Source organism: Chlamydotis macqueenii, chromosome 1, assembly GCF_036417535.1.
Source record: "Chlamydotis macqueenii isolate bChlMac1 chromosome 1, bChlMac1.mat, whole genome shotgun sequence".
NCBI classification, from domain to species: domain Eukaryota; kingdom Metazoa; phylum Chordata; class Aves; order Otidiformes; family Otididae; genus Chlamydotis; species Chlamydotis macqueenii.
In genome coordinates, this window is record NC_141556.1 from 186,625,988 (window position 1) to 186,698,076 (window position 72,089).

A 72,089-nucleotide genomic window follows, 5' to 3' on the forward strand; every position below is an offset into this window, starting at 1 on the left:
CTGCCAAAGTACTGTTGACTTGTAACAGTAAGAATACCTCACATGGCCCTTATGAGGTTCACTGTAACATACAAACTCAAGTATTGTCTTCTTTCTTAGCAATCTAGGCTTTTTTTTTTTCTTGCATAGATTTTTTTCATGCTCTACTTTTCAAGTGAACACTTGTTTTCTGAGACTGTCCTGAAGGGGCTCAGAAATTCATTTAAATCCATAGTGCAAGAAGGCAGGTTAATATGGCCACTAAAACGCTTTTGACACAACAACTTTTAATGTGAATATGTTCAGAAAAGTCTCCACATGTCTGTGGGATTTCTTAAATACATTTGTATCTCTTTTTTTTTTCCCCCCCCTCCCCCCGTATCTGAGTCATAATCTGGAGGATATTTTGCAGTAGCTTACTGCTGTGGATGACTGTATCATGCACATTAAACAAGAGTTGCTACTGTTCACTTTAAGCCAGCTCAAAATCTGTATACTCATTCAACTTTTTTCTCCAAACAATATACATCATTCTGAGCAGCTTCTATAAACAGACCAAGTTTTGCTTGCTATAGCAACACACCTCCAATAAGTGAATTTTCTGGTTGATTAAACAGAGGAAAAACAATATTTCTTAGATGCTCTGAAAGAAAATCGGGAGATACAGGACACTTGGGTCAATAAACATCTGCTTGTGTTAACCCCAGAATAAGGTCCTCATCCATCCTGGGTGTGATGGTTGCACAAAAGATGAGGGGAAAAAGTAAGAGATAATGATAAAAACTGTATGTTAAATGGAGTCTGGCCCAGCACAGAAAAAAGGTACTGGAGAAAGGTTCTTACCTGCTCATCTGAGGTGTCTGCAATTTGGATATCATAGAATCATAGAATGGTTAGAGTTGGAAGGGACCTTCAAAGGTCATCTAGTCCAACCCCTCTGCAAGGAGCAGGGACATCCCTGACTAGATCAGGTTGCTCAGAGCCTCATCCAGCCTGGCCTTGAATGTTTCCAGTGATGGGGCCTCCACCACCTCTCTGGGTAACCTGTTCCAGTATTCTACAACCCTCATTGTAATTTTTTTTTCCTAATATCTAATCTGAATCTACCTCCCTCTATTTTGAAACCATTATGCGTTGTCCTGTCACAACAGGCCCTACTGAAGAGTTTCTCCTTCTGTTTCCTGTAGGCCCCCTTTAGGTACTGGAAGGTCGCTATAAGGTCTCCCAGAGCCTCCTCTTCTCCAGGCTGAACAGCCCCAACTCTCTCAGCCTGTCCTCATAGGAAAGGTGCTCCAGCCCTCTTATCATCTTTGTGGCCCTCCTCTGGACCTTTTCCAGCTGGTCCATGTCCTTCTTATGCTGGGGGCTCCAGAACTGGACACAGTACTCCAGGTGGGGTCTCACCAGGGCAGAGTAGAGGGGGAGAATCACCTCCCTCGACCTGCTGGCCACGCTTCTCTTGATGCAGCCCAGGATGCGGTTGGCCTTCTGGGTCGCAAGGGCGCATTGCCGGCTCATGTTGAGCTTCTCGTCCACCAGCACTCCCAAGTCCTTCTCCTCAGGGCTGCCCTCGATCCATTCTCCACCTAGCCTGTGTTTGTGCCTGGGATTGCCATGACCCAGGTGCAGGACCTTCCACTTGGCCTGGTTGAACTTCATGAGGTTGGCACAGGCCCTCCACTCCAGCCTGTCAACGTCCCTCTGGATGGCATCCCTCCCTTCCAGCGTGTCAACGACACCACACAGCTTGGTGTCATCAGCAAACTTGCTGAGGGTGCACTCTATCCCACTGTCCATGTCGCCAACTAAGATGTTGAACAGGGCCGGGCCCAACACGGACCCCTGAGGGACGCCACTCATGACCGGTCTCCACATGGACATTGAGCCGTTGACCACCACTCTCTGAGTGCGGCCATCCAGCCAACTCCTTATCCACCGAGTGGTCTGTCCATCAAAGCCATGTCTCTCTAGTTTAGAGAGAAGGATGTCGTGCGGGACAGTGTCAATAGCTTTGCACAAGTCGAGGTAGATGATATCCGTTGCTCGTCCCTTGTCCACCGATGCTGTGACCCTGTCATAGAAGGCCACCAAATTGATCAGGCACGATCTGCCCTTGGTGAAGCCATGTTGGCTGTCACCAACCACCTCTAGATAGATGGGCTAAATGAGATAAACTTACAAAGTAAGTCAGATGAATGCTATTCTGTTTCTCTCCATTAACCATAAAAAGACACTAAATCATCAGCTTGAAGCTAGATATTTACAGTATGAAATCAGGCAATATGAATCCCATGGTTTCTGTGAGTGTGCCTATATTACCTCATCTAATTCTGATTTCTTTAATTTTCTGTCTTACAGAAAAACTGTGGAATGCAGTAGGTTATTTCTGTTAAGGCAAAAAATGAAAATTGTTACCTATAGGTGCGACACAACTTTGTTTAGTGCAAAGAAAAAAGTGATTTCTGCTCAGAGTTGTTTAGAAGCTTTTTCATCATTGCTTGAACATTTTAAAATCAATACCATTATTTTCCTTAAAATGGTCTATTTTCAGGAAGAGAAGTACTTGCTTAGATGAATACTGTCTTGAAGAACTATTTAAAATAATTATTTTTCAGCTTGAAAAATTGGCTTGGAATTTCTGTTAGAAATTCAAACATGGTTTCGAGAGTTGTTTTATAGATTTGTAGATTTTATATATATATCTATATATTTATATTATAGATTTGTAATGCCTGTAAGTGTTCTTTCTGGTCAACGTCATCTCTATGTTAGGCCTCCGTATGTTCTTTTGAGTCACAGCAGAACCTTCTTTTTTTGGGGCCCCTGAGTACAAGAAGGATGATGAGTTGCTGGAGCGCATCCAGGGAAGGGCAACGAAGTTGGTGAGGAGTTTGCAGCACAGGTCTTATAAGGAGCAGCTGAGGGAACTGGGGTTGTTTAGTGCAGAGAAGAGGAGACTGAGGGGAGACCTCATTGCTCTCTACAGCTACCTGAAAGGAGGTTGTAGGAAGGCAGGTGTTGGTCTCTTCTCCCGGATAACTTGTGATAGTACAAGAGGAAATGGCCTCAAGTTGCAGCAGGGGAAGTTTAGGTTGGATATTAGGAAACATTTCTTTACTGAAAGAGTGGTCAGGCACTGGAACAGGCTGCCCAAGGAAGTGGTGGAGTCACCATCCCTGGAGGAGTTCAAAGAACATGTAGATGTGGCACTTCAGGCCATGGTTTAAGTAGGCATGGTGGTGTTAGGTTGATGGTGGGACTTGATGATCTTGGAGGTCTTTCCCAACCTGAATGACTCAAAGATTCTATGATTCTAGGGCCACTAGGATTGAAATATAGGGATTAACCAGCTCTTAATTATTTTTCAGTTAAGACAACTGATATTGGGAAAACATTTTGTGAGGCAAGCAAGTCTGTTCTGGAGGACAAGAAAACTGCACACCTGGACCTGTTCCCTCCTATGTGCGAGCATGTGTGTGTTCCATGTGACCAAAACAGCAATTTTTCCTGCCACAGAATGAGACTCTGCTAAGGCATGTCTGGTGAGATGATGCCATTGCCTGAACTGAGGGAGGTGGATGTTGCATTTCAGTCAAATCAGGGAGTATTTTTGGTCACACAATGAGGAAGCACTATGATTTACTTTGGTGGATCAGAGCACAGACACTTCATCACTGGTTTATGTTCTGTTAAAGTATACTAATAATATACCATTTGTCATTTAAATGAGCTTATTTTAATGTATAATAAAGCATGATTCATGTTGCCTTATACAATTTTATTAGGCTTTTCAGTTTTCATATTTATCTGTTGTTTTTCTTTTGTGTATGTGTATCCCCCATTAGACATGAGGATCAAGGGATGTGATTCTCGTCTAATGGGAAGAAAAATAAGGACAAAAAAAGACCGAATAAAATATTTTTAATTTGTTTCATTGTCACACATATTTTGTTTTTAATAAAAGCAAACCAAACAATAATTTGACCTGTGATAAACAGGGAATAGTATTTCAAACTAGATAACTTAAAATTCATGATAATTATCCTGGTACATCAGCTGAAGTTACACATATCAATCAGCCTTTTACCGGAATGACATGTAACACTCTTGCATACATACAGCTGACCCTTAAATGTGCAGATCAATGGATTTAAAGTTGTGCATGCAAATGCTTGAACCACTGAAGCATAAAATAGATAAACTTGGCCTGAAACTGTAATTTGTTTGTTGAAACACTGTAAAATGAAACATAATCGTAAGTGGAAACATTTTTGCCTTTTAAATGACAACCTCGACTTAACAATGAATCACACTTCTTTCTAAACATTGTTTCATTTCTTGCTCCAAGCAAGATTTAAAAGTTGATTTACTTAAAGCTTGTGTAGGGGAGGTGGAAGGGGTAAATTCCACAGCTGAAGATGGACAAAGGTAGCATTTCTTTGGCAGCAGAAAGTCCGTCATTTTTGTTTGGCAAAAAAAGGGATGCTTGCATTTCTGCAGACATTTGGATTATTAGAAGCAGCCCTAGCAGAAATGAATGAATGGACAGCGTGCAGGTGAAATCTGAATGCACATCAGATGGCTCTGAAATGTGTAAAACGATTGTCCTCAGATAGGACGCGGTCCCATATTGCATGCATTTAGCTCTCTGGATGTGATGAGTCATACGGACCCCAATGTGAATACTCGTGTGTAAAACTGAGACTTGAGTGTTTACAATGATATCACCACAGCAGTTCAGATCAGTCTAGTGTTTTAAACTTCAGTGTTTTCTTTCTGGGAGATATCACTAAGGTTTAAAAGTGTTGGCAAGCCTGGAGGGAAAGTATTTAATTCTTAAGCAAATAACATTTTAGTATCTTCAGCTCCTGACAGAAATCCCTAATTAGTGTATCTTTTGTTTATAATGATATAGTATATCTTCTGTTTATAAAGACAGATAGTATATCTCAAATGTGCATGAGTAGCAACAGAAAGTTCTAAATATTTAATATGTATAAATTACTGCATTATTTTTACTCCCAAACTGATGTCATTTCAGACCCTTATTCAGGCCCATTTGAGAATTTCTGTTTGGGGCATTTTGAAATACCTGAAAGAAACATTTCTATCTGAAAGGTCCTGAAAAAGGACTTTATCAGGGACAATATGCATCTAGAGATTGTGGGAGATGCTCATAAATCAAAAGAAATGAACAGCCAGCATGTCCATTCAGTTCAACTGATGATAGCAGTGCTCGGCACCTCAAAAAATTAGCTTCCTTACCAGGTGCCTAAATAAAGATGAGCCAGTGATTCAAAAATACGAGCTTAGTAAGTCAGTTTCACAAATGTACAGGAATGTTTGCTATAGCATTTCCACCACACATCACAGTCAGGGAGGAAATAGGATGTCTGGAGGTTGTGCCTCTACACTTGACCCTGACACACATAAGCTGCATCTGGAGGTTTGTGGGGTTGGATTCCATGTACAAAGGCCTGGGATGCACCGTCATTTCCAGGACTGCAGGCTGAATCAATGTTGTTATTTACAGAGAAACTTTTCTCCATATGGAAGGCTTTCCTTCTAGGAAGGTTTAAAACCTACCAACTGGCTCTGTTCTGCTCTTCCAGTGCTCTTGTATGGATTACAGTGGAACAGTCAGGAGCCTATTTCTCTCTTTGCTAACACAAGTACTGAGGAGGGTTTTACAAGACCCATCAGTGAATGTTGCAATCCAGGCATATGCTACAGCAAATCACAATCACTTTGAAAGCAAGTGATTTCAGTGGGGAGTTTTTCAAAACACATGGTGCGGTGTGGTCTTTGGCACGTAGATCTTCAAGCAAGGAAAAAAAATCAGGAAAATTAAAATAAAACAAATTTAGATTAATGTAATCTCAGAGTTATGAATATATATGTTCAAACTTTAGGAAATTGTTTTTTTCAGCCTTACATCAACTCAGCTGTTTTGCATATGTTGGCCTTGGTTATCAGTTCTGCTCTGGTTTTGGGGCATAGATGTTTTTAATATTTGTCTCATATCTCTGAGATTTACAATTGATATGTCTACTTTAATACTTTTGATAACATATAATATTTATCTCCTAAATCTCTGGGACAGTGGCCATCAACCCATTCTTGTGCTGGTAAAACTAAATTTATGTACATATGTATGCGCGTATGAAAACATGCATAAGTGTGGATCTTATTTTAGAAGAATAGAATCACAGAATCTTTAAGGTTGGGAAAGATCTCCAAGATCATCAAGTCCAACCATCAACCTGACAAACACCATCATGCCTACTAAACCATGTCCTGAAGTGCCACGTCTACATGGTTTTTTTAACACCTTCAGGGAAGTTGAATTCACCACTTCCTTGGGCAGCCTGTTTCAGTGCCTGATCACTCAACCTCCTTTCAGGTAGCTGTAGAGAGTGATAAGGTCCTCATCTCATCTTCTCTGCACTAAACAATCCCAGTTCTCTCAGCTGCTCCTATAAGACGTATGCTCCAGACCCCTCACCAGCAGTTGTCCTGCACATGCCAGGTGAACATATTTTGTGACCATGCCTCCTTGGTGCAATCTGTAGGTATAGGACCTATCTAACAGGATCGTATTACCCACTGGGGAGGATGACTGTTATGAGAAGATTCTGGCTTTGCCCACGCCTGGCCTTGGAGGACCGGAGTTGCACAGAACAGCAGAGGCTGGCAGGTGCCTCTGGAGTGGGTCCAGTCCTGCTCCCAGCTCAGGGCAATGTCCAGCTGCATTTTTAACATCTCTGTAGATGGAGACTCTGTGGTTGTTCAGGACAACCTGCTTCAGTGTGCCATCTAATGCATTTTTTTCTTATGTTTAAATGGAATTTCCTGTGTTTCATTTTGTGCCCTTTTGCCTTGAGCCCTGTCAGTGGGCACTACTGTGAAGAGCCTGGCTGCACCATCTTTACTCCCTCCACGAGATGTTTAAGTACATGGATTAAGATCCTCCCTGAACCTTCCCTTCTCCGGGCTGAACAGCCCCAGCTTTCGGCCTGCCTTCACATCAGATGTTCAAATCCGTTAATCCCCTCCGTGGCCCTGCATTTCTGCCTTTAGGTCTAAACTCCTCACGCCTAACGGAAGCTATGCCCCTAACCGACAGCTTTCGGCAGAGGCGCTGGCAGGCGACGGGGCAGTGGCAGGCACCGCTCAGCTATGGCCGCCGGAGCGCCTGCCACAGAGCCCTGCAAAACGGTCACCTCCCAGCCTGCGACGGGACAGGGTTATGAAGGGAAGCCTTTGCCTGGCAGCCCTCATGGTATGAGGGGAGGGAGACGTGTATAGGAAAGCAACCCTACTGCCTGCCCGCTCCTGGGCCGAGAGCGGGGAGAAAGTGCTCAACTGCCCTCCCCCTCTCCTGCCCCACTGCTTCCCCCCCGCCCCCGAACGGAGAGCGAGAGACTTCGCCGCTCGCTGTCCCGCCCGGAACGGCTTGTACCATTCCCTTCATGTGGGAGGGGGGAAGAGGGAGCGCAGCCTCAGCTATCTCAGTACCCTGCTACTGCACGCCCCCCCTCTCCCGCTCGTGGGGTGGCGCCGTCCTGGCGCCGCGCGCGCGCGGGGCTGCCGGGTGCGCGGCCGCCAGCCGGGCGGTAGCGCGGCCGCCTCTTCCCGCCTCTGCTTCCCCCACCCTCCGCCGCAGCGCGCGGCCCCGCCCCGGCCGCCATGTTGCGGCGGCGGCGGGAGAGGCGGCGGGAGCGCGGGCAGCGGCTGGCGCGTACGGAGCATGCACGGCGCGAAGCAGCGTCCCGCGGGCGCGCACCCTGGCCAGTGGGTGCTCATTGCACCAGGTAACCCAGCGGGGCTCCGAGGTGGGAGCAGGCTCTGCCGCAGCTCCGATCTCTCGTTCTCACACCGCGCCCCGCTGCCTGGCCCTGGGGCTGGGCCGTCGCTCGGGCAGGAAACGGGTGCCTTTGTCCAAGGGCCGGGGCAGGTCTCTGGGCTGCTGTGTGCAGCCAGCCCCAGCCCTGGTGTGGTAAGAACGTTTTGAGACACAGCCTTTACACAAGGCCCTACAGAGTACCTCCCTTCCCACCCCCTCCTCTCCAGGGACCCTATTTCCCTCACTGCATCTATGCGTTTTATTTTTATGTGTTATTAGGGTTTTCCAAAGTTCAGTTCGCCCCTGGTTTGCAAACAGCGTTGTGAGCCTTGGGGAGAGGAGCTGTAGAAGAGGAGTCTTGTCACTGAAGTCCCTTATGGGGCCTCACCATCCCTTGCTTCCATCCCCATAGTCCATGCCTGCTTTTTTTTTTTTTTTTGAAGGAAATGGTTTACTGCCCTAAGCCTCAGCTTTAAAACAAACCCCTTGGAAACTGTAAGTGCTAAGCCAGAGTGAGATCTCTTCAGCTCTTCCTCTCTGTAGGCTAAAGAAGCAGACCTGCATGTGTCAGCTCTGCAGATGCAGTATACACAAGGCCTTAAACATGTGTAGGCTTAGTTTCTCTCACTTAGCACTGAATAAATGGGAAGATGCTTTTCCCCCTTTACATTTATTTCTGTCTAGTATCAGGTTTTAAATTTTTAGATTCGCAGAAGATTTTTGTGTTAGAAGAAGATGAGTGAAACAGGATGTGCTCAAACTCCAAGACAGTATGAGGAAGGAGGCATTTCATAAGTGCTTCTTTTAGTTTGATTTCCTAAAGAAATGCAGCTTCCATAATGATCTGTGGATCAGCTTTTGTACTGTGCCTACTTCTTACCCCACCCAAAACTTTTGAGTGTTAATTTCAACGAACTACGACACCTGATAAAAAGGAGGAGCACTTTAGAGTAATTTTATGAGCTTTGTGTAAATGTCTGCGATAATGTGAGAAATGCTATAAATGGCACCACTGAAGGAAAGGTATGGCAAAAGCTTAGTTCAGCAAAGTTTCACAACAAGACAGGAGCTCAATCTTGAGACATGCATCTGTAAGAAACCAGGCTTCTCTAGTTACATGAGAAACAGAACCAATTGTTATGATTTCAGTGATTCCTCTCTTCCTCTGGGTTTAGGTTTTCAATTCCACCCTTTGGTATCTGGCATGCTTGATGCCTAAGAAAGGAATTTATAAGTGAGGAATTCCTTTTTTTTTAATATTGACTCTCTGCAGACTAGGATTTAAAGCTGAATTTTGTGTCAGATCGCTGGCAATGCCAACAGATGTCCATACTGTGCAAATATTTACAAATATCCTTAACTTATGCATGAGTAGTCAGTTTTGTGCAGGAAGTTAAATTCTTCAGTAAGTGTTTGCAGGATTGGAGCCAGAGCTTGTAACTTTCATGAAGCCAGACAGTTTGTATTACCAATTATGCCAGCACAGCTCTGACAAAATTTATATAGTACTCCAGACCTGTAAGGAAGTTTATTAAACCTTAATAGAACCTCAAAGCACATAGTGATTTTTTAAAAAGTCTGTGGCTGATAATTTCAGAACTCCATGGCTGATGACACTTGCGAATCTTATGAAGACAACTGCTGAAATGAAGTAGATTAAATTATTTTAGTTTGGTTTTAACTTTTTTTTCAGAAAAGAGAATTTTAAATTTAACGTCTATCACTTTTCGAAGTTTTGCATTTCTTAAGTGCTTTGTTGAATGGATCTCAGAAGTTCTTCATTGTCTGTTTAGCAGAATTTGTAGTAAGAAGACTGATTACTTTTAGGAATGGAGATGGATGCAGTTGGATTTGTAACAAAAAATACTTTTTCTTTGACTATGTTAAATTTTATTCATATGGGAACCCATATTTTCATAATACTTGCTTGGCATTCTGCTACCTACATGCATAAAAATGACTGTAAATTCTGGTTCTGGATGTCAGTTTAATACCATTTGTAATAAGTCTTACCAACACCACCTAGGTGCAAATAGCCTATTTATCGTCTTGTATCTCTGGCCATTATCCTGTGCATAGTGAGAGGAAGGAGCAAGGTGTGTTTTCATGCTGTGCGAGAAGCTCCAAAACTTTTCATGCTGTGCAAGAAGCTCCAAAACATTTCAAGGCACTTTCTAAGGTCCTGGTTTCAAGTGCTTGAAGTACTTTGAACTGCACATCTGGGTAGTCTGCCTCCTGGAACTGCTTGTAAGGTTAATGCTATATAACATCCTACACAACCTAGTAGCATCTCCACTTGGATGTATGCCATTCATCTTGCCTTGATTGTGACATCTTAGAAGTTTCTGTATGGATGGAGGTGGTAACTAGTTGTGCAAAGAGGCTAGATATCTTAGTCTAAAAAAGAGTGAGGTCTGTCAGAAGTGTAGCAGTGAAACAATGAGAACTGAAATGTGCTTTCTTAAGTACCAGTGTTTTTCAATCATTCAGACTGTTAGAGGTTCAACAGTAGCTTCCTAAAACGAGGCAAAGATATGGATAGAGTTCTAAGTGATGCATGTGTTGCTCTGATTCCTTGGTTATTTCATCGTTCTGAGAATCTGATTTTGCACAAGTCTCTGACTGTGGTTTAGCTGCTTATGTGACACGTAGAAACACTTAACTGTGTAAAAAGCACAGATAAGAGAAAGGTGAGATTCTTTCTTGTTTGGACTTCAGCAACTGACAACATTGGGTTGTTATGTGGAACACAGCAGCTAAAAAGCAGGCAGATTTTATTTTCTAATTGCCATAGAAAGTGAGCAGAGTATGCTTGTCAGCTTTAGTATTGAAGGTTATAAAATTATTACTAATTTCCTTGTTTCAGTACACATTTATACACTGAGTTATATTGCATAGACAATAAATTATTGCTCTGCTGTTCAGAGCATCTTTGATGACTGAGATAAATTTCAGTTTTGTTTCTGATTTTTTATTGATTTTAGTGTTCTGGAAACAAACAAAGCTCAGAAACAAGGAATCTCCTCTGTCCATGTTCTTTGTCGAAAGTCATGATTATGGTTAGAGGAGTAATGCAGTTTGAGTGGTTATTTTACCAATTATGGGTGTTATCACAGCCCTCTTGAACTGTTCTAGAGGGCCAGACTCTGTCACTTTCTGTTGCAAGTGGTTAACTCTGTCATTGTATTTCCAGTACTGTAAAACTTTGATTGTTAGTGTCCATCTCATGCCTACACATCATAGGACAGAGCTACAAACCACACAGCTCAGCAGGAATTTTGCATTGATTATAAGGTGAGTGAAGGTGGGAAGGGGCAGCAGAGTTGCCTGAGCTGAGAGGCAGAGTTGATGTTCAGTCAGCAGGCCAGTCACCCTGTGCTTCATTTCAATCAGTCTTTGCCTACCCTTCTTCTTTCCTACGGCAGTGAAAGAGCCTCGTTCACTGTCCTTATTGGTAGCAGCCTGACCACAGTCTCTGATCTCACCAGCCCTTTGCCACATCAAGACACTTAGGTTGTTTAACATGGGTCAGTCACACAAGGGAAGTCGGAGTAGGAAGGGGAAACAAGAGCCTCAGATGGTCATACCTGGGCTGGCTGGTGAGCAACTTCTAGGTAAAGTAGCAAATTTTACCTTTAGAAATGGTAGCCTGCCCTTGTCTTGGTGAGAGCTCTTGTGACAGTGTTTCTGCTGATACTTATTTTTTCCCATGGAGGCAAGACGATTTGATATGCAAATACAATCATATTTTTGTTTTGTTTTCATAAGCATAATTTTTCCTGTGTTAGAGATTGAAACACCAGTGGCAGGACAAAGGAGGAGGCCTTGGCTTGGGAGTCAGGGGGAAAGGAGTTAGGGAGCATTGCTCTGGTGGAGAAGGTAGGATGAGGAGAGGGTGGTAACCATGCGGATCACTCCTGAAAGGCTTGAAGTCGCTGGTGTACATTGTGCAGCCTTATCATGGACATTTAGAGGAAGGTTGAGAATTGTATGTGAGTAGTCAAGAGAGAGAATGATGAACAAAAGGGAAGAGGGTAGATGGAGGGATTAGACATATGGAGGGATGGGATGAGGACCAAGTAGGCAGAAAACTTGGTGAGGACAGAAAATTTGGTGAGGACAGAAAACTTGAGGCATGTGGGTAAGGGTAGAGGTGTGCATGCTGAGCTCAAAATAGAGTTGACTCTTTGGGCAGTTTCTCTAGTTGCAGATTAACTATGCTGTGGATGTACAGGCACCAGATTTGGCCTAGAGCAGACTCAGCTCAGCACTAACAGTTTATTAGTTCAAGTGCTGTGCCATGTTAACACATCTCTGCTATTTCCAGGACCAGCTTTGCAGTGCAGCTGCTTTCAGACAGTATCTGAAGTAATAAGTCCTAATGGACCCAAGCTGGCTCTGTGTAGACCCACTTGGGTGTTTCTGTGCTGTGCTCTGCGTTCCAGGGGATTTTATTAGCTTGGCTGGAAATCCAGATCTGAACTTGCTTTGTGCAGGGTAGTTGATGTAGATGGTTAAGAAGACCTCCCGAATGTGGAGTTCTGAAGGAACAGTGGTAGAGAGACACCAAAGTACTAGTAAGTCCTGAAGGACCTATGTGGACTTCATTGGTGGGTGGCTGAGTTTCCAGATTGTGCTTTTCTGCATTTCTCTTAGTAGTTGGATAATCGGGGATGTTATGTTACCCATGTGTCTGAGCCCCCCTTACCCTTGAGAATATACAGCTTTCTATACATGTTGTATTGGTCTAGCTATTGAACAGGTATAAGGGAAAAGAAGTAGCACCTAAAAATTAAAACCTGGCCATCTCACAGCTAGAAAGTTGCTAATGATGTGCTTTAGTGGAGGGGATTCTGTCTATGTTTACTCAGTATTCATGTACATTTAAAAAAAATCTTACTACCTGAACGAATGATATGTTTTTTTTTTAAATATGTGCATAGGAAAATTGTACTTGCTTTGTGAGGTGAGCCCATGGAACTACCATTTTTAATGTTTTCTCTGAAAATCATAAGAACTAGAAATTATTTTCTAGAAAGAGAAATAATACTGAGACCCCACTTAATTGTGGAGTTCTAAAGGCAGGGTTCTGGAAAACCCTGAAATACTGCAGTAAAGTCACTGTGTGTGACATAGATCTGATCTGGGCTCTGTATAACAAATAAAACTTCTTTCGTAATGGCTTCAGACTGGTCTTACCGGTGGCAACCAAAATCACACCACCTGCTTAACAGGGTGAGTGCGAAGGGCAGTCTCTTTTCAGTACACTTTCTCAGGGATAGGTGTTATGTCAGAACTGGAACTATTTTTATCCTTCACTGGTTTTAGCAAAGAGGTCAGGAATTGAAGGCAGTTTTCTAAGTCTGCCTAGAGTCCCACTCTACACCTCAACTTAAGGCCGCTGTATTTAATTTGTTCTGTGGTTGTCTGTATTAGGAAAAGAAGTAGGGGTTAGCTGCAAGCTGAAAATTATTTTCAACTTTTCTTTTTCTGAACGAGACAAGTTTAGATGACTACATTTTTTCAGTCTGCTGTTTTCTTAAAGAGTAAATTGATTAGCTTTTATTGTTTTATGGGAACTGCCATATGAATAACACTGGAAGGATTGCAAGGGGGAGGGAAATTTAACAATCCTATTATTTTTAGGAATTACTTATTTAAAAATAAAAGGAGCCAGTTTCACATGAGACTTGGCAAGTTGTTTGAACAAATCTCATGTATGCCAAAAGTCAGATGGAGGCAGAAATAAATGGACTGTGATGCCAAACCATAGGGCATCAGCATACATTAAATTAATCCTTCATTCTTTCAGATGAGACTAAGGAACTTTTGTCTCCTTGCAACAACAGAGGAAGCATTTGACTTGAAAAATTTGGGTCATATTGAGAGAAGATGTCATAGCAAAAGAAGCTGTGGAATACTTAATGCGTAAAAGTAATTTGCTTTAAAATCTGAAGTAGGCAGGTTTTATATATATTTTTTTCCATTCTCACACCTTGCACTTAAACCGCCTTGATACATGCTTTTATTTAGCATTTAAAAAACTGTTAAATTTATCTGCTGCAAAATAGACCACACTGCTGGGCTGTTGGGAAGCTGGATTCAGAAGTTATAATGAATGTCAAAATTGAGCAGGATACTTCCACAATAATTTAGATGAACTTGGAAATAATGTTGACAATAAACAAATACGTATGGTTTTTAATAGCTGACTTAAAACATTAGAAAAATTATATAAAATATGTGCACATGTTTATATATCTTCTTAATAAGGTGAATATGAATACACTTATTTTAGAAGTTAGCAGTCTGGACATATTTTACTTAACCTCCCCCTAAATTGGCATTTGCATTTCCTGAAACAAAGCCTTTTGCCTGCAGGTAATTTGCACCATTTTGTATATGTCATATCTTAAAAGGCATACTGACCTCAGCTGTGTATAAAGCAGATATTAACTGGCAAGCTAAGGAGCCAAAAGGAAGCGTAGCAAATAAAATAACTGAAAAGAGATGTTTTAATGTGTAACACCATCTCCTACTTATGCTTTCTGCCATCTGGCTTGGAAGAGACCAACTTATGCCAACTTAGGCCTCTCTGCACATGGGAATAGGGCTGATTCAGCCAGTAATAAAGCTGCACCAGTGCTGACCCTATAAATATCAAGAAGGGAAGTCTGAAGTTTTTATCCTTTCAAGTGATAACTTGTTCTTGAACTTCTCAAGATTGACCTCTCCTTCATTGAGCTCAGACTCCTGCATGATCTTCCTTGCATCTAGATTTCAGTAATGAATGAATTACTACTGTCCATTGCTGCCAGTGAGTCCGTAAATGTGTGTTTTTGTCTTAAGAAGTGAATTGTGCCAGCATAAGGGGAAGCCAAAAGATGCTCTCAGGCAGAAGTCTTAATATTTAGCTCTATTGCAAAGCCGTGTACTGGAGCAAAAGACTACTTCAGCTGTGTAGTAGCATTTCCATGTGAAGTTTTGCTCAAGATAGAAAACGGTGCCATTTTTAGATGTCATTGTATTTTATCAAAGGGTTTTCAGGTGAAGTGGGAGCCAGAAAGAGTTTAAGGGGTGTAAACGATGTCACATGAAACATTATTTCCTTAGGACACCAAATAATAAATGCTGTGATTACCAAACTGATAACCATTCTATCCTTTACAACAGGCACAGCAAAAGTCCCCTCACCGAAGCTAGTACTACGTATGGTCAAGGAGAGGGTAAGGTGGTGAGGTAACATCAAGTTAACGTAACTGAGTAACAACTAGGAAGATATTACCAAAAATCAAGTGTGTGCAAGTGCAAGCCATACCTTATATGTAAGCTCCTGCAAAAGAGGCTGTTTGCAGCGGTCAATCAAGCTGTGTGCCGTTTAGTACTTCCCTGAGAGTACTGTGAGCCAGGGAAGTAAGCATTTAGTCTTGTGGCTCATCTCTTGCTTTCCCACCTCTGTAAAGTCTCATACGATCTAGATTTCTAATTAGCTTGCACTGATCAAAGACCCCAGTGTCACATACAGAGTAGGTTCTATTCTATGCCATCTACTCCTGCCATGGGTTCTGTCCTTTTGGTCCAGTGATCTTGTAACTATATGGTGAGTGAGAATAGCTTAATGATCTGCGTGAAAATCAATATTTCTTTTTTGTGGCTGGTTATTTCTCAGCTGGGTCAGTGGGCTGAGCCGACTTGCCACGTGGCCACAAGATTGCTAGTTCTTATGGCAAGAAAGCAATGGAGGTATGCAACAGAGAGGGAACAGAGGTGGGGACCTTAGGACTGAGCTTTTCAGTGGCCTGTGATCTTTGGTCATTTGAAGCCATTCGTGAAACTGCATCCTCAGTCTGTGCATACTTGAATTCAGTCATTATGCTCATACTTAATCACCTTGTAACTTATAAAAATTGTCAAAAGTTTGGGTGCTACACAGTACTGGATTTATTAATTAATTTTCACTGGGATTATTTCAGAGCGTGCTGCAGGACAGAGGACATGTTGCTTTTATGACTTTAACACAGTCAGTGACTTAAAACCATTTACTTCAGTGTTGACTAGTTCTAAAAAGAACATAAATAAAACGATTATTAGATCTAACGTATCTGAATCCTTAGGCTACATAGTTTCCATAAAATGTCCGTTAAACAAGCTCCATTGTAATGTCTCCATCAGACACACCTTTCGTGCATGGTTAGAACTTAGGGGAATGGAAAAGACTTGTGTAGGTGACGTATGGTTTAATATCTGTTTTTAAATGAAATCTTAACTTTATATTTCCAGACTTTTAAATAATTCTGGTTTTTTTTCAGGGTGATGGTGGTAGGGAAATTTGTGCTCTCAGAGGGCTTTTTCCTCTTACGCAATTGACAGATATTTACAGCCTTTTTGCTTGCTTGGCTGGCAGCTTTTTGCATAGGAATTCCATATAACTTGATATTAGTCTGTTATATATAGTATTCTATAAGCATTTTTGTTTTTTTAAAAAAGGGTGAATAGACCTTGCATCATCCATAACAGTTTCACAGATCATAGTGGGAGTTTTATGTTCTTTTCCAATTTATTCATGTTACTATACTAGCTAGCTAGCACTTTTTTTTTTTAATGGCTAGATTCATTAGTGCCTCATATCTATCCATTGTGGAATGAATTATTGCCAGAAATCCTTTGACAACTGGTTCATTTTCACTTTGTTCTGTTTATATCTTTCATGGAATTTGCCTGGTTGTGTGTCTGACCTCCACGAAATACGATAGGCTTTTCTCCTTTTCTGTAATAGAAAGCTTAGCTTAAGCTTTTACAGTTTCTTTTGCTCAGCTTCAGGATTTTGAGGTTCTATCTATAGACTCCAATACAACTGATGGATATATCACCCACAATTTTGGGCGGACTTTGTGTGATTTGGTTAATGGTGAATGAGCAGTAGACTGTAACTGAAGCAAAGCAGACATACTTATCAGCTCAGTGTTGGCATTTAATTGCCGTGTGTTGTGTTTACCTCAGAACTCCCTCCTTTGGTGTAGCTGTAGTTATGATACTGCATGCAGAGGTGTATGTAAACTCAATGGAGACAATGTTTGCAGGGGATCATACAGGTGGCTTTAGGCTTTAGGCAGGTTCAGCAGCCTCCTGGAAGTGCCTGTCACCTGTCTCCCCTGGCAATTTAGAGAATGACTTCCTAACTGAGATGCCTCCTTGGGACTGGATTAGTTGAGCCCTGTGTATCAGTTTTTTGTATCCTTGTAGTGAATGTTGTCCTAGGAGAATAGCGTGCTGTACTCGCACATCTGTTAGTAAGCTGACCTGTACTGACTGTGTGTTACCTGCAGCTTACAGCTGCAAGACAGTTGGTAGAGAGTATATTATTCAGTCAGAAAGGTCTTACGTCTCTCACTTGTTATTCTTGTAGGTGAACAAGTTTCTCAGGGCTGAGCTATGGAAACTGTTGTAATAAGCGTAGTGCCAATCATCTGATGTTTTCTTTCAGGATTTAACAAAAAAACTCTTCCTGTAATGTCCCTGTTGTCTGCTTATTTTCTGTAAGATTATTTCTTATCTAAATGTGAATCTTAAAAAAAGGACCTGGGTTAACTCTTAGTTTTGCTAGAAAATTGCTGCAGTACTGCTTTTTAAGATGTCTTTATTTATTTACCTGTAAGAGATCCTTGCCGAAATACAAGGACTGATAAATGTAATGACATGAAAGAAATCCAGTTACCTTTCCTGGTGAAAGGCCAGAATACACAGAAGTTGGGTTTGGACACCAAAGTTTAAAAATCCCTTGCTCAGCATTTCCCTAGTAATGAAGTGTTTGAATTCAGATAAATAGGGCCTTCTTCACCCTTAAGGCCACGTTAATATTGCATCCAGTTTTCCAAGCAGGCATTCTCCCAATTGCCTCTTTTTATCTGCCAATTTGACATCTAGCAGAGCCAATCTGTAACAAAAATGTACTTTATCTGCCCCTGGAAATGGAATGGGTCATTGTCTACATTTTTAGGAAATCGAAGGTAAAAGAAACTCAAAGAAACCACTTTTGCCTTTACCCACTCCGCTGCTTCTTGTGTGTGTGTGCATGTGCATGTCCCTTCTAGTAAACCATCTTCTGTGGCAGCTGTGTGGAAAATGTGATGTATACTCTGATTCTATCAGCCTGAGATACTGGGACTGAAGTCTGCAACTCGGGCTGTTCATTAGGGTATGGTCATTGTCCTCTGTGCAGTGATGAACCCCATGGAGCTTGCAGAGGACCAGAGAACTAAATGGACAGAGCTGAGCTTCTCTTCACATGGGAAAGAGCCAAGGCAGCTGCAGGGCCAGGCTGCATATACAAAGGGGCAGAGCAGAGGGTGCTGGGCCTGGGATAGCAGGGGGCAGGCCTTAATGATGGACGGCAGTTATCTGGGTTGGGGAGGCGGAGGATTGATGAGGAAGAGATGGGACACTATCCCTTGTGTTTGTTACATTGAGCTCTCCTTATGTGCAGGTGTTTCGCAGGCTTAGCGGGGATGGATAAGTTCAGTGTGTTACTTGATGATTAGGGAAAGAACATATCAGCTAAATAAAGATGTGAAGTTCATTAAAAACAGCTACATTAGGAGGGATCCTCTACTTAATTGCACACATTATACAAGATGCAACTTAGGGCTCAGCTGGACTCATACCCAGTGTTCATAAATCTATGCATGATGAAAGCAGAGCAAGTGAGCACTAAAAGTTCCTTTGGGTATTTTTTTGCTTTGCTTTTTGTTTTAAATTTTGAAACTCACATTTAGTGTGTATATTTTAACATGTTCATGTGAAACACATTAAAGTAAACACATGCAGTGTGTTTTGTTCACTGTCATTAATCACTGTGGTGTTTTAAAAAGTAACAAAAAATACACTAATGTTAACCTGTAGTCAAGAATTGAAATATACACAGCTTTAGAAATTTGAAGTTTGCCTTTGCCAGGACAAATGTAGCTTGACAACCGTGTCTGTTTATGAATCAGCATATGAAGCAAGTCTGGTTAGCAAATATAGACTTTTTCCTTTAAAAGCCCCTAACTTCTATTGAAACTTTTTAAAGCACTTTTTCAAGCCGCCCAAAGACAGCTAAAAATTCAGGGGAAGAAAATGACTGTAAATTCTCTGAACAACTCTGAAGAACTATTTTTCCCCAACACTTTATCACAAAACACACTTGCTTTTTGAGCCCTGCTTATTTCTGGGCAGTTTCTGTTTGTGGAAGACCTGAGTAACCAAGAGTGGGTGTGAAAGATGAGGGTTATTTGGGGCTTTTTTTTTTTTTTTTTTTGCTACTGAGGTGCCAGTGAGCAGCCTGTGAGAAGTCCACCTGTCCTTTCCAGAGGTGTAGGGGATAGGCTTCCAGCCAGAGTGGAGGACAGGTGGACATTTTCAGTTGTACCTGAGGTTCCTACTTCCCTGTTTTCCATAGAAAGAACTGTACTGTCTCCTCTACAAACCTCCTGGGTACTACTGAAAGGGAAAGGATGATGTGACACTTCTGTTCCTTCCAACAGCCTCCCTCATGAATAGCTGTGCAGCCTGCCTCTGCTCCTCTTCTCTTCTTTCCTCAGCAGCACCGTAACACAAACATCAGCCTCATCCCTGTCAGTCCATTCTCTGGGGTCTGGATACTGGTTTTGTATGTGAAATGCCTTAGTAATTTTCCTTGCTCTGATGAATTCCTATATGAAAGGAATTGGTACAGAACTGGCAGTATGCAAGCTAAGAAAGATGATGCTGTCATGTTACTCTTCACTCAGATATGAAAAGTTGTTTTCATAAATATAAGTTAGACTTTCCCTACAAAGAGAACTTGGATAGAATATAATTAACTGGGGATCCTTATAGATTATTTTTTTTTTCAGACTTGAATCAGCATCCTTGTGGGACCTGTTTCCTTTCTAATTTTTTTTTTAATTTCACAGAGCTATCATACTTTTTTTGCTCTGTTTTTTGTCTTTTTTTTTGCTTAAAGATGCAGAAAAAAGAACAACTGTCAGAGGCTTAAGCCAGAGGTGCTGTATTCTCTCAGCTTCTTTTTCCTGTGGGGGAATTAAATGTGCTTTTTATTTTTCAAGATCATACATAACAGATAAACAAGTGTGCGTATTTTTCACAGAAGTAGCAACCATTCAGGCAATTCCTGCCCCATATTCCTGCATAATCTGACTTCCTGAAAGCTTTAGAGGACCACTGTTTCTTCCCACAAATATTTTACCTTTTGCACTTTTAACTTTTTAATGTCCACACTATGCTTGGCCTGACTTACCAGAGCATTCTCGTTGTCTTTGTGACTAATCAGGGCAACATATCAGTTCATCTCACTTAACTGAGATGTCAAACATAGGAGCCCTCTTGCCTGAGGCTCTCTAGGGGGAAGTGGTTTTCAAAATCTAAATCATCCCCAGGTGCTTATCTTTCCTGTGGTAGAAAGAGAGTGCCAGGAAGTCTGGAATCATAATTTAGGTGCCTTGATCAGGTAGGATGAATTTGGGCTGAGGCATATAACTTTTAAGCAGAAAATATGTGAGTTTTCAAAAAATGTCAGACCAATTAATTCTGAATGTCTCGGAGAAGCATGGCAGAATGTGAAATACCTCTGAATTTAAAAGTTCATGATGTTTTTCTCTCCCCCTACAGAGGCTGCTACTGACCCTCCTAAGACACCTGACAGCGAACCTTTGTTTACAAAATTGCGCAATCCGAGCACAGGCAAGTTTTAGAATTGTCCCACGAGCCTGTTAGTGTTCTGGTTTATTCCTTCCACAACCAAAAGATTTGTATTTTGCAAGCTGAAATAATGATGATAGTGTAAGTCTTAAGTGCCAAAGATACTGCTGATGCCAGATAGTTAATGCTGTGCAAACATTTAGAATTTCTTTTATGATTTTAATTGGTTGAACTGTTTATTCATCAGGAATATTGATGGCACAAAAATGAAGTGTCATTTAAGTTCTGTTTTTAAGTGCGTTAGTTTTGGGGAGCTTAAAGTGTTGGGTGTTGAGCCTGGGCTTTTTTAAAATCCAAATTTAGGCTTCATTGCATTATACTGTAAAATAAGTAGAGTTAGAAAAAAGTGATTCAGTTATACTTACCAAGGTTTTTGAGTAATTTCATTTTTAAATCTAATTTTCTTCTTTCCCTGGTCCAAGTGGTAGTGTCTCTTTTCTCATTCATAGGTGATGAGGCACTTTGAATTCAAAATACATTGGAAACACCTGCAAATGCAGGCGATATAATCACCACCATCCCACAGTTACTTTCTTCTAGTCAGATTGTTCTTTTTCTCGAGGATGTGTTATTATGTGAGTAATGTAATAATTGGAGTTTGAGAGACTGCAACAGAAACTTGCAGTAAGCCTTGATTGGGGTTAACATACTTTGTTTGAAAAAGACGTTTCATGCTGGTTTTTTTTATTCTCTTTCCATAAGTTCTTTTGTTTTCTATAGATTTAGGTTGTATATTTTTGTTTAGAAGTTCACTGCTCATGTTTATATGTTTGTAACTAAAATCTTCAGGTACAATGTCACAATATAGTAACTGCTAGTACTTGAAAGAGAAAAATAATTAAAAACAGTAGATACGGAATGTGAAATCACTTACTCATCATGATACCTGGTTTTTGATTGCTCAGATTTACAGTGGGAATATATAGCTGTGGGTATTTTCCACCTGCTGTATTATGTTGGCTTTCTAATTTGTTATGTTTTTAAAAGCATAGATATTAATTTCCTTTTCTCTGTGGAAGAAGAGATCTATTTACCTTGTAGAATTGAGGAGCTTGGGAAAGGTTTCTGGGGAAAACCTAAAGTACAATGATTGCCTGGGTGTGTTCCTTTAGAATTTACAGGAGCTTATTTATAGACCTGCATAAACTTTCAGTTATGTAGCCTATTGTAAGTGTAGACTCTGAAAATGCAGCAACTAAGAACACCCTATTAATGTATTTTCCTTACAGTTGGGTCTGACAGATGAATTGTTGATGCCAGGTATTCTATAAATACACACTGAAGGACTCAGCACACTATAGAATTCATGCTAACCACTTTATTAAATAAAAGTATGCATGGTCCTTTTTATAGAGAGGTGAAAAGGACAAAATTTCTATCCCTTACAAAGACTGTAAACTAGGATTCAGCCTGCAATTCAGAAGTACCACAAGAAGCATTTTTCAAAGTGCTGAACTAAAAGAAAGGAAATAACCATGCCACAAGACTTAAGCAACTAATTGAAGTGGTAAAGTTGTGAGCAAAGCTGCCTGGATTCTCTCTCCATCCCCTAGAGTTTCTGTCTAACGGAACTGGTGGGAACCTGTGGTGGCTGTCCTTTTAACATAACCAAATAAATTAAGGAACTGGAGTTAGGCAATAGGAATGGTTCCTTTCCTGAGATTTCATAGCTCACCACTGCATTTGGCTAGCACACTTATTGGTAGGAGTCTTTAAGTTGTTCATTGAGCATTTTGTGAGTAGTTTCATATCTGGTGCTGATCAAACTATGGTGTAGACCCTTGCTGAGAAGCACATGGTAATGATTGAAACCTCTGCTCCCCTGTATATCTACTTTTCACTCCTCTCCTCCACTCCCTCAAAGAAAATTTATTATCAGAGAACTGAAAGTATATCCTTAGGTGCGGTTAAACATCTGGTCAGCTTTTTGGATAAAGGGGGAAAAAAATGCATTATCAGTCATTTTTGGGAAGAGATGTGTCAACTCATTTTTGCTGACCTCCCTGTGCAGCTAGGAATCTCTGCAGACTGAGAACAGCAGTGCTGACATCAGCTTGCAGGAGCTTAGACTGAGACTTTTTTTGAGCTAGTCTATGCTAGCAAGTCAGTGCAGCTTTGCAATTTATATGTTTTGAGCAAGACTACGATGTTGTAGTTGCTCTTGTCTCTTGAAGATGGATTGATAACCAAGACAGGACCAGTCCAGCTAGCAGACTCAGCTGACCAAATTTCAGTGGCCCCTTCTGTAGTTCTAGCAATTTCCTGTTTTAAATATGGAAAATGCCAGTCTTGTTTGAAACATGTTCATCACCCGTGCATTATAACCCAGAACTGATGTGTAATGGCAGAGCTGTGCTATGGGTTGGCCTAATATAAAGCTTGCCTTTTCCTTTCCAAACTATTAGAAGATTCTGATGGGCACTTTGAAGCAACTTCTTTTAGCTTCCTTGTTCGCCTTGTCTACCCATACTGAGTCATCAGCAATCCATTCTGATGTACACAAAAGAATGATTTCAAATTGTCAGTTGACGGCTTGAGACTTGTTCCCATAACCCAGAATCTGATATCTTGGAGACAAACATGAGGAAAGAAGAGGGAATTTTCTTGTCTTCCACCTTACCCGTTCAGTACAGATGAAAGCTGATTTCTTGAGTGATTTTGATTTGGGTTTGGATCAAAGGCTTTGTGTTGTAAGATGAACTATTCACACATCTTATTTATTGATGAATTCAGTTTGGTTTATAGAGCTGGTAAATGAACATCTGTGTATAATAGTTTCCTTTGCCAGAGCTTTCTTTGTAGTGAGTTTATGTAGAATGTGTGTATGTCTGTGTGTCTGTATGTATATAAGGCACATTCTTCAGGCGAATTGGGTATTCTTTTGATTTTTGTGAAAGCTTACAAACACAAACCAGATTTCTTTTCAACAGGGGAAGCAACCCTTTACTTATTCAATAGTGGTGCACAGCAGCTGTTCGAAGTAAAAGCTTTTCATGAGGAATATCGTTCCTGGTTTATAGGTGAGACTGTTCAACAAGGTGAGTAATATAACGTATCCTTCCGCCAACTGTAACTAATGTTCATGCACAGACCTTCCCTCTCTCTTCTGGTAAATTTACAGGTGTTTTTCCTAGTTGTTTGAGGCATGCTGCATCATATCCCTACCTTCTGACACACTCGTTTGCCATCTGGATTTAACCAGGGCTAGGGGCTTTGTGGTCTCTCTTTAAGAGGCTGCCTTTGGCAGCCTCAATTAGACAGATGTTCATTTGTCTTTGAGGAAGGGTGGGGGGAGGGAAGTCATTCAATTGTATTTAAACTGTAGTGCCATAAAATACTTAGCTTGCCTTGTCAATCAGACCAGCAAGTCCTCAGTGTAAGTCCTCCACTACGGGAGGGAAAAGGGGCTGGAAGGCCTTAGCTGGCTAAGCAGAGCGGTGTGTTAGAGCTCCAAGTGTTGATATGTATGGTCTTGCTTTCTTTTAATTACTTCTGTAGTCCCTCGTGTGAGTGCTGGGATGTCAGGATAGGCCTACTGTCTGAAGGTGCCATTTCAGTGTTTTGTCTGAAGTGAGCTCGTCTATACCATCCCAGTCATTCTCTGATCCTAGCTTGCCTTTCTGAAAAATAGGAGGAAACTTGTGTAAACTGCTTGTGACAGCTTTAAGAATCCTTTATCAGTAAGGATGTCGTTGGAGTAATGTTTCTCTGCCAGTATGTCCATAGACCAAGCAATAATATTAATTCAGGAGGTGAAGGTATATTTATTTTGTCCTTTTTTAACTGGAAAAAAAGATGATTTATAGTAATAAATAAAAGCAACCCCACCAGACATATGCCTGCTTTAATGGTATTATCCCAAAGCATGTGTTAACTTTTAAACATCCTCTGCAGGTGCATGTAGCAATCCAAGCGGTATGTCTGTGAGCTTTTCTTTGCTCCATCTGGGGGTGAGCCAAAAGACTGGGTCTGCTGCCTGCTCCCAATTATGTCCACATTGTATTCACCCCTTCCCTTTCCAACCTCAGTTTTGGCCCTTGGGAAACTGTTGCCTTAAGGAATCATTGCCTCAGTTTTCTTTAAAAGATATAGGGGGGAAAATTGTTCCTGAATGTTAGGGCTGCTGCATCTCTGAAAGTGTCAGGGGAAGAACATAAAAAAGCTATGTGTTTGCAGTTAAAGCAAATTATCTTGTTATCTGCAGAGATGGGCAGGTCTTTATACACCTATAGTGAGTCTGAACTCTTTAGAACAAATAAAAACACCTCTTCCTGGATGTACCGTGGAAAGCATTTGAATGGAAGCTTTGAGAAAGTGGCTAGTGGGTTTTTTTCTGTCCAGTTTGATTATCTAGGTTTTCATGTTTGTAAGTAGTCCTGGTGCTTGCTTTGCCTTATGCAATGCATCATGTTAGTAATACAGATGTTAGATTGGGTATCGGCTTTGTCCAAACCACGTTCTTCCCACCCTATCTGTTGTTAGTTTTAGGGCCATCACAATAGTATTTCCTTTTCTTTAATTATGTTAATCATGTGAGTTAAAACAAACAAAAAACACCCATTTATTTGCTTTTGGTTTGCTAATTAATGTCAAATTTGTCGTCAATTATTGGATCTCATTAGTGAATTTTCTTAATGTTATATTGTTTCAAATTATCTACAATTATACAAAAAGCCTGACTAAGCCTTTGTCCTGCAATGAGCTCCAGATGGGCAGAGGTGTTTGTTTCAATGGGAGACCAAGTTCTTTCTTTGTGTGTAACTTTGAATGCAACATACTGAGCCATATTTTGTGATCTATTTAAGTTTATTTGGTTCTTTTAGGAAGCTATGTGCAGATTCTCCCATTACAAATGAGAGGCAGCTCTGACTTAACTGGCTCTCAGAATTCTTTCTTGCCCTGCTTAAGTTGGCAGTGTCGCCTTGGCCAATCTTTGAGGTGGAGTATACTGGATAAATCTGGTATCCCAAATTAAGTTTCTGTTATACTCAAATCTGCCAATAGAGGGCAGCTTCAATTTTGCTGTTTTTAGTATAGTCTAGGAAAAGGCAAAACTAAGAGTGCTTAAAGCCAGCAGACCTGCGGTGGAGCTTGTGCTTTGGTTTGGCAGGGTCGAGAATTGAGTTCTTTCTGTATTTTTAATATGAATTCACAAATACTATTTTCCTGCCCTTTTTATTAAAATATTGGGATACTTAATGGAAAAAAAAAAAAGCATTCTGAAAAACCAGTCAATATGTTGTGCCTCTTGGTACTAAGCTTACTTTAACATATCTGTCACTTAGATGGGCGCCTGCTGTTTGTTACACCAATGGACCCCTTATTTCTGATACTTTACTACCTCATAAAGGCAGACAAGGAGGTAAGCCTGCTTTATTTTTTCACTCAAATTCTCAGGAGAAAGCATTATTTTATTTTTATTTTCTTCATTTTCTGCAGAAGTTATGTTAATTATGCTTCCATAATTATGTCTATTTAATTTGTATTTAAAACAGACATGTCCACCCTATAAGTATTTTTTTTTTGTGTCAACTTTTTTGGTCAGTAAAGTATATTCCAAGAGTCAGCTTGCAATCTCAAGAAACCCTAATCAGCTTTTTAAGAGAAACAAAGAATCTCTTTTGTCCTTTTGTGAGAGCCTATCACAGAACCATTAAATTCAAAATCTTAAGATATCATCAGAGTAAAACAAGCTAGTGCCCTTTCTGAGGCATCAGTAGATGAGTCATTTTGGGAAAGAAGGTAAGAAGAAAGAAGAATTTGAATGCTATGGGGGAGGAAGAAGAAACATTTGTGTGCTAGTTTGAACTTGAAAGGAAACATTGCCTTTTTAGAAGCAGTATTTGTAGAGATGCTGTACCATAGAACAGCAACGGGATGATCAAGTGTCCAAAAGTTGGAAAATTAACGAATGGCTTAATTGAGTTATCACAGGTGTGACAAAACTTAAATTTACAAAGTATATCAAAAGGCATATGCAGAGTTACTGATTTATTGTGTACAATTCGCTTGTGGAAAAAAGAGCATAAAATAAAATGTGGATGTTGATCCTTGTTTTTTGTTTCACAGAGGCAGTAATTTTACTTTAAGCATCCTAAAAGTTTTTGCTCTAAGAGCATTTCCTCTAAGGTTGCTTGCTGTTTTCTACTTTAGATTGCAAGTGGAGAATGCTGGAATACAATTTTTGCATGGTGAAGAAATAAAGTCCTACTAGACATTTGTAATAGTAACCTATTGTTCTGTAATTATTTTAAAATTATTTATGGTACAGGACATGCAAACATATTCTGTATTTCTGAGGTCTGTTCCTGCTTCAGGGTGGCCCATCAGAAGAAGTCATTTCACAAGGAGTAGTTTAGCTCATACTCTAGGCATTGTGCTCTGTTTGAATTGAGCATCCCTTTGAAAGCTTTATACCAAACTTGAATTAGGGAGACAGTATATCTTCTCTGTCTATGTGGTAGAATGTTGAGGCAGCTTAAATAAAGGACTATTGCTGCTGTTCCTGTGCATGGGAAGAATCTTGTACTGCCATTTACTTTCTTGGTACATTGTTTTCTAGGTTTTTCTGGTTTTTCAGGCCAGGCGTGGTGCCCCATAAGTGCATAGAGCTGTTCTGGGTCCTAAATAAGGGCAAATGCATTCCTGCAGTGCCCTGCCTAAGTTAGCATATTCTTCAGTAAAGGGAAGTCCTGGGGATTGTGTTGCACATACCTCATGCAAGGCCAGCTTGAATGCAGCGTAATCACTTCTGGCTTAAACTAACAACTATCAAGGTACCCATTGGGTATCTTAGGATCATCCTTTACACCATTCTTTCGTTTTGATAGCATGACGCAGGGTTGCTTAATGTGTCTTCTGAGCAGAGCCATCTCCTGTCCAGCACTTTGTTGGCTTAGGCTCTGTGCCCTTGCACACTGTAAATGTGCCTGCCTTGCTTCAGGATACAAGTGAGTTTGTGCAGGTAAGTTACCTATAGGAAATAGTTTATCACAGCTTTCTTTCTGCCTCTCATCACCTGCTTTTTGCCATTGTTATTGTCCCTTTTTCAGGAGAAAAAAAAACCCCTCAAATCCTTTCTGTTTTATTTGGGTTTCTTTTGTTTTGGTTTTATTTTCTTGCTTGTTTTTTATTGTGATTTAACAACGGATGGTTCCTTTTATTAAGCCTCTAGCTGTCTAGCAAGAGGATTAATTAATAATGAAAGCAGTATACTCAAATGCTTTTTTTTTCATGCTGACCAGTATAATGACTTCAGCTTTGACTCCTGAGACCGTGCACTCTCTAAGGATGGAGAGCTCACTGAGTCTTTGTACTGATGCGCTGAAGGATCTTTCCAAAGGGAAGGCTGCCAGTTGTGCCAAACCATGCTGAATGATTATGCATTGTTTGGCAATGGCAAAATTTGTTTGATGGTTCTGTCATGTGTGGGGCTATTTAACTTGTGCCAGAATCACTTTATGTAGATACTCTGTCCAAACTGGAATTGACTTTGCAGAGGTGAAAGGTTAATACTGTGTTCCAGAAGCTGCCCTGCTCCTTTGAGATTTATCTTTCTGGAAGGAAAGGCAAAATTTGAATGGAAGTTATGACACTGGGTTTAATCCAGCAGGTTTTGGTCTAAAACACTATTGGCACATACTGACTACTGTGTCTTATGTCATCTTCCAAAAAATCCTGCTGTACTTCACATTAGTTTCTCCCCGTGTTGTTTTAAATTTGGTCTTTTAAGTGCAGTAATTGAAGAGTTCAGCATTTTTCAGGTATTTACTGGTTTGAAATAAATATTTATAGTTTGCTTTGTAATCAGTTTCTGAATCTGTCATGTTACTGTTCAAAATATGATCTTCTTTAAATCCTTTATTTTAAAGCTATGGCCATTGCATGCATATATATTTTTCTATATTTGTGTAGTATGTATATGTGTCTTAATGCTGTAATAATGCTTTTATAATCCCTTCGATGTATTTTCAGCAGCAAGGAAAGTTCCAGCCACTTGATCAAGTTGTGCTAGACTCAGACTACCCTAACTGCCCATTGCTGCTGAAGTGTGCAGATGTTCAACAGTACATCCATCATATTACAGAAGAAAAAGGTGAAAAAAAAGAGGCTAGGGGACAAAAAAAAAAAAGGCTGAATTTGTTAGTACCACTTGATTACAAGATAGATTTAAATACTGTATTTTGCTTTACCAAACACTCAAGGTGCTAGATGAAGCTGTACTTTAAAACGGCTTAGAAGTTGTCATTCTAGTATTGTGAATAGTAATGTGTGGATCTCCGATTATCTACTGTAACTCTAAAATACTTTTGCAGTTTTGTGCTAGGTGTCATAGAAATGATAAACTGATCACAGCTGACTTCTTCACATTATTGTATGTGTTGTGAACTTTCTTTGCCTTTTGATGGAAGTTTTACATCTCTTTAAATTCTTTATTTAGTGTAGGATGGTCTGGTGTGGAAGAAGGTAACTTGTCCATTTGGCTCTTTTTCTCCCTTTGTCACAAAGCTTCAAACAATACTTAGGAAAAAGCTGGAGAAGAGAGAATATGCTGCTGAGAAAGGAGCGCACAATTTTTCTAGCTTTGCATAATTTAGTATTGTGGGTTTAAGCTCAAAGACTTAAAAATTGACACCTTGATTGGGATACATAAGTGTATGAGAAAGAAAACCCAAATGGAAAAAAATAGCAAAGTATCAATTCTGTACATAGTGTCCTCAACCTTTGCTCAGAATTCCCTTTGGTATGGGGGTTTTAATTTATATGAGGACAATACATGCTTTCTATGGAAGAGGAAGGAGCATTACATAATTTTTGCAGCTTGTCAGATCAGCAAAAGACGCAAGACCTCAGTTTCCATAGTGAGTCCTTTAAAGAGCATTCTCCTTATGCTTGCTGACTTCCTCGTGGTGAATGGAGATTTTACTTACACACAGATGGAGATCTACAGGAGGAGGGACAGGAGTCTGAGAACATGGAATCTACCACCAAGTGGAAAACAGCTAAGCTATCTGACCCTTATGCATGTAGAACTCCTCCAAGGAGTTGAGGTACACAGATTAAAAGCTAGAAATATTAGGAATTTGCTGTTGTGAAGCACTCTGCCCTTGTCGTTGATATATATATATAAAAGAAGAAATATTTACATGATCTGAGATAATTGAGAAGTGGCTAAGGAAACATGTTGGAAGAATGAAAAACCTAAAAAGTAAAACACTAGACCCCTTTATAGCTGCATAGAATATTGGGGAGGGCATGTGAGTTTTTCCTGAAAGATTTAGATGTACGCATTGAAGTATTTCCTGTATCATGTGGGACATATGCAGTAATTTAGGGCAGTTGCTTCCCCAGAAAATAAATTTGAACTTCTGGGCAGGACATGTTTGTATTGAAAATCATCACTTTAACAAGAGAGCAGGAAAGCTGGGCAGCAAGACTGTTGTTACGTTCTTGCTGGGACTGGAGTGGTTGTTACGTTCTTGCTGGGACTGGATTTCTGAAAGAACCTTTGGAAAACAGTTACATTCAGTATCACTGGGACCAGGCACATTTTACTTTGGGTGAGTTATGACTTTTGAGAAGGCTTTTTTAAGACAGGCACATCTGAACTGTAAAACCGCTTTTGCCTTCCCTTGAAGTGATAAATACTTCCAGTAAAAGACTGTTGTTAATCTTTTAGGTAATTGCTGTGCTCTACAACTTGTCTAACACTGACTAAGGAGATAAGGGTGAGAGAGGAGGTACTAAACTTCTGTGCAGCCATCTGAGAAGGTGAAAAATCATGCCAGATCTTCTTGGCTGTCAAACTATGAAGTCTGTATAGGAATGGAGGACAAGATCTGGATTATTTTTCTAAAGGGGCACTTCCTCCAAACAACAGTGCTGCCTTTGGGCAGTATTTGTGTTCCCTTCTTAACAGCAAAACAAAAATTTAAAAAGTATGTGCTATAGACAAAGTCTATCTTAGTCTAACCTCTGTTTCCATTCTGAAAATGTCTTTGCAGTTGTTATCCATCAGAGCATCCTCTGATAAACTGTATTCTGTTAGACAGTAGTGAAGATGCTTTACTACTTGTTTTTTTACATTGATGTTTTTAATAATGTATTATCCACACCTATAAGTCTGTGTAATTTTGCCAGTAAATTATATTAATGTTAAAGAAGTTCTGTTCACTTCCTGGTTTTTGTTTTGAAATATAAAGTAGAAATTACTTTTGTCATTAAAGCTGTATGCACATGCCAGCACCAGTTGTCTGTGGTGTTCTTGGATGTCCCTAGGCATGTGCCTGCATGTACCTGCTGCTTCTTTTCTTCTTCAGGTTTGAATTGGGTAGAAAGTAACAGTGGGGCTTGTTCTTAGGGTTTCTTCCTTTTTTTTAGAAAATCAAGCATATTGTTATGCAACAAACACATTGGCACTTACTTGCCTGTCATGCACTGATCGCCTTTCTGTTCAATCCACTTCTATGTGTTTCATATTCTTATGTCTTTTATTGCCTGTAAAAACTACCGATATTATGACTAAGGTACTGTTTTCTAGCTCTGAGACCTGTTGTCCACTTTGTAGCCTTTCTTATTTAAGGAGTAGGGCTTTAGGGCAAGAAGTATCTGTTGTGCTGAGTCTTCTGCAGGTCTGATTTGTTTGGCAGAACCTAACGACATAATTATTCTGCTCTTAATTTGATCTTAAGGCATTTAACATCTGTGTAACAAATTCTTACCCTAGAGTGCTCACAGTTTGCACTTACTGAATTAGCAGAAAGTCCACCTTCCCTGGACTCAGTGTTGAAGGGCACTGAAAATTCATTTTGCTGGATTAAAGTCCTGGTTACCTGTTTTAGTAGTTGGGGAAAGGGTGTGTTACAGCTCGCTAAATCTGGGTGAGGCAGGTTGTTTGCTAATAAATTCAAACATCAGAAAGAAAGTACAAAAGAGAAGGTTTAAGAAAGGGTTATGAATTCCAGTTCTAGAGTGTTACTCTTTGTTTCATTTTGCAAGGCAAAAACTGCACTGTGATCTTGTCTGATGTGATTAACATGAAGAGCCAAGAAAGCTTACCTGATTAGAATAAATAAGTAATATTGCCAAGCTTGTATTCCCAGAAGGTAGGAAAAAAAGGGGCCATATGAGTTTCAGAGTTATGGAAAACACTGAGAAAATGGATGTTAAAATGTGCTTTAGGCAGTTTGCTCAACAATACATCAGGGAAACTTCCAAGTCTACATAGCGATTACTCGATCGCTGAACATATTATTTAATTGTAGAACCACTTATATTCCATCTGTATTTCTCAAACCCAATCTTTCCAGATGTCTCAGACCAGTTTTATAGGCACCAGACACATTAGGGAACAAAAGGCTTTCCAATATATACTCATATTATCAAACATAGTCGCTAACTCTCACCAATATCAAATGTGCATCACATGTTAAATCCACGTTCCAATATTGAATCCTTTTGTCAGCAATTTGTGACTTTCATAACTCACTTTAATTCTTCAGAGGTCTCAAATATTGTCAGTTTCTAGAGTTTAATAGTCAAGACTGTCAAGCACACAAAATATTTTCAAACAAAGTGATCTCTGAAGGGTTCAGTGTAATTATTTTTCATGTTTTAATGAAAATGGCTTCACAGTTCTATGTTTCCTTTCCCTAACTGAGTCACTCTGAATCATGCTGTTGTGGGGGAGTCTGCCTGAGAATCCAGACTAGAATTACTTTTCAGCACAGACTGGGGGATGGTGGCCGGAGTATGTCCCTTTCTCGAGCTTTCTAAGATAAGAGAGGAATCCACAAATCGTACTTGCTGTACTTGGACCCAGATCGTGTTGGCTCTTTGAGAAGCAGGTTCAAGTATCCAGAGCGTCTCCCCCATTTTCTGCTTCTTTTTTTTTCAGAGCCGTTTAGAAGCTTCTAAGTCCTAAAGGCTGCAGCCAGCAATGTCACAGCTAATTACTTTACCTGCAGCTCATCAACTTCATGAAGTATATTAAGTGTATAGTGTAGTGTGGAGTATATAAGTGTATATTAGTGATTTTTTCCTTTTTGTTCTGAAGAATGTTTGCATTTTACTCTTCCACAACTGTGGAGATAGATGTAAACTTTGTCTTGTAAATAGCTTTCCTCAACCTCTCCAAACCCCGTACCATTCATACACAAAGAGTATACAGTTAGCTGTTTGTATGCAATTTGAAAGAACAAAGCTAAACCCCAAAGAAGGAAATGTCGAAGGAACCATAAATAATATGTTGTTGTTTGCAAGGGTACAAGGAATCTCCATGAACTGAGTGTTGGAATATGATACTGGATCAGTAAATTAAATGAAACAGATGTAGGTATTTATGGGAATGGTATACAGGAGATTAAAACTTATTGTAATACCTGTTAAAGAAAAAGGCTGAAACTCAGTAGACTCTAAAATCTCCTGTGTAGTCTTATTAGGCATTTGAGTCCATTTCCAAAATCTAGCTTTCTGTGAATTCATACTGAGCTTTTATATTGAAGTTTCCATGAGCCTTTGTAATTTTCTCTTTCCTTTGCCTCAGCATCATGAACTCATGTGAATAGCAAGTGTTCAGGACACCCTAGTTATCACAGGGGAAACACTTTCTGAAATTCTTGTATCATTGAGTTAATTTATGTTGCTCAATAAATCATAAATGAATCATGTACTTCCTCCCCCAAGGAGTGTGTTTCACTATTTTGGATTCTGTATTTTCTTTTGACCCTATATTAAACTATGTAAAAGGGGAATACAAGTAAAACTTTTGTTTTAGTCACCCTGTGATGTGAGAGGGGAGAACTGATAGGAAAAGGGTTTATTGAAAGGGTGAATGGTTTGTCTTCACTAATTAACTCTCTATCCTGGCCCCATATTGTGTGCTGGAATTCAATAAGTAAAATATTTAAGATACTATGTTAAAAAAAAAAAAAAAACAAACAGTTAAGGAACCAACAGTTTGTGTTGTGAACTATGTAGTTAAAATGACCAGTCTGGTGACACAGGCCAGTGAAGGTTTGGCAAACTACAAGGGCTTGAAAAGAGTCTTAATGAATTCAGGCAGCCCAAGATTACAGATAAATAAATAAAATATGTGCTTTGCTGGATTAGGGCCTAATTAAAGAATTGTCAAGTTGTTCAGACTTGTGCATTTCAGCTTAGTCTGTTTATTTTTCCACATTTCCAATATTTTTGAAACTTATTGCCCTGATATCAAACATGTGCAAGCTGCAAATTAACTTTCGTGCTGTATCTACAGCTTAAAAACTTTTAAATGTATTGAAAATGCAATCCAAACCAGTCATGACTTTCTTCCCTTTACTTGTTTTTTTCTCAGAGATTGGCAGTCAGAAATTCCACAGATACAGCCAAGAGAAGACACTGAAGTGGTTAAAGAAAAAGGTATTGTGTTTCTCTTTTGCTTTCAAAATTGCTTTTAAAATGAAAATGCTTATTAGCGTGTCCATATCTGCATTTGAGCCATGTAGTGTGTGTCAGTTCAAGGTACGTGTCCTGTTCAAGAAGGACAGACATCACAATAAAGTTGTTGCACTTGGGAATGCAATGAGTTATTAGAGAAATTACAAGTTTGTTACATTTCTGTTTCTGATGGGACTGGCATGAAAAGGATTAATGGAGTGTGGAGAGCTGAAGTTCAGCTTAACACTGTGTTCTGTAGGCTTTGCATAAGGTGAGGGGCTTGCCTCTTGTTTCGTCCACTTCACAGATGGGGTAGAGGACAGCTTTGACTGTTGCAACTTTTAAATTCTGCCATACTTTAAAGCTGGACAGAAATGCCTTGGCTTTGTGCTGCAAATGGGTTTCCTCATGAAGTTTTAGCAGGGTCTTTCAAAATGGTCCTGGTATGGTTACTGATATCCTGGTCCCATAACCCTATTCAAGAGATATGTACAGTATGCAGAAAATAAACTAGTGTTACAGCTAAGCATGGTGTGGTCTGTGTTTTGGTATAAATAAGGCAAATATCATTTTACACATGCACACGTGCCCCTACTATGATGCCACTTTGTAAAAGTGGGATTATACAAGGAAGCCTTGTCATTTAAATTAGTCAACGCAAGTGCAAAACCTGGTCTACTTTCTACAATGATGAGGCATGGAGATATCTATTTTGCAATGAGTACCTGAATACTTACATTTGAACAGATACCTGTTTGTGTTGTTGAAAATACTTTCTTCTGCCAGTTATCTCTCTTAGATCCAGTATAGCAGTGCCCTGCGAAGTCCTTAATCCTTGATTTCCATCAAGACTGCCTTTGCAGTCCAACTCAGCTCAGGCATTCTCTGTTCTCCGAGCAGGTGTATTCCTCACCTGTATAATCATAGCTGTTGCATCTGAGTAGCTCAGTTCATCTTAGGGTGCTGCAAAACTGGTGCTGTGTTGCCAAGGCAACATGTTCAAAGGCATGCTAGTTTCTTTGGGTTTTTTGAGCTCATATGCTAGTCATTACAAATGTGTATTAAATTTCACCACAGTCCATAACTTGAGTGTTTTATATGCTTGAAACAAAATTACAAGAGCTTTGTCACTGCATTAACGTGTGCATAACAACACTGATACAGGCATTTCATTCTGTGGTTTCCTATAGGTCAATCAAACAGTGAAAGCACTTAAAAGCAACAATATATGTGTAGGTGAAAGGGTATATGCAGCTACATATGTCAACGCTAAACAGATCACAGATACTAAAGAAGGTAAGAAAACTAAACATTGTAATGAATTCCATTTTTGTGAAATTGCATACATGGAGATAAAACACATGATTAGAATCTAAAATGTGTTGAAATTGGCCTTTGCAGTAAATTTATTCCTTGTACAGAAAATTCCATATATAGAATCATAGAATCATAGAATGGTTAGGGTTGGAAGGGACCTTCAAAGGCCATCTAGTCCAACCCCCCTGCAAGGAGCAGGGACATCCCTGACTAGATCAGGTTGCTCAGAGCCTCATCCAGCCTGGCCTTGAACGTTTCCAGGGATGGGGCCTCCACCACCTTTCTGGGCAACCTGTTCCAGTGTTCTATAACTCGCATTGTAAAAAATTTTTTCCTAATTTCTAATCTAAATCTACCCCGCTCTATTTTAAAACCATTACCTCTCGTCCTATCACAACAGGCCCTACTAAACAGCCTCTCCCCATCTTTCTTGTAGGCCCCCTTGAGGTACTGGAAGACCGCTATCAGGTCTCCCCGGAGCCTCCTCTTCTGCAGGCTGAACAGCCCCAACTCTCTCAGCCTGTCCTCATAAGAGAGGTGCTCCAGCTCTTTTATCATCTTCGTGGCTCTCCTCTGGACCTTCTCCAACTGGTCCATGTCCTTCTTGTGTTGGGGGCTCCGGAACTGGACACAGTACTCCAGGTGGGATCTCACCAGGGCAGAGTAGAGGGGGAGAATCACCTCCCTCGACCTGCTGGCCACGCTTCTCTTGATGCAGCCCAGGATGCGGTTAGCCTTCTGGGCCGCAAAGGCGCATTGCCTGCTCATGTTAAGCTTCTCATCCACCAGCACTCCCAAGTCCTTCTCCTCAGGGCTCCTCTCAATCCATTCCCCGCCCAGCCTGTATTTGTGCCTGGGATTGCCATGACCCAGGTGCAGGACCTTGTACTTGGCCTGGTTGAACTTCATGAGGTTGGCACGGGCCCACCTCTCCAGCCTGTCAAGGTCCCTCTGGATGGCATCCCTCCCTTCCAGCGTGTCGACAGCACCACACAACTTGGTGTCAGCGAACTTGCTGAGGGTGCGCTCTATCCCACTGTCCATGTCGCCGACAAAGATGTTGAACAGGGCCGGGCCCAACACGGACCCCTGAGGGACACCACTCGTGACCGGTCTCCACATGGACATTGAACTGTTGACCACCACTCTCTGAGTGCGGCCATCCAGCCAACTCCTTATCCACCGAGTGGTCCGTCCATCAAACCCATGTCTCTCTAGTTTAGAGAGAAGGATGTCATGCGGGACAGTGTCAATAGCTTTGCACAAGTCCAGGTAGATGATGTCAGTTGCTCGTTCCTTGTGCACCGATGCCGTCACCCTGTCATAGAAGGCCACCAAATTGGTCAGGCACGATCTGCCCTTGGTGAAGCCATGTTGGCTGTCACCAACCACCTCCTTGCTCTCCATGTGCCTTAGCATGGTTTCCAGGAGAATCTGCTCCATGACCTTGCCAGGCACAGAGGTGAGGCTGACCGGCCTGTAGTTACCTGGGTCTTCCTTATTCCCCTTTTTAAAAATTGGGGTTATGTTCCCTCTCTTCCAGTCATCGGGGACCTCACCAGACCGCCACGACTTCTCAAATACAATGGCCAGTGGCTTGGCAACTTCATCCGCCAGTTCCCTCTGGACCCGCGGATGGATCTCATCAGGACCCATGGACTTGTGCACCTTCAGGTTCTTTAGATGATCCCGAACCTGCTCTTCCAGTACAATGGGCAGTTCTTCATTCTCGCAGTCCCTGCTTGCACCTTCTACAGCTTGGGCGGTGGGACAGGAACTCTTGTCGGTGAAGACTGAGGCAAAAAAGTCATTGAGAACCTCAGCCTTCTCCATGTCCTGGGTAACCAGGACACCAGTTCCCTTCTGGAGGGGGCCTACATTTACCCTGCACTTTCTTTTGTCCCCTACGTACCTATAAAAGCTCTTCTTGTTACATTTTATATCCCTGGCCAGATTCAGTTCTGCCAGGGCTTTGGCCTTCCTTACCTTATCCCTGGCCAGTCGCGCAGCCTCTTTGTAGTCCTCCCAGGCTACCTGTCCCCACTTCCAACCTCTATAGGCTTCCTTTTTCACTTTCAGTTGCTCCAGGAGCTCCTTGCTCATCCACGCCGGCCTCCTGGCCTTTTTGCCCGACTTGTTTTTCATCGGGATGCACCTCTGCTGAGCTTGGAGGAGGTGCTCCTTGAATATGGACCAACTTTCCTGGGCCCCTCTTCCCTCCAGGGCTGCCTCCCATGGCACTTGGCCCATCAGGTCCCTGAAGAGGCCGAAGTCCGCCTTCCTGAAGTCTAGGGCAGAGAGCTTGACGTGTATTTTCCTTGCTGCCCCGTGGATCTTGAACTCCACCATGTCATGGTCGCTGCAGCCAAGGCTGTCCTTTAGTTTCACATCCCCCACCAGCCCCTCCCTGTTGGTGAGCACAAGGTCAAGCATGGCACCCCTCCTTGTCGGCTCCTCTATCGCCTGCAGGAGGAAGTTGTCATCCATGCATTCCAGGAACCTCCTGGGCTGCCTGTGCCCTGCCGTGTTGTCCCTCCAACAGATGTCAGGGTGGTTGAAGTCCCCCATGAGGACCAGGGCCTGTGACCGTGAGGCTGCTCCTATCTGCCTATGGAGCACTTCGTCTGCTCTATATGTTGTGACTGTGTGTCTTGACTTTCCTGAGTTCTTTGGTATCTTCATCAGGTGGTACTGTAATTAACAGTGAGTAAGTGAGTGACTAGGTCTCAGCTGGGTTTCTTTTAGCTTCTCCTTAGTTCAAGGAGAGACGTTTTTCTCGGTGAACTGTATGCTGAAGTGCTTTGCTGAACTGACACTGTCTTGGATAACAGGACACATGCTTATATATATGAGTATCCACCCAATAAGCGTCTCTGTGTTAGAACAGACTTTTTAATTATTATTATTTTTATTAGCATGCAAGTGCTCTTCATAGAATTCTCCAAAAAGGGAAGAGATCTCAGCAAGTCATAGTCACAGAGTAAAAGCTCCCGGTCAAAACATTACTTTATGTGACAAATGTCTAGAATACACAAGTGTGTGCTTATTAAGGACAAAAACTTCAATAATATGTGTATTAAATTGCCCTGAAATTTAGGATCCTGATAAACAAAAAATCTGGAGTGATCTTGTTTGCGTGTAGTTACCTATTCCCTGGGGTGGTCAATGTCCTGAATGTTGGTGGCATATGAAGTTAGGTAGAGAAACCTGAAAATGGACTCCAAATAAATTCTTTGAATGTTAGTGAAAATTAGAAAAGTTTAGAACAAGATGAAGAAAAGCAAATTGTTTCTTATTACAAAGATGTTCAGAAGTCGGCATGCTGTTGAAAAATAAGGAGAAACAAAGCAACTTGCTGACGAAGTAGAAAATGAGTTACCAAGTAATGATATCAAAGGAAACAACATAAATGAGATTTAAGAGGCAACTAGACAGTTTTATAGAACAGAGATTGTAATATATGGTTTCTAAAAGGAGACAAAGCTGCAAAACATGTAAGTGACTTTAACTTTACAGTAGCTTTTCTCCACTCACATTTTTTTAAAGAAAGGAAAAATTGTCCTGACAGCAACCATCTTGACTATGCTTAAATACTTTATGTCTGAAACTTGTAGTTAAATAGCTCATCTGCAGTGTTTTTTCCACCTTCCTCCTCATAGTAACGTGAATATAATAGTCTTTTGAAAAGCCTTTTTAGATTTAAAAGTGGAGGGAAATAGGGAATACTGGGGGCTAAAAGTAGGTAAGTTTTGGAGGCAATGCCACTTTATGTAGCAAGGTGAATGACAGGAAGTCAAATGGACCTTACTCAACATTTATTTTGAATAAGACTAATTTTCTTATCTGATCCTTTCACTGCCATAACAGTACAATTCATTTCCGTAGAGAATTGCTTTCATAGGGGTATTAGGAAATTTCAGTTCCTTATAAACAGATGAGTATATATAGTTAGCATCTACACATGTTGTAGGGCAAAAATCTGGGAGGATATAATGAGTGCAAATGGGGAGGGAGGGGAGGTTTAACTTGTGAGACCTGAATATTTCATTCAGAGGACAAATAAGGGAGGTGTGCAAGTATTTCTGATGTTTGACAGGAGGTTAATAACAAAGCAAAGCTAGGATGAGAACACAGACTCCCTAGAAGGCAAACAGTAGTATTTTAAAATTGGTAAGGGAAGTCAGTGAAGACTGCTTAAAGGCAGAAATGCAAAGAGAATGGATTTTGTATTTAGTACAAAATAATAGCAGTTGAATTGGACTCACTGTTCGGTGTCCTAATGCAAAGAGGGAAATGATGGGAGTATTTTTCTTAAGCGATAAATTGGACATATTAAGTGCTGAGGTGAATTGTCTTGGACTGGAATTATTTCTTGTTCTCTCCTGACCCTAAAGTGGGCTTAGGGAGTGACAAATCCATGATGAATCTAGGCAGTGGAGGAAGGAGAAGTGCAGATAGTTCATACTAAGAATTTGATGTCAGTATAGTTGAAATGCATATGCTGGTGTCAGTTTGTTAATGTTTTCTGTTTCGATGTCAGTTTGCATTGGGCTTTTTAGATTAAAAAAAAAAGAAATAGAAGAAACTATCTGTCACAGAATAAATATTTCTTTACAACCCTGAGGCTAGTTTACCACCTGCTTCTGAACTCTGTAAGTGTGCAGACATATGAACAGATAGAGCTGGCCTGTTGTAGATGGAATTCAGAGGCAAGATTTTAGCTTAATGTCTGTCTGGCAAATACTTCTTGTGCATGGGTGCAGTTACTCCCTAGAGCCGCAACAACAGCAAGTTTAAAAGATCCAGCCCATGATCAGTAAGTGCTTGTGTAGAACGTGACTGGAAAAGATCTGGTTTAGGACTTCATGTTGTGAAAGGGTCACTTTTTTTTTTCCCAGTCTCTCACAAAAACATTTATAGCAGGAGTGCCCTGTACTGAAAACAGCTTCTAGTAGTTCATATTTCCACAGATAATTATCCTGTCTTGCCAGTGGTGTTTAGATAGGCCTTGGCATTTTCCATAAAGTACTGAAATTAAGTACAAGACTTTGAAATAGACTCATTGTCTCATCTAATCGTTTTCAGTTGAAGCCAGAAAATGTACTTTAGTACTGAAGCCCCTGCCAAATAATTGTAAGATCCAGATGCTTTAAAATTAATGATTGCGTGTTCTGTTGAGTCAGCTTTTTACTTTTGCAGGTTTTTAAAATTTAATTTCTTCGGAAAAATACATGATATCTAGTATTCTCAGAAAGTGCACAGCTTTTGTAAAGTACATACAGCAGATATTAATAACATGTGCTGACAAAGTGAGTGTAGTAAGTCTTTACTTTTTAAATAAACCTACAAGTGTCATGTAACTTAAAGTATTCAACACAGAGAAACATCACAGTGTATCCATTAGAAGTCTCTTACTATTAATTCAGCCTCATGATTTATGGTAGTGCATGCAACATGGATAAGGCAACGTGACTATATAATGTGAATGTTCTTTTTCTTTTCCTTCCCACTCCCTACCCTGTTCCTGAAGACTATGTACGATATGCCCATGGGTTAATATCAGAATATATTCCTGAAGATCTGAGTAAGGAGTTATCAAAATACTTAGGGTAAGTATTGTTCCAGCTAGGTGCTAGCCTTATAAGGCATGCATTAACGTCCTTTTGGGCATTGTTGAATACCAAGATTTGTGCATCAAGGTTGCAGTGAATGACACAATGAGATTATATTGGCCACACTTCAAATGTGATTTTTTCAAATGTAGACTATGCCTTCCTGCTGTTCCTTTGATGCTTAGGACCATGATCTGGAGCAGAGATGTAATATGATTTGTCTGATATGTCCGTTATCACAGTTGCATTGTGAAACCCTGAGCAATGTGTCCCATTTTAAAGCAAAGCAAGGAAGGAAATCCAAAGAGTTAAAGCAATTTGTCCAGAATTGTCAAGCGTGAGCAGCAGAGCCAGGAGTAGAATTCTCATCCCCAGTCCTCTTTCCTTGTGCCTACTCACTGCTGCTGGGGTTTGACTTCACATATCTAAACCATTTTAGTTTATATTTAAATCTGGAAGGTGAGCCAGCATCATCCTGGTGTTCCCTGCCAGCAGCAAACTTTGCTTGGAGCATCACTAGGACCCTGCACCTGTCCCTCAGTTTAATTTTGTTCAGAGGGTTCGGTTATGGCAGCCTATGGAAAAATGTGCAATTTGCAGCTTGAAATCCCGTAGCTTAACAGTTTCATTGAAGAGATGTTACGTGCTTTAGAATATCATCTTACTAATAGCCAAAGTTTTAAAAAGTAAGGTGGAGTTCTCCTATTTTGTTTGCCAGATCTAAGAACTTTTAAAAGAGCCCATGTTTCTGTACAGTGCGTGGCTCTGTTTTAGTTATCTAAGTCAGAAATAGAGAGTTCATGAGCTGCTTTTTTTTTTTTGCAAATGCATGCCATGTGTGAGCAGCTGATAACCAAAGCAGCCTTTGTGGGGAAGGAATTACAAGCTTTAGGTTGTGCAGTCCAGCTGTCTTAATTTATAACTTAGGTCTTTTGTTCTACAGGCTCCCAGAAATTAAAAGCCCAGCACCAGAGCCACCATTGAAGGTAGGAGAACATTAAGATATTGACAGATACATTGTGTTGTAAGCTAATTTATCTGAATTTTTATTAAAACTAGACTAGGCCAAGCACTGGGTACAATACCATAAGTAAGTTGGCCTTGTGAAAAGCCAGTCTGAAATAACGCAAGAAATTTACCAGGTACTTCATAGTTTTTAATAAGAAATATTCTGGTTGGTTTTCCTGTTTAAAAAAGGTAAGGAAAGGGAGAGACATATTTTATGTTTTTGGTCAGCAGTCTTTTCATATGTGTTTTGCTTATTTAGTTTTATTGAGGTTGATGGGACAATATGACCTCATAGGTTTTCTTTCATATGTAATTTACGAGGACCCTGAAAGGGACCTCCTGGGTCATGGATTCCCAGACAACCATGTTGGATAATCTCTCATACACTGACCGTTCTTCACTGTAAGTCTCATTAGGATTTTTTATTTCCATTACTCGTCTTGGAAGACTGTTCTATAACCTCATTCCTCTGATGCTCAGAAGCCTTCCTGTAAATTCCACCTTGAATTTATTCATGGCCAATTTATTCCCCTGTGCTTTTGTGCTAACATTATCATTGTTTTTTCAAATTGAAATGGCTTTTGTCCCTCCCTAACATTAGTTCTCTCAATGTGTAAAGGGAAAGCATATATCCTCTCTGTTTTTGTATTATGAAGCCAAACTTGGTTGCATACAATGGGTTCTCCATTCCCTCATCATTGCAGGAACATTTCTTTACACCTATTCCAAGAGGAATTAAATTGTTTCAAAGCAGGTGACCAGAATCATATATAATTATTCATAATAAAGCCTTTACCAGTGCGATATGATGGCATTCTTCCCTTCTTGTCTTAACTGGAAGTACTTTATCTCATTACATCTTTGAATCCCATTTGCCTCTTATTACTGTGTGATGTATCAGATAGCTCACAGTCATGCTGTGAACAGTTAGGACACACAGTTGTTTTGGGTTTTTTCCTCCACTGCAATTTTTAGTTAATCAGTATTCAGATTTATGAGAAATTAATGCATTTAGCTGCTGTGTACATGACCATGTACTTCTGTACATTTTGGCCATTTTTAATCTTTCCAGTTTTGAAGGTCCTCTGGCTTTTCCTTCACAGTTTTAAAAGCTCTTTAGGTATTCATAATGCCTCTCAGTGGTGTACATTCAGCAAATGTTAGCATGCTGTTATCTTAATTAACAATTAATGAACATTTTGAATAAATAGTGCTCATGGCACTCCACTAGTAATCTGATCCAATGACATCCCTTTCTGCATTATTTGCCTTTCTTTTCCTTTTACTCTGTTTCTACCTACTGTAAAATTCTTATGCAATCTTTGTTTTCTATAATTTCATTTGCTTAAATGGCACCACATCAAGTCCTCTGGCAGTCTTTCACATTTTCTGTCACCAGAAAATATTTTATCTGTGAGAAAAAAAAGATAATTCTGTAGGCATTACCTGTGTTTAGTTTTCATTTACTCTATATCTTTCATTTTTCTTCCTTCTTTCACTTTTTCTCCCCCCTCCATTCTGCTGAGGCCTACTATCACTTTTTCCTCCACCTTACATAGAGATGGATGTTTGGCTGTTCTGCAGCAAGATGGTCCCTACCTGATAGAACATTTGCCAGGTTTTGCCTCGGGACTTGTGATTTCTGAGGCAGCCTCCCAACAGTGTCAGTACATTTAGTTTTACTTCTGTCTTGAATAGAGTGATTTCTATTCTGTTTTCTGCCCCTGTGTTTAACCTCTTCATCTTTATTGAAAACAATTTACTGAGGCAAAGGATTTATTCCATTTTGGTGCTACACATAGATTAGCTTTTATATCTATCCAATCCTTACTGTATAGTAGCTTAACTTTTTCTTTTTTTACTCCCTTTTTGCCTCTGTGGCTAAACAACCTTCTACTATTTGTTTTAATTTCCTTTCCAAGGTCTAACTCAGCTTGACTTCTTGGCAGTTCTCACTTTATCCCAGTATTACCTGACCTAACAAATCTTTTTTTTTTTTTTTGGCAGTCTTTTTTTACCCATTCATCATAGAATTCTGCTTATTCCTAGTATCTTTTTTTTGGGGAGGGGGAATATGTGTGCATCTATGTGAGCAAGGAGAAGCACTCATATAGTTTAGTCTGGGAAGCTCTTTCCATAAAGATTTTTCACCTTGTTTGAAGTAAAGATCCAAAATCACTTCTTTTTCTTTTAGAATCATAGCATCATAGAACAGTTAGGGTTGGAAGGGACCTTTAAAGGTCATCTAGACCAATGTCCCTGCGAGGAGCAGGGACATCTCCAACCAGAACAGGTTGCTCAGAGCCCCCTCCAGCCTGGCCTTGAACATTTCCAGGGATGGGGCATCCACCACCTCTCTGGGCAACCTGTTCCAGTGTTCTGCCACCCTCATTGTAAACAATTTATTCCTTATATCAAGCTTGAATCTACCCTATTTTAGTTTAAAACCATCACCCCTTGTCCTATTGCAACAGGCCCTGCTAAAAAGTTTGTCCCTATCTTTCTTATAAGCCCCCTTTAAGGTACAGGAAGGTCATGGCAAGGTCTCCCTGGAGCCTTCTCTTCTCCAAACTGAACAGCCCCAACTCTCAGCCTGTCCTCACAGGAGAGGTGTTCCAGCCCTCTGACCATTTTTATGGCCCTGCTCGGGACCCACTCCAACAGGTCCATGTCTTTCTTGTTGTCCTGGTTCTGGCCAGGATAGAGTTAATATTTACCTGAGCTGGGTGGAGAACTGAAGCTGGTAGCCCCTATGGCTGGGATAGTTAACTAATTAGCTAACAGCTGGGGTTAATTTACCCAAATTAGCCAAAGGGCTATTCCATCCCATCTGACATCATGCTCAGTATATAAGTGAGGAGGGTGCTGAAGGGAGGCCCTGCTAGTTGGAAGAGACTGGATGTGGAGATCTGTTGTGAGCTATTATACTGTATTTGTGTTCCATCACTCTCTTGTTTTCTTCTGTCATTACTGTTAAATTTACTTTTTGTTCAATCTCAACCCGCGTGTTTGTTTTTTTTTTTCCTGGTTTTCTTTTGTTTGTCAAATCTCCTCCTATTCTCTCGGAGAGTGGGGGGAGTGAGAGAGAGACTGTGTAGTCTGGTCCCCGTTGGGGCTGAACTACGACACTTGTACTGAAGGCTCCAGAGCTGGACACAGTACTCCAGATGGGGTCTCATCAGAGTGGAATAGAGGGGTGGAATCACCTCCATCAACCTGCTGATCACACTTCTTTTGATGCAACCCAGGATGCTTTTGGCTTTCTGGGCTGCGAGAGCGCATTGCCAACTCACATCCAACTTTTCATCCACTACTACCCCCAAGTCATTCTCCACAGGGCTGCTCTCAATCCCTTCGTTCCTCAGCCTGTGTTGATACTGGGGATTGCCCCAACCCATATGCAGGACTTTGCACTTGGCCTTGTTGAACTTCGTGAGGTTTGCACAGGCCCACCTCTCCAGCCTGTCAAGGTCCCTCTGGATGGCATCCCATCCCTCAGGTGTGTCAACGGCACCACACAACTTGGTGTTGTTGGCAAACTTGCTGAAGGTGCACTCTATCCCACTGTCCATGTCAACGCATTCCAAGTGTCTTCCTCACACATCAAGTCCCTTAGAGAAGTAAGGCATGTGGTTTGCAAAGTTTGCCCCTTTAGAATCAAGAACCCCACTTTTGATTATCCTTTCCATTTAATTTAAACTGAGGCACCCTATGTCTGCTGAAACTGGATTACTTACCACACCAACCTTTTCTGCAATGGCCTTGCTGCTTACCGAAACAAGTCTAAAATAACCTCATTTCTGGCTGGTTCAGTGACTGTTCTGTTAAGCAGTATGTCAGCTAGCACATGCAGGAATAATTGGACCCTACTGTTATTAATAGCTTGTATATCCATGGATATAAGTTATTTCCATGTGGTTGGACAGTTGTTCTGGCTGCACAGTTACTTGGCCCTTTGATTCAGTTAAGAATTATCTTTATGCATTGTAAGAAATATTAAATACACATCAGGAGCCAACTGATATTCATTAGCCATGTTAAAACAACTATATTAAACTACATGTGATGTACATTACGTATTATGTATGAATAGCTTTTATACCATTGGGATAGTTCTGAGAATCTATTTTTAAAAATAGTTTTATTTCAGCAGTTTGGTTACAGAGGAAATGAGGCTTAGAACCGTTCAGTTGTTGGGCAGTGAAGTCTTGCTGAGGATCTGATTAATTTCCAGAGCACTGACCAGGGTGTGTACGATGCTTCTGTGTTTCAGCCTTTGCAACTTCAGAGATTAAAACACTCCTTTATTTCACAATCTCAGAGGAGCAAGGCAGACTTGTACACTGGAACCTATAATCTTCCTCAGACCATTTTTATTCGCTTGCGCTGACATTTCTCTTCATGAGGACAAGGTGTATTGACAGACATAGTGTAGGATTATTGCAAATAAAGAAGAATCTAACGTGTATTTCCTATTATAATAAAGTAATTGCATGTCTAGAAATTATGTTAAAATAAATTGTGAAGGGAGGAGACATTTAGAAACATCAGTGGTTAACAGAAAAGCTATGACAGATTCTCTGGCTTGTAGTACAAGAGTAAACTGGGTACAGTCTGAACTCTGTGATTTAATGATTAAATCAAAATTACATATTCTTTGTATTAATTGTAAGCCATTGATCTTGTGTTGTAATCGTTATACTGTCCAGTTTGTCAGCACAGGGAGTCTGGCCATTGGCAGATGATGACAGATGTCTATAAAGAATATGTAGTCTCTGCTACAACTAAACAGCAAATGTTTTGCTGAAATGCAAACTTTTTGTTATAAGTTTTAAAAACTTGTTGATCAGATTCCAGAAAGAGAAAATAGTAATTATTCATTAGATTGTCATTTGAAAATGTAATCACGGCACAGTAAACAGCCTCCTAGAGAGGCTGATCCAGATCCCATTGAAATCAAAAGAAAAGGCTGCTGTTGGATCTGGTTCTAAGAGCGAGAAATCTAAGCTGCAGACCTGGCTTCTCTCCCAAAGAGAGGGAGGGCGGGGGGGGAGAGAGAGACAGATCACAAGCACCATAAACAAAATGAATAAAACAGGATCTTAAAATGTATGGTACCATCCAAGTTACTTGCAAAATCACTCTCTTTGGCACAGAAACAAGGAAGGCCACAGTTTAGATTTCACAGGATATTAAGGACAGAGTAGTAATATCAGATATATAATAATAATAAAAATACAGTGTTGTAAAATACTATATGCTTTTTTTTTCCTTTTTGGAAACATACCAGGAAGTTTTCACCTTTAAACTAAACACATGCTCACAGTTTATGGAAAGAAATATTCATTCTTACAGCCTGATCTTGTGAAGTGCCGAGAACCGTTCACTTCCATTATTTCTGAAGCTAAAAGGCACCCAGCACATGCAGAGTCAAGCTCCTTAATATACTGTTGGATTCGAGTGATGAAGCAGTCAGCAGAACTATGTCAGTGTTTCACTGTTGCCAAACTGTAGAAGCTAATTACTTCTAAAGGTTGTGCACAAACAGATAATAGACTAGATGATCATCTACTTGTGTTGGCAGATAGCAGTAACACTGGAGTTGCTGCACACTTCTGTGAGACCATGGGGACCAGAGTCTAAGTTCCCTGGCTGTTAGACACCACCTTCCAACAGCTGCTCTGTAAATGTTCTCTGAATAGACTCTGACACCAAAGTCACAATCATAGAAGCTGAAGACAGTATTCAAGTGATTTCTAGAAGTCTTTTTTTCAAAAAGCTAGGAAGAAGAAAATGCTTCCCATGACACTGAATGATCTCTTCTGAATACCATAGAGATGGTATATGTTCATGTGTAAAGAAGACAATTACAAAGAGAAATCTTCCACTGTTACTGCAGAATCTTCAGTTGATTGCCAGTCCTATTTTGCTACTATGGTTATGTTATCAAGCCAAAGCTTTAAACTTCCATGTGTGTACATCATAAAAATGACTGACAGAGCAACTTCCTCACTCTGACATTTCAGAAAAGGAAATTATCAGATGTCCCTGAGGAAGCAGAAGACAACTATACTAAGTCTCACAGCAGCAATCTGAAAACCAAAAAGGTAAGCAAGTCTTGCATTCATTCATGTTTTGCTAGAACATAGATTAATACCCAACATTAGCAAAGAGTGCCTATTTTTTCCTCCAAAACACATCAGAAAAACAAATAAAAATGACCAATGCCTCCTTTTCTCCAGACTAAACAACCCCAGTTCCCTTAGCTACTCCTTTTAAGACTTGTTCTCCAGATCCTTCACCAGCTTCGTTGCCCTTCTCTGGACACGCTGCAGCACCTCAATGTCTTTCTTGTAGTGAGGAGCCCAAGACTGCACATGGTATTCGAGGTGCGGCCTCACCAGTCCTGAGTACAGGGGCACGATCACTTCCCTACTCCTGCTGGCCACACTGTTCCTGATACAACCCAGGATGCTGTTGGCCTTCTTGGCCACCTGGGCATACTGCTGGCTGATGTTCAGCCGGCTGTCAACCAGGACCCCCAGGTCCCTTTCCACTGAGCAGCTTTCCAGCCACTCTTCCCCAAGCCTGTAGTGTTGCATGGGGTTGTTGTGACCCAAGTGCAGGACCCGGCCTTGTTGAACCTCATACAATTCACCTCAGCCCATCGATCCAGCCTGTCCAGATCCCTCTGCAGAGCCTTCCTACCCTTGAGCAGATTGACACTCCCACTCAGTTTGGTGTCATCTGCAAACTGACTGAGGGTGCACTCAGTCCCCTCATCCAGATGCAACAAGACTGAAGTGAAAATTTTATCAGGGAACATGCCAGTGAACCTCGCAGACTGACATGCGTTGAGGTGCTAAGCTAATGTTTACAAAGCTCTTTGAGGTCTTTAGATGAGAATCCTCTGACTTAGTGATAGCAACTGTTAAATTTCAGTTATTTGAAGAAGAGACAAAGATGGCTGCATTCACTTAAATTTCAAGGGATGCTAAGACAGGCTTTATTTTTACCTAGAAATATTGCTTGTGCACTTATTTATGTCAACTTAATGAAGTTAAATCAACACAGAGCTTGCTGATTGCCAGCTCCAACGCAAGTTTGTAGGCCAATTCAAATCTGAGTCTAATGGTGCCTGCCACTGTACTGTTCCTAGGAGAGCAACAGAGATATGAAAATAAATAGATTCTGTCTGTGTGTGCCAAAGTTGTGAGGCTTGCACTGTCTTATTTCTCTGAACATTGAAAGAAAATTAATCCTTCTCCAGTCCATTGGGAACCAAAAAGGCCCTCTGTGCTGGTCTTGTGACCTTCAGACTAATGCTGACTACTCTTTATCCCTTCACAAAGAGAAACAGCTGGTGACAGATGCATTCCTTCCTGCCCCCAAAACCCCCCAAATTTTTTTGTATTCAGGGCGTGTGCTAGTTTTACAGTAAGAAGAGCATTGCCCGCTAAGTGAAGGTGATAAATAGTTTTAAATGTGCATGTTTTCCTCTCTTCCCCAATTATGCACCTATAGCTTTTGAACTGAGCATAAAAATAGAAATAGACTGAGTGGAGGCAATTCATTTTAACATTAAATATTATTTACTTCTGAAATAATGAAGCACATTGATGAGAGAATCTGGGAAGGAAAAGATAGCTCTTGGACTCTGTACAGTATATTACTCTTTTTTAAATACTTTGGCAGTGGTTTTGTTTGTATAATAACACAGACGATCATACTGTTGTTGCATGTCTCCATCCTATCCATAACCTTCTAGCTAATCCCAAGTATTGTAATTGTGAAGTCCTGCAGATTGAGGAGTATCATCAAGAAAGGTCAATGCAAAGTTTTCTTAATAGGGAAAACAGCTAGAGATTTAAAACATAACGTTTTAAAACATAAGAAAGAAAAAAGGTCAGCTCTATAAAACATGGCTCATAAAATATGTTTTAGGTGTAGAGGTCTGGGAAGTTGTCTCAGTGGCCTTGAAGTGCTTTGCAAATGTTATTACCTTCTTCATTCTTAGTTCTTCCATCTCTTTTCCCTTTATTTCACTGAGCATAGAGTCTTTGAAAATAAATCAGTGTGAATTATTCATCATCTGTAATGCAAGGCTGTAATTCAGCCTGCTGACAGCATAATCATGAGATTGAGGTGGAGAGTACAGTATGCATCTGTTATATTGCGTGCATTATTCCTCTGAATATACACTCAGGGATTATCCCAAAGCAAACGTTTGAATTGGGATACCTCATTCTGCAGAAAGGAAAGATGTTTCACCTCCTTGTCCTTGCAATTGATTCTCTGTCTTTGTCTGAGGTTCAGTAATTTGTGACAAGTATTTTTCTGTTTGAATAATCTCAGATTTGTTTAGTAAGGTTTTTCTCCTACAATTTAAAGCCTGTATAACATTATCTGCTGTATATTAAATAAGCAGTTCAACTTCTTGTTTGACTTCTCTATTTAGGAGTTTGTAGCTTATACTCCCTGCCTATGGAGACGCCGCTTAACTTTTTCTGTTTATCATTTCACTAACAGGCAAACAGCAAGATGTCTGCAGCACAGAAGGCTCTGGCCAAAGTTGATAAGAGTGGAATGAAATCCATTTCTACTTTCTTCAGCTCCAAACCTAAAGCATCAAAATAAAGACTTGTTTTTGAAAGAGTTTTATACAGTTGTTATTTTTATGTTAAGCTAAAGATGTCTCCAGGGCTTTTTTGTTAGTGTATGCAGGGCATGTCTGTGGTGTACATAGTGCAATGTGATGAAGAGATCTGTGAGCTAGTGTGGGAGAGAGCTGTTATGCGTCAGTGGGGTAAGGCATGCAGATATTCCAGCCTGGGTCAGGAAGACAGCCTAGCTGCATCAGCTGTCAGCTGAGAAGCGAGGTTTAACATGGTACCGTACTGTGCTGCTGCTTGTTCTAGAGCAAGCTCAGTCAAGGCCACCGCAGAGTTTTCTCTGGTGCACTCCATTCTGGGCTAGAAACATGCCCTCCTTTGATGAGTTTTTCCATTCATAAGGAGCGTAATTTTTCTGAGACTTTCTGGAGATTTTTACCCAGTATACACCAGATTAGGATGGCATTGTTATATTTTTATGTTGACCCATATCTTAAGTGCTGATGTAAGGATTGCCGTTGGTGGCAATTTATCAAGGCAAAGATAGTGTCTATATTGAGATTTTAGTTGTTTCGAATATGCTAGAAACAAATTGCAATAAATGTCAATGTGCATGAAATGCAATAAAGTGCTTTGTGTAACAAATTCCTGTTTGCTGTATGTTTCAAGAGTTAGATTAGGCTTCGAGACATTTCTTAAGGGGTTTTGATATTTTGCTGTGTATTAATTTTAATCCTTAAAGAACTACATCTCTTTGGGCTTGCATGATAAATCTCTTAACGCATAGCAATATAGGGTTATTTTTATGTTCAGTTCCAAGGTCAACAGGTCCTTACAACCTAAAACGCTCTACTCACTCTTGGGTGCTCTTTCCTCGTTACAGAGTATTCATTTATATTCAGAGGGACAGCTATCTGCCACGGCACAACTTCCCTGATTCACAGAATTGAAGAAGAGATAGAGTCACCGGCATCATTTGTATAGGTCTAGCCCGTTCTGCATGACACTAACTCATAGTTTCATCCACCAGTTGTTGCACTGAGCCGTGACTGTGGATCAACAACAATGTGTGTTTTAGAAAGACACTCTTAAAATAAGTCGTTCTTTGCTACTTCAGCTCAGTAGAGAATCTGCCTGTATCCCTTGATAATGGGGAGTTCCAGAGAAACTAGGAGTTTCTTCATTTTCATAACTATGCCTTTTTTTTTTTTTGCTTCAGACTTGCTGCCATTTACAACAGTGGTGTCTGTTAGGTTAAAAAGCTCTGTGGCATTCTTTTCCAAGCAGCAATCAATGAGAAGCCTTGCTGTGTGTTGTGTCCGCTTTTGCAATTGTTGTTGGGGTTTGTATGCCCTTCAAACCAGTGGTTTTTTCAAAGTATTTGACATAGTTTGTAAATGGGGAAGCCAGTATGGTTGTAATCCCAGGTAGAGGAAAATATTTGAAAATATATGGAATTGTTATCTCAGATTACAGAGAGATTTATTTAACAAGTGTGGATGACCTCCCAATAGTGTACAGTTAATGTTCCCAGTTCTAAAAATGTTTGCCTGAAGTGGATGATCTAGAACCAAAATGAAGTTTTGTAGAAAAAAATGCTTTTCTAAGGAATCACTACTGTAAGTCTTCCTTATCTCTGAAAATCAGCCCGTAGTATCAGTGTTTGAATGTACGTTGAGAAGTGTGTGATTCAGATGCAGAGACTTTGTTGATTTTTCAGTTAGAATCACTATCCCAAGCCATTTGGTGCTTTAATAAAATGCCAGTCATGAATGTCAACTTTCTGAAACAATATCAGGGGATGGGGCGCAGTAAGGGACACAGAAAACCCCAGGATTTGCTATGTGAGCCATAAAGAAATTCCTGTTACACCACACTGCCTTGTTGTTCGGGTGTCTTTAGCAGAATTTCACCAGCCCTATCAGTAGAGTTTCCTTTTCTGACATTAACTATCAGATGAGTTTAAAAATTAATAGTAGGTGTCAATGTCTGTGACAATTTCTATGTGCACCGCCTTTAGAATTGCCATCTTGCTTTTTTCCTACGTTACTTGTCTAGGCTGTAAGTGAAGATCAGCCCTGTAGCAAAACATATTGGTTTATCCAATGGATCCTTGCTGTGACTGGAAAGAACTAGCAGGATAATGTTATGAAAAAGAAAGTGCAGGGTAATGTTATGAAAAAGAACAGGCTCATACTGTCATGTTAATGGAGAGGTTTTGTGCAGTAAGCAACATCTTGGGGAGTATTTTGGTAAGTGAGAGGAAAGGCATTGTGTAGCTATTAATAGAAAGCCAGTTCCAACCACTATAAGATGTTGAGAGGGGCAGACAAGCATGGAATGGACATTTGAGTGGAAAATCAAGAGTGGGAGGGTTACATTAGAAACAAGACTTATTAGGTAGGACAGATACATGGTAGAAGCTCTCCTGGATACTTAAATCTGCTAGTTTTAGGGGTTTGGTATTTAATAGTTTGAAAGTTTTGTGAAATAAATTCTGGAAATGTGTCTTTTCATCGGCTGAACAGTTCAATAACCTTCCTTCTCAGAAAAAAAGTCACAGTTTCTCTGGTCAGAATTTAGCACAGAGGGAGGACAATTCTGGTAGAGATGGGAGGCCTTTGTGGTGACTTCTGATCTGGGGTACCAATTTCTTTCTTTCTTTCTTTCTCTATACGTGACTTTCACATCTGCTGCTGCGCTCAAGGGCTAAGTCTAGAGTCCTTCCTCTATGCATAGATGGATTGCGCTTTAGTGTGTCACATCTCGACTTCAGCTGTCAGCTATGCCGTAACTTACAACAATAGTAATTTTATTAGCAACTGTGCTTTTGGTTGAGCAGGAATTTGTGCATGACAAAAAAAAAATAAGCCATTTCCAAAAGCCATTAGAGCTTTTACGCGAAAACAAAAACTCTTTTCCCTTTAGGAAAGAATGAAATACATTTAGTAACTTTGAAATTTCCTCAACATGTAGCTGTAAGAAGTTATGAAGAGCATGTGGTGCCAAATACATAAAACAATATTTCCTACCACAACGAGGATTTAAATATAGTTTCTATGCCTGGCCAGCAGTAGCAGTAGGTCATTATGAAGTGCTGCTTTGCTGTTTCTTCCTTGGTTAGCTTAGTATGAAACAGCATGCCAGCACCATTATAGAAATGTGGTCTTACTTTATTTCTTTTTGGCATTAGCATGCCACCTCTACATGATCGTGTAAATTGCTCATGAGTTGTGATGCATTTATAGTTGTTGGTTTGGGATTAAGCAGCTCTTACACTTCCACTTTTTTAGACTTCACATTGCGAATGGGTTGACATCAGTGGGCATGGAAAACTTCATATGGAAATACCAGCAGTGACTTAGGGATATGTAAGGGTTGGGCTTGCACATCATTTTCAGTCTTATGTAATAAATGTTGTTCTATTTGTAGAAGTGACAACTAGTGACTTTAATATTTTCAGTGGAAGAGGCAGCATAGTTGGCAGAATTTGCAGTCAGATCTGAAATTTGGAAGGGTTCAGTGATGCTTGTTTTCAGGTGTTCAGTTGCATCTGATGATGTTTTTTACAGGGAAACTAGATGCATGGATGCTTATTTGCATAGATTAATGTTTATGACTAGGGTTTTCTCTTTCCTTTTTAGATGCCTGTGCAAAGACGTGCAAAGAAGAAATGAAAGGAGCATGAGGAGACTCGCTAATATTATTTTAACTAGCCATAATCTCAAACCAGCTTTTAAAGGCTTTTTTTACACACTTTCTGAAAATAAATGCTTGAAGTTAGACGTGCCCTGTTCCAAGAAAAAGCAAATCTCAGCAGATTAACATTGTTAAATATGCGGTGTGTTAAACATACACTACTTCAAATTTTATAGCTTATACACTATTGGTCTATCGGGCCCTTCCAGGAAAGCACTTACGAGCATGCCTAATGTTAAGCACATGAGCAGTGATCTTAAAGTCAGCAGTGTTGTTCATGTGGATAAGTGCTTTCCTGGATCAGCGCCTAAAGTCCTGTTAGGTGCTGAGCATCCTGATCCATATCCAGCAAAGCACTTATGTCCACGCTTATCTTGTAGTGGAAGAGCCAGTCTAACTAATATTTGTGCATTAGTGTCCACCATAAAATCTCTCTTGGCACAATGACTCACGTGCTTAAAATTAAGCACCTGCCTAAGTATTTTGCAAGGTCAGACCAACAACATCCTTTAGCAAGTCTTAAATAATTACTTGATTTTGTATGAATTTTCTATTTTTGTACTCATTTTTTTTAACAGTATATGATTTTAGTGGCCATAATTACAAGTTTTAGAAGCTGCATAGCAAAATATATCATATGCAATTTTCTCCTTTCTTTTTCACAGTCTAGGGAAATTCAGCAAGATGGCCTTTTTGGATTAGAAGTCCAGTGTTCAGACTTAGACTCATCCAAAATGAAAAAAGTTAACTATTTTTTAGGACATTTACATTTACATTTTTAAAAATTCTTTTACTGAGTTTTGTCCAATGTTGACCTTTTATCCAGAAGATGTCACCTAGCTCTGGTTGTGCAGACAGTCTGACTCTGGAAGTGCTAAAGCTTGAGGTAGGCTGTGTGTTCAAAAGGGCACATGGAGAAGTTGTACTTTGATTTTACTTCTTTTTTTTCTAAGGGATTGAAACCTTAGAAACACGTATAAAATAACACATACATTTTGTGTTGAGAACTAAACCAAAACCCATGTAGTCCTCCAGGTTAAAAAAAAAAAAAAAAGACTTAATTCTGTATTATTTTTTTAATTATGAAAGAGATACTTTCTGTGGAATGAACTTCAACCAAAATGTCAGCTTGAGTCTACATAAAACGTGCAGAAAATGGATGCTAATGGGATCCTTCAGTGATCAGTGTCAGATGCAGTCTGATGTTTTTAAATTAAATACCTGTTTGTCAAACTACCATTAATATCTAACTCTTTGCTAGAAAACTTTCTAAAAGTAATAATTGACAGGATTTTGACCATAATGAATATGTACTTCTGTAAATTTTAACTATGATCCCAGTTCACAGACACCTACAGCAAATGGCCAAAGTGTTCTGTAAAGTTTTAATATATTTGAAGCAGTCTAAGTAAGAAGTAAAAAAATATTTTACTTCCACTCTGGCAAATTCTGACTAACGTCAAGTCAAACAAGAGCTACAAGAAGAGTTTATTAGGACATTGCTGAAAACTAAATTTCAAGACCAAGATGCAATAGCTTACTCAACTTTCTTTTCCAATAATTCTGATCAACTCTATTTCAGAATAAGAAAATCCTGAACTGGTAACAATTTAGAAATCATATATGAAAGGAAATGTAATCTGAATGCTTATTTTAGAAATTTGCACTGAATTCTTTTTTTTTACTTTTACGCTTGACTAGTTAAACAATGTGCACTGTCTCTTTTCAAGGAAAAAAAATCTTTAACATATATTTCTAGGGAGTACTGCAGGAATATTATACGGGTCCAAGATTAAATTTCTATTTTTCTACCTTATATTTTTAAAAATGCTTAATGTATGAATAAAATCATGTATTTCTGTAAAGTGTGGTTCCATTTTTCTTGTAAGATTTTAACTCGTGCAAGAAAGAAATAAATACCTTTGGAATAATTTGTTGATTATTACTTCATTAATTTCACTGAGAAATAAGAAGAAAAGTGCAGTGCAGTCAGACTACTAACACTGTTGGCCTCCACAGGCTAGTCAGTAATCGTTAGACTGAGTTAAGGGAAATAATGAATCCTGAGATAGATACAAATCTAAAAGTTCTTTAAGACAGATTCGGTGAAGCGGTCAGGCTAATCCTTGAGGACCTTGCTGTACAGATGTCCTAGGGAAAACCCATTTCTGTGTCCATACAGTTGTTGGCCTAAGTATACTGGCCATCTCTGTTTTCGTGAACGTGGTGGTGAATCTGCGCTATGGCGGGATGAGGCGAGTCAAGGTGAAGAGAATGTGATATTCATGTCATTTTTTACATATTATGTGTTCTCCACCATCACATATGTAGTACACAGGTGCTCCATCACAGACTCACACAGGACGGATAGACAATTCTTTTCCATGTTTTTTGTAGCAGGCAGTTAATCAAACACAAGGGGAAAGCTGTTCCTCTGCCAAAACATTATGCTGGTTATCACTGTGACGCTGTGCTAAGTGCTGACCTGAGGCTTCATGGCTGTTAGGAGAGTTATTGCCATTTCATTTGTAAAATCCAGAGCAGAAGGGACAAAGCAAAGGTGGTGGGTTTTTTTTGTTTGGTGATCAAGTCGTTTTATTGGTATTGGTGAGAACCAAGCAAAAGTGGTAAGATTTGTACCATTCATAAACTCATCACTCACCAGCACTTATCTGTAGAAACAGAATTACCAGTGCTAAGGATGAAGCACTAAGGCAGCTTATATTTAAATATGAAATAGCATTTACACTGCTTAGCGCAATAAAGTTGATTTGCAAAGTAAGTAATGCAAAGACTAAAGAAAATGGCACACTGCTTTACGTCTTTACAGAAGTGCCGTAGCTCAAGTGTCTAAGCTGAGCTCTCTGGTACCCTCAGTGTTATGTCTCTTAGGGTCTGTCACATTGCAAATTGCCAAATTTTTCCAAAGCTCCCTTTTAAAATGCATTTGGTACTCTGAGATAGTTGCAAAGCAAACAATGTTACCACAGGTAAAACAATGCCCCAGTGAGGCTCACCAATTTTTAAAAAGGGAAGTTAATGGAAAACTGAAAAGCTATGCTTTAAAATCTGGCTTCTAATGTGGGGTTATGTTCATTGTTGTGTTCACACTTTGTTTTTTCATTCTGAGGGCCTGATTCTTTTTCAGAAGATGCTAACTTGGTACAGCCTCACCTCTCTTTGACTTCAGGCCAGCCAAGCAAACTGTTTCAGAACAGGCACCTGCATTCATGAAGACAGCCAAAATCACAAAATCTGCAACCGTACAAATGAGTGAAGTTGGTCCTGGTTGGGAATGGAACCACCAGCCACTTGCTCCTGAATTCCCCACGCAGCTGGCAGTGCTAGAGGTACTTTGTAACAGTTCAGACTTGCTTTAGTAGGAGTGAAAGTTAAAAAAAAAAAATAGCTGATACACTTTCTGGTCTCGTAATCAATCCTGCCTCCGAGAAACTGAGCAGAATGGTTACAGAGGTTTGTAGCAAGGGATAACTGAAGCTTCCTTGGAGGAAGTCATTAAGGAGTCATTCCACCTCATTTTAACCACCTGAAAGTCGGGTCTCCACGCACCTCTGCACAGCTTCTCTGTTATTAATAGAGAGCATCCTGAAGAGGTGACTTTTTATGTTCCAGGAAGAATCATCTGCTGGAGCCATGGCTTTTTCTCATGCACACACACTGTGTGTGCCTGCACACAAAATTTGTCAACGGCTGTCTTCAGAATGACTGTAGTGCGTACAAGAATTGGAGGCAGTCCTGTATTTAAGGAATTGAAGTTAGCATCCAGGCTAGACAGGGTAGATCACCCTCTCAAGATGTCTTTAGCTTTCCAATAAATACTGTTTCTCTCTCTCTTCTCATTTTATAAATACATAATAAAATTATTTGTAACCTGTTCTGTTGGGAAGGGAAGCCTCCCCTCTCCACCCTGCAGATGATATTCTGCAGTGTCGCCATATTGTTTTCCCTTACAGCCAACTAAAATAATCATTGAAATTTTGCCCAGTTACTCCCCCGCCCCTACCCCCCCCCAATTACTTTTCTATGTTTGAGAGGGCAAAATTTATTTGTTACAATTTTGCAATCCACTCTCTGGTGCTTAGAACATTCCCATCGGCCCACAAGGAAGCACTGAGGAGCTGGACTAGACTAACTGCTTTATTTGTAAGTGATGAAGGTAGGTAAGTTGATCTGGGCCTCTCCCCCTGTTTCCAGATGTACTCTTGTGACTGATTTTAAGAGTTTTAGCCCCTTAATTTCCAGTTATTGTTTCTCAGCTGTTAACTGTCCCCCTGCCCCTCTGGCTGCGATGCTGTGACTTATTGTGCGAGGCACATTCAGCCTTTCAGTGCGAATTAAAACAGCAACCAACAGCCAGAGGGTCGTAACTGTTTAAGCTGTTAAGGCTCAACTGCAAGAGTATATCCAAGTGTACTTCAGCTCTCTGTCCCTCAGCCTTGGATCTATAAACTGTGAGTTATGTCTCCCTACCTCATCACAGTAAGTTGTGACAGTTACTAGCTCACAGGATTACAGCTTAAATAAAAATTCGTTTAAAACTGAATCCGGTGAACTCAACCTGAACTTCTTTGAATTCCCATATGCCTACCACAAGCAGGAACACCTCTCTGGAGACCAGAGCTGCACAGAGACACTGATTTGCTCCGATTTCAGCAAAAGCAATGTGAGATTACCACTTGGTTCGTAACACCGTGTGAGGCGGACAACCTGCTGCAGAGTACCTAGGCCCTGACTCAGGCTCCTAAATCTTGACAGAGGGAAGTTTTTCTCTAGATGTAGGTCATGAGTTGTTGGTTTAGGCTGGGTTCTGTGGAATACAAGATTTGTGGAGGATTTAATGCTTCCATTTGTTCCCACAGACAAAACCCCTACAGTTTTTGTGCTGCTTTGGCTTTGGTATGATTTTGCCCTTACTGAGCACATTGTAACTTCTGGCCTTTCTGGAGTTTGCTCATAAGCCTAGTAAAAAACAGGGTCTGGAGCACAGGCCTTATGAGGAGCGGCTGAGGGAGCTGGGATTGTTCAGTCTGGAGAAGAGGAGGCTCAGGGGAGACCTTATAGCTCTCTATAACTTCCTGAAGGGAGGTTGTAGTGAGCTAGGGGTCGGCCTTTTCTCTCGTGTAGACAGTGATAGAACTAGAGGCAATGGTTTCAAGCTGCGCCAGGGGAGATTCAGGCTGGACATTAGGAAATATTACTTCTCGGAAAGGGTAGTCAGGCACTGGAATACACTGCCCAGGGAGGTGGTGGAGTCACCGACCATGGGGGTGTTCAAGAAACATTTGGATGTTGGGTTGAGGGATATGATTTAGCTGAGAAGTATTGGTGATGGTTGGACTGGATGATCTTTTAGGTCTTTTCCAATCTTGATAATTCTGTGATTCTGTGATATTCGTGGGGTTTTAGCAGGATAGTTGCTCCCAGGATAACCTAATGAATGACAGGTTATTTGGGCAACTTGCAAGATCTGTGAAGACAAAGAGACTGTGAAGTCTCTACACAGTCTCTCACTCACCCCACCCGCCCCCCTTCTTCACTGCCCTTGGCATCCGCAGCCATTCCTCTCACAAGAAATTCTTCACAATCGACTCAGGCAGACACCTCCCAGATTCTCTTCACATCTCCTCTCTTCACTTCTCTCTGCCAGGCCAGGCCAAGTTGGGCCCAGACGGCCGCCCAGTGGGAGGCCAAAGGGTGAGGGCTGCAAGGCCCACAAGGCTGGCACCTCCCCCTCTCTGCCCGCCACTTCAGCTTCTTCACTTCTTCTTTTTTGTTCGTTTTTTCCTCTTCTTAAGTACGTTATCACAGAGATGGAGGCGCAGTGTACACAATTGGCTCAGCCCTGGCCAGCACCGACTCCGCCCCAGGCCCAGCCGAGTCCACTGAACAAAGGGGAAACTTCTCACAGCTTCTTACAGAAGCTGCCGCCATAGCCCCCCCGCTAAAAAAAAATCAACATACCCGTGCACTCTCCACCCCAGCAGGACAGAATTTTAACCTTTGCAAGTGTTCCACACCCAGCAAGGCGTGAGCGTGTGCTCTGCTCCAGCTCTAAGCAGGTAAAACAGTGGCAGAACTGGAGTGAGATTGAAATGAGGAAGTAAATTTGAATGCAGTAGGGAAATCCACCAGAGATAGAGATATGATCATCTCACTCTGGTCAGTGTTTGTCAGGAGGCATCTGGAGAACTGTGTCCAGTTCTGGTCCCCACAATTCAAGAAAGAAGTGGACAGACTGGAGCAGGTCCACAGGAGAGCCACAAAGGTGACTGAAGGGCTGGAGAACCTGCCTTGTGAGGAAAGACTAAAGGAGTTAGGTCTTTTCTCCATGGTGAAGACAAAGCTCAAGGAGGACCTCATCATAGTGTTCCAGCAGTTAAAGGGCAGCTACAAAGAGAAACAAGGCTCTCTCTTCATGAGAAGTCATATGGAAAATACAAGGGGCAACAAGTATACGTTGCACTGGGACACATTTTATCTCAGTGTAAGAAAGAATTTTGTTCCAGTAGGAGCAATCATTCAGTTGAACAACCTCTCCAGGGATGTTGCAGAGTCCCCATCGCTGGAAGTTTTCAAGATTCAATTGGACAAGGTACTAGATAATCTCATCTAGGCTCCCTTTCCCAGAAAAGGCTGGACCAGATGATCTTTCGAGGTCCCTTCCAACCTGTGCTGTTCTATAATTCTGTGAAGTCCGTGATAGATGTGCTGCCACAGAACTGCAGCAAGTGTGCTATGTCCTTTTTTCCCAGCCAGTTACTTAGAGAGCACAGCTTTGGCAGAGAGGAGACCTTCAGAGAGGATTGTCTGCTGCATTTTTTATTTCCAAGACGAGTTGTCCCTGTGTGCATACATTGGGCTCGAGGAGATTGACATTTCCCTGCCAGGGTATTACTTAGTTACCAGCAGCGTGGGCCAAATGCTCTGCTACAGGGATCAGAGTGGTTTTTTTTTTTGCAGGAAGTTACAGGGGAAAAAGGCTCAAGATGGGAAATAAAGGAGCAGAGGTAGAAAGGGCAGAGAGGAGAAAGTCTGGACAGCACAGGGGAGCAAAGAGGACCATGGTTCAGCACTTTTCCATGCTCTTATTTTGTCTGGGAGTTGTGCAGTAAATGTTCTTACTTGTGCCAGTGGCATGTGAAAACTACTAGGTAGCAGGCAAGTACTAAAAAGCAGTAACTCATTAGAATCCACATGCTCCTCCACAGCAAGAATGAAACATTACTGAACCTTTTTAAGAGAAAACCACCACAGAAATGAGTTCACCAGTAGTACTTCCAAGGATCAGAGAGATTCTGGGTCCAGAGTTTTCCAGGACCTTTTTCAGGAGTTCTTTGTAGAAGACACTATTTTTACAGTGTACAAAAGAGTCCTGCTTGGCTTTGAAGACCACTGAGAGATGAGGGGTTTGTCCCAGAGGACTTGCAGAATAACTACCAACAGCGACATTTTCAGCTGTTGTCATACTTGTGTCCCTGTGTTCTGCTCTGTGTCTGTGTGAATGTTTTCAGCTCTGCTGGAGTGTAACCACACAAACCCTATGGAGGAGAATGGGAGCTGTGCAGATAAATTCTGTCCTGGGATTTGGAACTACGGAGTTTAAATGAACGGTGCGTATAAACATACTTATGTTTACAGGTTGGCAGAGCCTAAGCCATTATGCTTACAATACCTGGTCTCCAAGAGTGCGGGGAAGGGCTTGGGGAGGAACGGATAGCTCCAGTGGGTCAATACCTGTTTGCACACGTGGTGTCAATAGGAATCAGGCATTTATGACCATGGGACCGGATCTGAGGATTGAGGCCTGCTAGGGAGGTGTGGGATCCACCTGACAAAGTAGAGCAAAAGCATCTTTGCCAATAGGCTGACCAATCTGGTAAGGAGAGTTGAACTGGGAAGGACGGGGAGGAAGGGGCGATGGTGACCTAGTTGAGTGAGGTAGCAGTGTACAAGGTCAAAAGCAGAGGCTGCAGTGTGCTGGATGAAAGAAAGACTTCATAAATAATAAAAGCAGGGCAAAGGGACACTTGCATCAAGTATAATTACACAAATACAGCCAGTCTGGGAAACAAGCAGGAAGAACTAGAGCTCTGCATGCAGCCAGAACACTGCAACACCATTGGTGTAACAGACATAATGGGACAGTTTGCCCAAGTGGAGAGTGGCGATGGACTGATACAAACTCAGGAAAAAGGCAGGGAAGATGAAGAGAAAGACCACTGTCTATGTGAAGGAGCAGCTTGGATGTATGGAGCTCCTCTACAGGACCAACAGCCTCATTGAGAGTTTGTGGGATGGAACAAGATGAGAAGAGAGTGAGTGTGACATCAGGGTGGGAGTGTGTCACAGACCAAGGTGAGGAAGCATACGTAATCTTTAAACAGTTTGAAGAAGTGTCTGAATCACAGACCCTAGTTCTCACAGAGAACTTTAACCTAACATCTGCTGGAAGGGCAACTCAGCTTTACACAAGCAGTCAGCACTTCTGGATGGCGTCAGAGATAATTCCTTGGCACAGCTAACTAGATGTACCAACCAGGAGTGATGCACAGCTGGATCTGCTATTCAATAACAAAAAAGCACTGGTTGGGATGTGATAATGGCAGCCTTAGCTATAATGGCCATGAAATAGTAGAGTTTAAGATCCTGTTGGGAGTGAGGAAAGAGAGGAGCAGCATACAGACCCTGGACTTCAGGCAAGCAGAATTTAGCTTAGTAAGGTTAACTGGTAGGTGAGATCTGGGGGGCTGCTCTGGAAAGCAAAAGACTTCATGCAAGTTGGCATGTCTTTGAGGACAGCATCCTCCAAATACAGGAACAGGTCATCTCAAAATTAATGAAAACCAGTAAACATAGCAACAGACCAGCGTGCTTGGCAGGCAACTCCTGATAGAGCTCCAGTGCAAAAAGGCAGCATAGAGGAGGTGGAAGCACAGCCAGACTACAAAGAATGAATTTAAAGACATTTCCCAGACATAAAGGGATGGTGTCAGGAAAGCTGAAGCACAAGTGGAATTGAGATTTGGACCCACCAGCAGTGCCCCAAGTGCCTATAGGAAGGTCACAGAGAAGATAGAGCCAAACTCTTTACAGCTCATCCAGACCTTGGCAAACTGTTTGTGCTTAAGTATCCTCCTGATTGAAACTATGTACTTTCTTTTTATCCAAAGTATGTTGGGCTTCACCTTCCCGCCACTGGATTTCTTCCTCCTTTGTAGGGTGGAGAACATAACCACCCTCTGTACCCTGAGTTGTCACTCTTCAGCTTTTTTGGGGGGGAAGATGAACAGATCAAAGTCTTTCATCATAAGACTGACTTTCCCATTCTCTTTGTCCAAGTCTGAATTTTTCAAAATCCGGATCCTGCTTGGGATTTTGCAATTCAATATCCAAGGATCACATTCTGCTTTTCAACCACAATGTTGCATATGGTGTGGGTGGTCCATCACTAGTACACTGGACCCATACCATGTTTTTTTCTCAAATTTATTGCTTCCTGGGATGGCCTGTGCTCTTCACCCCTAGGCATGGCAGCACTGCCAAGCATACGGATTGCTTGTGGCCCACTGTCCTGCCCGTGTCACTAACTTCTTTTTCTCCTCTAGCACCCTGTTAGCTGCAAATACTCCTAGGAAAGATTTTGTGTGCTTTGCCAAGTTGTTGTAAAATATGTATTTGCAGAGAACCAAAAAAGGTCATTTCCCTCCACCCCAGCCTTGCCTGATAGAAGCCCAGCTGATGCTGATACTGATGCCCCTTCTGCACTTCCAGGGAGCTCTATCATTTGGGCTTGTTTGTTTGTGCATTTTATTCACCTAATCCATGGGGCATTAACTTTTGTCTCTTGTTGAAGAAGCGGTATGGTGCTAATCTACTGGTGTTACAGGAGCACTTGTTTGCCCAGTGATCTTTAATCTCACAGAGTGGTTTCAGGTTTCATGTGGTTTATCTTCTGCAAGGGGCTGAGAATGAAATAAAGGAGATGGGAGGAGGGATTGGGAGGGGAATATCATAATGAACAAGCGATGCCTTCCCTGAGGGACCAGGAAAAGAATTAAAACCAGAGCCTGCAATCAGAGTTGATGAGTAGATAGGGAAAGTGAACAGGGAGCCTCAGAAGACAGGGACTGAAGGGTTCATGTCCTGAAGTCAAGGACATCAACATGGATTCCCAGTCTGAGAGCTATAGGTGGCAGTAGGCACAGTTTCCTAGCGAGGCTCCTTGGGCAGTGGGGATGGGGTAGGGTCACCTTACATTCAGCTGGTGTGTCCAGGTGCCAACAACTGCTTCTACTCTGCATTTCTAGGAGCCACAGACCCTGGACACCTGCACCCAGCTGGATCCAAACCAACAGCTGTGGGTTTCATTCCCTTCTCACTCAAGTAAAGGTGACCTGACTAATCAGAGGAGGAGCTTAAAAGCCCAGACTGGCATCTGAGCAGTTCTACGTTCAGTTCTTGGCTTGCTCCAAAACTCCACTGAGAGCTGGGGTGGGATATATACATTTTTTTGCCTCATAGAGTGGAGGAAGGACAGAAATCTCTGGTTTTCCCCCTTGTCAGTGGTTTTGTGATGCCTTGTATTTTTAATGTGCGCTTCTTGAAGAGAGGCCCATTTCCTCAGCCATGTTCATGCAGCTCTTGGCTTACAGGAGTTCCGATCTTCAGCTGGCCCTCTGCAATCTCAATCGTAACAATTTTGCCTTAGTGAACACTACAGGATTTGCCTGTCTAAAACATCCATTAAACAAATAAATTCTCCCTAAACAGTGCTAAGTGCTTTTTGATATTGTCTAGAAATCCATTTAACTGGATGCTTAGTTTTCGATGTACGCTGCTATACTTCTTTACGGTCCTTGCTGTAAAACATGTGTGTTTACTGGTGAATACTTGATTGAACCGTTTTTTAAAAGACGTCATTTTTTAAGATATTCTCTTCCTTGGGCCCCAGATTCCTGTTGATTTCAACTGGGCACGAGTACAGCCCTTTGCCTGTGCTCACTGGCTGCCGGCTTTGGACTGCTGTTGGTCTGTTACACCCAGGGCAGTAGTATGAAGCTAATGACCAAGGGCAGAGGAGATTTACACAAAAGACTGCTGAATAAAGCCTGTAACAAACCAAAAATAACTGGGGGGAGGTGAGGAGGAGGGAAGGCGGGTTGTGCTGCACAAGGCTCTAGACTGGCGCTGTGTGCTGCATGACAACAACGGAGCCACAGGGGCTGAGCAGAAGGCCCCCGTCCCTATTTCAGGCATGACACCAACCTGTGGGACACGGTTCTTGCCAGGCAAAGAATCCCAGCTCCTTGCCCCAAGGACACTGCCCGCCCAACTCAGCTAGAGGGCTTGTGTTCAATAAACTGGGAACCAGCATGGCTCTTTGCTCACACAGCACTTGTCCTGGTGACTACTTAAACCAATTCCCAAATAACCGATGCAAATAGTAAACATGTAGTAGCATCCCAGTTTAACCAGGCTGGAGGTGAAGATAGAGTTGAAAGCATTTATCTGTGTTTTAAAAGGCTCCTCAAACCTCTTTTTCAAGGATGAGTTAAGTGGCCTCATTGTCATGTCGTTATTGCATTTTGAACTTAAACAGCTCTGTGATCTATGAACTCGAATCACACAGTTAATTACCCAACGTTCCTCCTCCTTGTTCCCCTCCCCCGCCCCGCTTTGCTCTTGAAATACATTATATTTCTTTGACAGTCCGCCGAGAACAATGTCTGCTTTTGTGACAGCGACATTGCCAGTGGTGTAAAAATCTATGCGTCTGTCAGGTTTCCCCATGTGAAACATAATTGCTTAATTTCCATTTGAAAGTACATCCCTGACATTAGAACAACGTAGACACACCAAGGATAACAATGATTTCCTGACACCTACAATGGGGCATAATGCGGTAATAAATATGTGTGCAAAATGAATGCTCCGCACACAGAGGGAGCAGGTCTGAATTTACAGCTGCAGATGAAGTGTTCCTCAGAAAAAAAAAAATAATAAAAAGAAAGAAACCAACAGATTAGCATCAGTGTGAGTCTATGTCAACCAGATGGCTTGCTACGGAAAAAGAGCTTCCCTGCTTTATTCCAGTAACCCTGGCTAGCAGGCTGAATGTCTGAGATGAGAAGAGAAAAATGATCTCATTCAGTTGGGGTTTTTTTCCCCCCCTTCTTGCATATATACAGCTTGAGCTGGAGCAGAGTAAAAGCTCTGAAAAGAACACAGAAATTGTCCCCTAATGCTGGCGTGTGATGGACCAGGAGAGCTCACGGACGTGGGTTCAAATATGCAGAAAGTGTACTGGAGAGCACTGCCAGCTGGGAGGAGGGGAGCCCCCGGGGGACTGCCACTGGTTCTAGCCAGGCGTCTACGCTGCACCTTGAAGTGATGATGTGCATTTTCCTCTACTTTTCCCTCCCTTGAGGGGCCCCTAAAATGTCTGGAGCAGAGGTCATCTCCCCAGGCCCTAGTTCCTAGCATCCTTAGATGCTCATGTGATGCCAGTCATGGCCAGGCATGGTGGCCCTAACCTGCCAATGGCCTTGACAACAGAGCACATGGACAGTTCATGTGGAGGCAACTACACTGCGCTACTGCCTAGTTCCGGTCACCCCACCTGTTTTAGGCATTTAACTGAACGCTTTGTTAGGAGCTCAGTTCCCTCCAGAGTCAAAGGAGACAGAAACGTCTTCATTTGAGTGCTGACAAAGGGTCTGGTGGTGCCCCTCTCTCTGTGGATAGTGGGAAAAAAAGATCCTAGTGTAATAAGACTTCCAACTTGACCTGAAGTTAAATGAGATAAGTCCAGGCTCAGATGCCTACCTTCAGGGCGATGACCGCTCTCCTTTGCTGAAGCAGGTCGGGACATCCTCACCATCAGATTATTTGAGTTGTACATCACTTCTCCCTGGAGACACTGCAGTTTGACAGCTACATAAGGGACCCATAAGTGGCAGTTTGAAGAAGGCCAAGTGTACTTATCTTTACAGAATTTTGAGACCCAATACTAGATTTATAGCAATGGCTTGCTGATAAAGTATCATTAAAAAAAAACCTCTTGTACAATGGTTCCTAGGTCAAGCATCATCCTTTTTGGACAATGTGCTTCACACAGCAGGCAATTTGGCTTGGAGTCTCTGGATTCCAGTGGGAACTAAGTGCATTTTAGTGATACTGTGATAAGAGTCATCCTACAGAGAGGTTGTAAAAGTAATTGGGGTGATTTGATCTCTCTTATCGGCAACAAATTATGAGATGTGACTGTGCACCAAGAAACAGGAGATGAGAGTCTTCCTCCTCATAGGAGAAGGTGTGACACCGTGAGTCAAGGCCAGTTTTAAGGCTAGGGCACGACTCACAGGGCAAGAGTTGAATAGTTATTTTTAGTTTTTCTTTGTTTAAATTCTGTGCCCAATGGAAATTTCTCATAATAAGAAGGGAGGAAGATGTTTAACTTTGATTGGGTCTATGGTAGAATTAATGTGCGTGGAATATCCAGATCTTGATTCTTTGCTTGTCTTTGGCAGTGAATGAATGTCTGTCATTGCAAATGTCTACAAAATTACTGTTTTAATGACCTGTTTGCTTCAATTAGGGCCTGGCTATTACCTTTCCAAGAGGCAGAGGGCTGGGGAGGGGGAGATAGTGTGGGAGAAAAAAGCTGATCACTAGGATGTGTGAGTAGAACATTTAAGGGGCCAGCTGAAACCAAGAGTGGATTTGGAAAGGCTGTGTGATGAATCTGTGACATTGCAATATTTCAATCATCACATTTCAGATTCTGGTTCATGCATCATTTGCTATGAAAGTTTTGAGATTTTAATCAGTGTTTCAAGAGTAAATTGATACAGCCTAATCATTTAGAATCTCTGGCACAAGACCAAAGTGTATTATGTTAAGTGTATGTTATGTATTATAAAAGCTGCTTGCTGAAAATTAATTGAGTATTCCCGTGCTAGATAATGTTTCTCCATTCCCCAGAGCCCATCCCTTTGCGTGCGAGTGTTTTCCCAAGTGCAATGCAGATGCCAGAGGAAAGGTGAATATATAACATATGTAAAAGACTGGCTCGGTTAGACACAGCGCAGTATCAAGCCTGCTAACCTCCCTGGCGAGATTGCAGGGCTGTTTATTTGTCTGCATGATGTGTAGGAAGAAAATTGCCGGGTACAAAACCAAAAAAAAAAAAATATTTTCCAAAGAGGCAAAATATAAGAAAGCCTGTGCCATGACTCTAATTCATGTGAAAAATTGGAAATGTGTTTGCATTTCTCCTGGTGACTTACGTGGACTTGGCAGAACAAGCAGTCCAAGCAAACGACACAGTCAGCAGCCAGTGAGTCTAGGTAACGAATGCACCACCATACTGTGTGTTCAAAGGCTCAGTAAATTCCCATGTTATGCTTGTCCTTCATTTTGTACCTGTGGCAATGCTGATAAAAGGAATGAGTTCAGAGATGAGGGGTTTGGCACACCTTTAATTCGCCAAAGGCCAACAGTGGGTGACCACTTGCATTATTTATGCTTGGTGCTGACATTTCTGATACAAACCATTTCCATCTGGAGGACCTGGTTTCTTAGGGGAACCTGGGCCTCTCTTTCGCAAAGAGGGGTTGTTTTTGGAGCTTCCCCCAGTGACCTAGTACACAGGCAATCGGTTAAAATACTTTTAACCTGAGTTCAAATACCTCTGCTGCCTGATTCTCGGCTCTGTGCAGAGGCTTCCCAACTGACTCTCTCCACCATCAGTATGTTCTCCCCAGCACCCCGGTTGAAGCTGTCCTGACTCATTTGTGGGTTTTGGTCATTCTCAATGTCAGGCACAAGAAGATGGGTGTTCGCAGCTGGAACTTGCTCCCTTCAGCTCCAGCCTCAAGTCCTCCTCATCAGACATTTACTTCCTCTTGCCTGCACAGTTACCATTTTTAGAAACTGGAACAACATCAACACCCAGAGCATGTGCCCATCATCTCACCCTCTCATAAGACGTCAGTGCAAGTCTGTTTGTCTGAACTGAGCCGACCAAAGGTTTGAAGCCCGTTTGTACACATCCCAGGCAAAAGCCCCCACTCATTATTGCTTAAGAGCTTCAGCCACAAAGTGAGGAGAAAGGCAGCATTTCTTTCAATGGCTTTGGCTAGGACACCTAGTCTCCCCATCTGACTGTCTGTCTTTGCCTTTTTTGAAGCCCCAAGGCAATGCAAGGAAAGTATTTGTTGGGGGTCTCTTCAAATGTTTCAGTCAGGCAGAATTAATTTTTTCGTTCTGCTGAATATTGGGAATTTTTTTCTTTCTGTTTCAGTTCAATGCATAATTTCCTTTCCAAATGGCAAATCAATAATTCTCACTGGCCTTAATCAAAGCACAGTCATTACCAGGCCTTTCAGGATCAAACATGGTCTGTAAGTTGGAGGAGGGAGATAGCTAGAAGGAGCTCATCCTGCTCTCCCCAGGAGAGAACATCCCAAGGCACTCAAGCAGCTCCTTTCTACTCAGAAATTTTGTAGTCCCTTGCCTCCATACAGGGTCTGATTTGATTAAGACCATCACAGAAGGGTCAAGAGTACATTTGCTGGGTGCACACATACCGTGTCTTATTTACTGAGCAGGGAAATCCCACATCTGGCTTCCCCCTTTGGGGCTTTGTCATTCTGCAGTCACATGTCTGCAGTTCCGCTCTGTAGTACTCTCTGACCTCTCTTTCAAATGACAGCTAGCTGGCCTCATCTATCAGCAGCTTACTCATCACTCAGTGGCCACAAAACAGCTGAGGGGTGTCCTGTTAGTGGGCCCCCTGCTCCCACAGAAGTCCTCCTGCAGTGCAAGGCTGCAGCCTTTGCCCTGTGCCTGACCATCTGATGTGCTGCCTGGAGAAGATACTTGGGTGTCCTGTGGGAGAGGTTTCATGCTCATGATCACAGGTGATTTAACATTGCAAGGAAATGCAGCTTAGCTGCCTGCTCTTATAAACAGCAGAAATAATTCAACCATTTAATCACTAATTCGCGGTTTATAGTGGTTCCTTCCGGTACATTGAGCTGAAAAAGAAACGGTATCCAGAAGGTGAAATTGGAAACATTCAAGGCCAGGTTGGACTGGGCTCTGAGCAACCTGATCTGGTTGAAGATGTCCCTGCTCCTTGCAGGGAGGTTGGACTAGGTGACCTTCAAAGGTCCCTTCCAACCCAAACCATTCTATGATTCTATGATAAATACCCCTAAGGTCCAAAACCGATATCCCTTTTCAACCCTGGGGCTGAAAGCTCTTCCCTTTAGGAAGAAGTGAATTATTTGGTGACTTCTCCCCTTGTCATTTGGACACAGATGACATTCCTTCAGGGATGGAAGGCCAAGCTCTTTCACATAGGTTATGGAAGAGTTTGAAGAACATTCTGGAATATCCTTCAAAGCTGTTGTAGTCTTAATGCCAGATGCCAGAAAATACAAATGCACAAGCAGGCATAAAACCTAACAAAGACCTAGAAGTTCTGGGCTGCTAGAGCTGAATGTCACCTTCCTAAAGCTTTGAGTTCATTGCTTGCTTCCTGTCGCTGGCTGCTTATTCACCACGTTGCTGTGGCCATCCAACCTGACCTGCTCACACTTGCAGTGCCTCTCCAGAGGGAGCCTGTGTTGTGTGGTAATGCTGAGTAGCTGTGAAGAAACCCTACAAATGAGCAAACTTTCTGCCCTGGGCCAGCTGGGGCATCTGAGGGAGCCTCCTTCCAAACTCCTTCCTCCCCTGGCCAGTTGAGCTGTTTTGTAAGATGGCAGTTGCTATGATCCACTATAATGCTATTGAGAGGTCTCTTGTTTCTCCAGCCCCATCAGAGCCCATAAGTACTCCCATCCTGCAATTGCCCTATTCCTGTTCTAGCTCATCTCTGCATCTCCCAGAAGCATGAAGGAATGAAATTATATCAAGACTTTCCCTCTGTCCCCCATGCTCTGTATCCTTCTCCTGGGCCAGGTAAATGCCCTGCTGCCTAATGTCCAGCCTAGTGCAGGCCATGACATCCATGAGGGTACGACTACATGACCTGCTGTGGGGTGGGGCACCTGGCTCTGCACACCACTGCTGGGGCACACAATTCTAGGAATTGTGTGAATGTGGCTACCACAGCCAGATAAACCAGGTCATAGTAACAGCCACAGGTCAGCTGTACCTTCACTTGGTTTGAAGTGCGCTCCTGGAGATAGGACAGCGTAAGTTAATGCTTTCCAGCTCTGCAGAAGCCATGAGCACTTTCCTGCTCTTGTGTCTCGCAGGCGTGGTCCTGGGAGTGCTTCTGGGACCTTTTCTATGGATGACCTAGCAGAAAGGAAGGCATTGTAGAGGATGAGAGCCCCAGATTTCTCTTGCTCATGTCCTGATCTTTGCCAAGTCATTTTGTCTTTCTGTGTTGCCTTCCCAGTGAGCAAAATCAAATGGTGCTTACGCAGCTCAGTGAGGCGTCCGGTGTTCCTACAGTGAAAGGGCTAAACTTGTGTCAAGGAGTAAGCAAGCTACTGTGAGCTGTTTATGGGGCCTGACTTTAGGAACGCCTGCAGCAGAAAAGGAAGAAATCAAGGACTAACAGAGCCCAGCACCATGAGAATCAAGCAGGTGTCAGAGCCAGAAATCACAGCTCTACTCAATTCTGTGAATTCCTGGCTTCCAACTTTTTTTCTTCCCTGTTTGCAGACTCTTGCAAGTTTTGCTAAGGGAGGGACAGACAGCTGATTAGTGAACTAAAGTCTGGTAACAAGAGGCATTCCTGGTCTCCATAGGTCACAGAGACTCCAGGTTGAAAATATCTGTTATAGCTGTAAGTAATAACTCTTAGGTACTTGCTGT

General features: G+C 41.4%; 1 protein-coding gene across 8 annotated transcripts; it reads left to right on the forward strand.

Moving 5' to 3' along the window:
• Positions 1–7,675: 7,675 nt before the first annotated feature.
• Positions 7,676–56,095, forward strand: RNASEH2B (ribonuclease H2 subunit B). 8 transcript variants are annotated; one of them, XR_015261688.1, is made up of 11 exons: positions 7,676–7,793; positions 20,474–20,545; positions 23,494–23,601; positions 25,849–25,925; positions 28,538–28,658; positions 33,900–33,964; positions 35,173–35,278; positions 40,830–40,908; positions 41,855–41,897; positions 47,699–48,026; positions 50,449–50,580. XR_015261688.1 is itself a non-coding variant. In XM_086771891.1 (11 exons), the coding sequence occupies exons 1-11, from the start codon at positions 7,730–7,732 to the stop codon at positions 50,554–50,556; spliced, it is 924 nt and encodes a 307-aa protein (XP_086628017.1). In that variant the 5' UTR covers positions 7,676–7,729; the 3' UTR covers positions 50,557–50,580. The 8 variants fall into 8 exon arrangements, 6 of the variants coding, with proteins under 6 accessions (XP_086628017.1, XP_086628018.1, XP_086628020.1 ...); XR_015261687.1 differs by having other exon boundaries at positions 47,703–48,026; XM_086771891.1 differs by having other exon boundaries at positions 47,946–48,026.
• Positions 56,096–72,089: the final 15,994 nt, after the last annotated feature.

Coding starts and splice junctions, on each gene's coding strand:
- RNASEH2B (XM_086771891.1), top strand. CDS start 7,730: ATGCACGGCGCGAAGCAGCGTCCCGCGGGCGCGCACCCTGGCCAGTGG. Junction 7,794..20,473: donor GTGGGTGCTCATTGCACCAG/GTAACCCAGCGG, acceptor CTCCCCCTACAG/AGGCTGCTACTGACCCTCCT. Junction 41,898..47,945: donor CACCAGAGCCACCATTGAAG/GTAGGAGAACAT, acceptor CTGACATTTCAG/AAAAGGAAATTATCAGATGT.